Source organism: Sminthopsis crassicaudata, chromosome 5 (assembly GCF_048593235.1).
Source record: "Sminthopsis crassicaudata isolate SCR6 chromosome 5, ASM4859323v1, whole genome shotgun sequence".
Classification (NCBI taxonomy): domain Eukaryota; kingdom Metazoa; phylum Chordata; class Mammalia; order Dasyuromorphia; family Dasyuridae; genus Sminthopsis; species Sminthopsis crassicaudata.
Window position 1 is genome coordinate 271,994,356 of NC_133621.1, and position 72,089 is coordinate 272,066,444.

At 35.4% G+C, this 72,089-nt stretch overlaps 1 long non-coding RNA gene across 1 annotated transcript; it reads right to left on the reverse strand.

Annotated features, from left to right (window-relative positions):
- Positions 1 to 16,165: 16,165 nt before the first annotated feature.
- LOC141544664 (uncharacterized) lies at positions 16,166 to 20,554 on the reverse strand. Its single transcript, XR_012482749.1, has 3 exons — positions 20,439 to 20,554; positions 18,383 to 18,482; positions 16,166 to 17,590 (listed from the first exon to the last, which is right to left on the reverse strand). It is a non-coding gene; the product is annotated as an uncharacterized LOC141544664 (long non-coding RNA).
- Positions 20,555 to 72,089: the final 51,535 nt, after the last annotated feature.

The window sequence follows — 72,089 nt, forward strand, 5'->3', positions numbered from 1 at the left end:
AACAAGATTAGAAGGGAAGTAACAAATTGGGAAAAAATTTTTACAGTTAAAGGTTCTGATAAAGGCCTCATCTCCAAAATATACAGAGAATTGACTTTAATTTATAAGAAATCAAGCCATTCTCCAATTGATAAATGGTCAAAGGATATGAACAGACAATTTTCAGATGATGAAATTAAAACTATTTCCACTCATATGAAAGAGTGTTCCAAATCACTATTGATCAGAGAAATGCAAATTAAGACAACTCTGAGGTATCATTACACACCTGTCAGATTGGCTAAAATGGCAGGAACAAATAACGATGAATGTTGGAGGGGCTGTGGGAAAACTGGGACACTGATGCATTGTTGGTGGAGTTGTGAAAGAATCCAACCATTCTGGAGAGCAATCTGGAATTATGCCCAAAAAGTTATCAAAATGTGCATACCCTTTGACCCAGCCATACTACTACTGGGCTTATACCCCAAGGAACTACTAGAGAAGGGAAAGGGTCCTGTATGTGCCAAAATGTTTGTGGCAGCCCTTTTCATAGTGGCTAGAAGCTGGAAGATGAATGGATGTCCATCAATTGGAGAATGGTTGGGTAAACTATGGTATATGAATGTTATGGAATATTACTGTTCTATAAGAAATGACCAACAGGAGAAATACAGAGAGGCTTGGAGAGACTTACATCAACTGATGCTGAGTGAAACGAGCAGAACCAGAAGATCATTATACACTTCAACAATGATACTGTACGAGGATGTATGCTGATGGAAGTGGATTTCTTCAACATAGAGAAGAGCTAATCCAATTCCAATTGATTAATGATGGAGAGAACCAGCTACATCCAGAAAAGGACTGGGAAATGAATGTAAACTGTTATTTTTACCTTCTGAATCCAATTCTTCCTGTGCAACAAAAAATTCGGTTCTACACACATATATTGTATCTAAATTATACTGTAATATATTTAACATATATAAGACTGCTTGCCATCAGGGGGAGGGGGTTGGGGGAGGAAGGGAAAAAATCTGAATAGAAGTAAGTGCAAGGGATAATGTTGTAAAAAATTACCCATGCATATGTACTGTCAAAAAATGTTATAATTATAAAATAAAATAAAAAAAAAAAAAAAAAAGATCTATTGTTGCTTTAGGCCTAACATAATTTAAGAAGGATTTGTTGATATTCAGTGAATTTGCTTGGTATCTACTCACTGTAGTAAGAACTGGACAGAAAAGATGTATAAGAAAGAAAGAATAAAGTGGTAAATGTGGATTATTCAAGCTTTATAAAAGCTAGTAATGTAATTTTTGTGCTTTCTTCTTTCAATCTTACCTTTGTTTTAAATGTCTTAATGTGCTTCAATAATCATTTTAGGAAAAATTTTATAGCTGTAAGATAAGGATAATGATGTGTTTTCTTGAAACTTACAATTAAAAACAATTTAATCTTAATTTTAAGTTAGTATTTAACTTGAAAGATTTTTACTTCTATACTTTGCTAAACTGATACTTTATAGAAATATGCTGAAGGGCTTAAGCAAAAACTGGATGCAATATCTTCAAGAAATAGCCATGAATGAAGTTTTCAAGAAGAAGGTATGAAAAACTTGAAACAGAAATATGTCAGACCAGATTTTAAGCATCATTTAGAAATACCTAAATACAGTCAAGTAGAACAATATGACCACATATTAAAGATCAAGGGAAGGAAGGAAGAGACTGAAGAATTAAAAAGTCAATCCATTCTTAAAGGTTAATTTATCATTTTTATATTTTTAAAATATTTCCATGTAAATATAGCTTAATGATTTTTCCCTCTTGTGTAAATCCAGAATCTTTTTTTTTCTTAGAATTTTCCCCCACTACCTTCTAGTCTCCATAAGCTTGATATCATTATTAAAAAAAAGAAGAATAGTATATATTACCTACTGATGTGAATTCTGAAAATAGATTATTCTCTTCCCTTGTCAGGAAATGTTAAATTACACATCCTGGATACTTTGTTTCCCATCTAGTTTTATAACCATAGTTAAGGCAACAACAATGTGCTCAGATTACTCTAATTTAAGATAGAAATAGGAGCACAATCTCTCCTAGATTGTCTTTGCTACTATGTTCAAGGCATTCTCCATACATCAGTATCTCCTTGTTCCTGCCTTTATTTTCCCTTTTCCCCTGAGATGGTGTGAACCTGAATCCTTTCCTGAACTAAACCACAAGTGAGGTACTCTCTACCTCATAGCCATCTTTCCTTTATTGGTTCCTTCCTCCTGCTTAATTGTGATTGCTAATAAGAAACTAATCTTTCCCTTTGTTAATTAATGTAATAAATAGCATAACCTTGGAAACTATGATAAATATCTAGTCATGATTATTCCATGTAATGAAACAAATTTTTATTTTCATATAATAATTTTTTACAACTCTTTTCTCTCCCAAATCTAATTCTATTTATCACTCCAGGTGCCTATTTTACACCTTTGAAATCATAAGCAAAAATAACCATATATAGTATCAAGTTTTTTTTTAATAATTGGTATAATATTAAAAATAGAGGGAGTTGTTTTAAATTTTGTTTGTTTTTCAACCAAAATTTTAATTGGAAGAAAACATTTTGAAAGCTTTTGGAGGTATTTTTTTCAAAAGTATATTTTATGTTTTTATAATAATCTAAGGAGACCAAGTTCAAGGACAAGAACTAGTGAATCCAATAGAAATGGAGCTTTTTTTCCAGTTCAGATGTAATTCAACTGATCTTGTTCATGACTCCTTTCAAAGTGAGAATCTATTTTTAGGAATTTAGAATTGCTCTTTGAATCAATGACTGAAATTAAAATGAAGGCTAACCGAATATGGCAACAAAAGTTTTATAATTTTCAGGATAGAGTCAAGGATTTTTATTAACTTTGTTCTTGGTTTCCCATTTGGTTTAGATTCAAGAACTGAATTCTGTGAAAGAAAAATCTTATATATCAAGAGCTTAAGGCAGAACTAGAGAGATACAAATAATAATTTTCTCAAAAATACAGGTACACCTAAACACAGACTGGAAGAAAAAAGTATATAAATTTAGATTGCTTTTGAAGATTTCCATTTGGAATATAACAGAGCTTTAATAATCACATTTATGACCTTAATGGGAAATGTGGTTTAATTGTGAAGTAATATATACATATACATATACATATATATATACATATATATATGTGCATATATACATGTATATATATATATATGTATGTATAAAATGTCAACTAAGTACAGTCAGAGGACCTGGATTCAAATCTTTTCTCTGATGTTTGCAATTGTATGACCTTGGACAAATCACTGAATCTCCTGGTGCCTTTGTTTATATATGTTTAAAATCAGGATGTTTGATTATGGGGCTTTTAAGATGCCTTTTTAGTCCTCAATCCAATGAAAATGATCCAATGAAATTATTAATTTTTAATTGTGTTTCATTTATATGCCTTATTATTTCTTTTCACTATTTGAGGCAGCTCTTCCAGGAAGAAGTTAGAAAATTGTAAATTAGAAAAACATTATGATTTCACCAAATGACAAGAATAAAAATTTTATAGTATTTTGGGAAATGTATTAACAGGATCATAGCAATATATGAGACATTGTAACTACTCTTGTCCCAATAGTGAGAGAACATCTTGGTGATATTGGTGGTTTTATGGACTGTATCCATTTGAGAGCCTGAGGACTTGTTTTTTTTTTAAACCCTGAGTGATTTGGATGCTACCTGATACCCTCAAAACCTAGTAATTTCACACAAATTTATAGAAAAGTGTTTTTAGTGGTGTCTTTGAAATTAGATTACTATAGAAATCTAGGATTTGCAAGTATCTTTTGTGGGGGGTTTTTTGGTTTGTTTTGTTTAGGCTTGGTTTGGTTTTGGTTTGTTTTTTGAGTTTCCCCAGGACTTTCTGGAAAACAAAAACAAAACCAAAAACAAACAAATTTTTCTTCACTTAATTTCTTTATACTATTTGTTAGGAAAAGACCTTAATGGAAATAATTATGTAAAAAAAATGTATATCATATACTTTTATTGTTTTAAGAGTGAAGAAACTATTCAGGGACAAATCATAGTTATGATAGTATTAACAAAAAAAAAATCACCAACCAATAACAAAAATTGTTAGCCATTTATGTGCTTTGAAATGTTCACAGAACTAATGAGAGAGTACCTATTGCAGACTAATGAATGAAAAACTGAAACAGTAAAATTTCAATTAGATTTCCTACAAATCCCTTTCTGGAGCCAATGAATAACAAATTTCTTGATACTTCTATGGTGGTTCTTAGAAGAAATTCAATATATTTTATTGGAAAAACAGTCTTCAGAAAATTATAGGGAAGCCTGCTTTTCAAGGGTTTGTCATTTTGATTTTTTTCTTTCTCTTTATATTAAAGAAATAATGTGAAATACTCAATTTAGTGAAATTTCATGCTTATTTATTTTTGTGATTTATTTTTTAAAAAGATGATTTTTCTATTCATAATGCTTTAAATTTTTGTTTTTTGTTAAAGTTTAAAGGCTATGGTTTAAAGTTTTTTTTTAATCCACAAGTATTAGTCATTTTACTTCATGATAATTTAAAAGTGAAAAGGTATGTAGTAAACATTTCTTAATGTTCTTTTTGACTTTGTAACTTGTAACAAGTTAGTCAAAAATTTGATTGTATTTAAAGTATCCTCCATATTAATGCTTTCTTTTCTTTTCTTTTCTTTTTTTCTTTTTTTTTGGGTGGGGGCATAATCATTGTTTATTCCAATGATACAAAGCTGATGGGAACAAAACTCCTGTAGTTTACACAATTAAAAAATGAGGAAGAATGGACTTGGGAAAACCAATTTGATATTTTTTTCAATGGTTCCATAATTTAGTATCTTCAAATCATTTTCTTTTCTTTATACATATTTATTGACTTATGATAGCTTATTGAATGTAATTTTGTTTTCATTTAATACCAGTGCCATTTAATTAAACACACTTGTGTATGTACCTAACTTTATCATATTCCTTGTGTCTTTATTTCTTCATGGATTTTTAAAATGCTATCCCCTTCTTGTTGGTATTTGCCAAAAAAGGATTACTGCAAGGGCACAAACACACACACACACACACACACACACACACACACATACACACAGAGAGAAATGCATATACATATATGTGTATTGTAAGAAAAATATTAATTTTTCATTTTGGCTCTTATATGTTAAATTTCCTATTGAATTCAGGTTTGTTTGAGATAAAATCCTGAAAATATTAGTTTGGATGATACAAGGGAACTAGGGAAGGAAGCAGAGAAATAAAATGATTGTGAGACTCAGTGATGAAAAATGAGTAAGAAAAAACAAGGCAAAGAGTGAAGAGTGAGGATCACAGGAAATCCTAGAGTGCTGTCTCAAAGGCCTGTAAGGGCAGAAGAGTTAAATATATTTAAATAGTCTAAGGTATAGGAATTGTATTTAATAGTATTGTGTGTGTGTGTGTGTGTGTGTGTGTGTGTGTGTGTGTGTGTGCAAAAGAGTGAAAGTGAGCAGTAAAGATGAGAGAGGAATAATATTAGTGAAATAAAGACTATATTCTTTCAAAAAAGGAATAATTCAAATAAGTTGTTGAATGTAACAATTATTATATGGAATATAAATGATTGAAATCTAGTTTAAAGATAAAGAAGTTATCAAATGGATTAAAAATACTACTCATCAAGATTTTGCTCACAGGAAGTATACCTAAAACAAAAAGTTATTAAAAAATTAATATATAAACCTCTTTGGAACCACTTCCAAATAGTGAAATAACCAAAGGATTTGAGTTTTTTTAGAAACTAAAGGAAGATTTGAATCAGGTCTTCCCATGTCTGCATTCTCAATAACTTAATCATTCTCTCTCTCATAATCTGACTTAATACCTTACAATTGTTAAGTCCAATAAAATTACTTTTTTTGGATGTGTTGAATACAGAGGCCTGCATAAAAATGTCAGTGGCATAAATACGTAGCAAATATAATACATGCATACAAGTCAAGAAGAAAAAACACAGGGTTTATGCCATACTTTGTAACGTTTGGGATATGAACCAAGCCTACCTATTAACTTGTCCTTTAAAATTCAGAGATTTATTTTGAAAAAAATATCTGCTTCATAACAAATTGTTCAGGAACAACATAGCTTGCCAGCTTATAGCATAGTCCCAGACACTTTGTAAAGACAATTCATCAAAAATTTTTGTCACAGGAAACATAAGTGGACTTCCTGGGAAGCAGGAAGAAAGGAATGACAGGCAATTGACCAAAACTCCAGAGCTAAAAAAACAACTACAATCTGCTTACAAGACTACCTGAGGCAGATAAGAGCTTAGAAAGTATTGTCCCAAGTCAAGACTGTGTGGCACAATCCAATAACCTTGCCTAGGACTGCACAGCACCTCCCATAGATTGGGGATAGAACAATTAGGGCAAGTCATCTTCCTAGAATTTCAACTGTTACCATCATTAGGTATAAAAACAATTCATAAGGCCTAGAAATACTGATAATAATAATAGAGATTGGAGTATGGTAGGCTTCCAAACATGGTATTAGAAATTCAATAGTGTAAGATGATAGGTGAATTTTGGGGGCATTGCATCTCCATGTTTGGCTGCAAAACTGGAAGAGGATGCCCCTTTGAAAAAAAAATACTCACAAAGAGTGAAGACTGCACACAGTTCACCCATATGTGGGCACTATAAGCCGAGATGGGACACCCTCTTTCTCTCTTTTTACCCTGTGGCTCTGACAAATGGCTAGAGTGTTTCTCCTCTGTTTTATTTGGCCTTATCTGTTTTCATGGCAGAAGTGATCGAATCCCCAAAGGAGTTAGGATTTTAAAACATAAGAAATATGGGATATTAAAGCCAGGCAGCTAGCCCAACAGAAAAGTCAGAAAAGTCCAAAAAACCACATGCCTCGTGCTCAAATCAAATGTGGAGTTTATATTTGGACTTGGAATTGTGCCTTGTAAGAAATTATGTAAATGATGAACCTAATCTTCTTCCCTTTACAATGGTCTGAGGGGGTATAAAAGAAAGATGAGTCTACCCACATGTTCTGGAGTAAATGTGTATATTTTTTGTTATAATTTTGAAGTAAATATTTCTTTGTAAAAATTGATCCAAATAATTATAACCAAATCAAATGAAGTACAGGAAACTTGTCTATACAATGGAGGGAATACCATCTGTGGGGATCAAAGCAATTTTCAAAGAATCTGGAAACCCCCTACAAATCTTCTTTTATTCATTTTATAACTATAATTAATTTTTTACAGTACATAGGCATGGGTAATTAATATTTTTTACACGATTATCCCTTCTATACACTTTTCTAAATTTTCCCCTCCCTCCCTCTACTCCCTTCCCTAGATGACGGGCTATCCCATACTTATTAAATGTGTTACAATATATCCTTAATACAATATATGTGTGCAAAACCAAATTTCTTGTTGCTCAGTAAGAATTGGATTCTGAAGGTATAAGTAACCTGTGTAGAAATAAAATAGTGCAAACATTTTACATTCAATTCCCACTGTTCCTTCTCTGGGTGTAGCAGTTTCTGTCCATCATTGATCAACTGGAAGTGAGTTGGATCTACTTTATCTTGAAGATATATACTTCCAACAGAATACATCTTCATACAGTATTGTTGTTGAAGTGTATAGTGATCTTCTGATTCTGCTCATTTCACTCAGCATCATTCATGTAAGTCTGTCCAAACCTCTCTGTATTCATCCTGCTGGCCATTTGTTACAGAGGAATAATATTCTATAACATTTAACATTCAACATTCATATTGTACCCAGAGAGATACATACAGAGTAAAGGTAAAAGGTTGGAGCAGAATCTATTATGCTTCAGGTAAAGCCAAAAAAGCAGGCTTTGCCCTCCTTATCTCAGCAAGCAAAAGCAGAAGCTAATCTAATTAAAAGAGATAAGGAAGGAAACTATATCCTGCTAAAAGGTAGCATAAACAATGAAGACATACCAATACTAAACATATATGCACCAAGTAGTATAGCATCTAACTTTCTAAAGGAAAAGTTAAGAGAGTTGCAAGAAGAAATAGCCAGTAAAACTATAATAGTGGGAGATCTCAAACTGGCACTCTAAGATTTAGACAAATCAAACCACAAAACAAATAAGAAAGAAATTAAAAAAGTGAAGAGAACATGAGAAAAACTAGATATGATAGACCTTTGGAGAAAACTGAATGGTGATAGAAAGGAATATACTTTCTTCTCAGCAATTCATGGAACCTATACAAAAATTGACCATATGTTAGGACATAAAGATCTCAAAATTAAATACAGGAAGGCAGAAATAGTAAATGCCTTCTTCTCAGATCACAATGCAATAAAAACTACATTCAGTAAAAAGTTAGGAGTAAATAGAACAAAAAGTAATTGGAAAATGAACAATCTCATCTTAAAGAATGACCGGGTGAAACAGCAAATTATAGAAACAATTAATAATTTTACCCAAGATAATGACAACGATGAGACATCATACCAAAATTTGTGGGATGCAGCTAAAGTGGTAATTCAGGGAAATTTTATATATCTAGAGGCTTATTTGAACAAAATAGAGAAAGAGAAGATTAATGAATTGGGCCTGCAACTTAAAAAACTGGAGAAAGACCAAATTAAAACCCCCAAACAAAAATCAAACTTGAAATACAAAAATTAAAAGGAGAAATCAATAATATTGAAAGTAAAAAAAATTATTGAATTAATAAATAAAACCAAGAGTTGGTTTTATGAAAAAGCCAATAAAATAAATAAATCTTTGGTAAATCTAATCAGAAAAAGGAAAGAGGAAAATCAAATTGTTAGTCTTACAAATGAAAAGGGGGATCTTTCCACCAATGAAGAGGAAATTAGAGAAATAATAAGGAATTACTTTGCCTAACTTTATGCCAATAAATTTGATAACTTAAGTGAAATGGATGACTTCCTCTAAAAATATAGGCTTCCTAGATTAACGGAGGAGGAGATAAATTACTTAAATAGTCCCATTTCAGAAAAAGAAATAGAACAAGCTATTAATCAACTCCCCAGTTAAAAATCCCCAGGACCAGATGGATTTACATGTGATTTCTACCAAACATTTAAAGAGCAATTAGCCCCAATGTTATATAAACTATTTGAAAAAATAGGGGATGAAGGAGTCCTACCAAACTCCTTTTATGACACAGACATGGTACTGATACCTAAACCAGGTAAATTGAAAACTGAGAAAGAAAACTATAGACTAATTTCCTTAATGAATATTGATGCTAAAATCTTAAATAAGATATTAGCAAAAAGAATTCAGAAAATCATCCCCAGGATAATACACTATGATCAAGTAGGATTTATACCAGGAATGCAGGGCTGGCTTAATATTAGGAAAACTATTAGTATAATTGACCATATTAATAATCAAATTAATAAAAACCACATGATCATTTCAGTGGATGCAGAAAAAGCATTTGACAAAATCCAACATCCATTACTACTAAAAATGCTTGAGAGTATAGGAATAAATGGACTATTCCTTAGAATAATTGGGAGCATATATTTACGACCATCTGTAAGCATAATATGCAATGGAGTTAAACTGGAACCTTTCCCAGTAAGATCAGGATTGAAACAAGGTTGCCCACTATCACCATTACTATTCAATATAGTACTAGAAATGCTAGCCTCGGCAATAAGAGCCGAGAAAGAGATTCAAGGAATTAGAGTAGGAAATGAGGAAATCAAACTATCACTCTTTGCAGATGACATGATGGTATACTTAGAGAACCCCAAAGACTCTGCTAAAAAGCTATTAGAAATAATTCAGAATTTTACCAAAATGGCAGGATACAAAATAAATCCACATAAATCCTCAGCAATATTATATATCACCAACAAAATGCAACAGCAAGAGATACAAAGAGGAATTCCATTCCAAACAAATGTTAAGAGTATAAAATATTTGGGAATATATCTACCAAAAAAAAGTCAGGAATTATATGAGCAAAATTACGAAACACTTGCCACAAAAATAAAGTCAGATTTAAATAATTGGAAAGACATTCAATGCTCTTGGATAGGCCAATCAAATATAATAAAGATGACAATACTCCCCAAACTAATCTATTTATTTGATGCTATACCAATCAGACTCCCAAGAAACTATTTTAATGACCTAGAAAAAATAACAACAAAATTCATATGGAAGAATAAAAGGTCGAGAATTGCAAGGGAACTAATGAAAAAAGTCAGATGAAGGTGGTCTAGGTGTACCTGATCTAAAGGTATATTATATAACAGCAGTCACCAAAACCATTTGGTATTGGCTAAAAAATAGACCAGTCGATCAGTGGAAAAGATTAGATACAAAGGACAAAAAAGGGTACATCTATAGCAATCTAGTCCTTGACAAACCCAAAGATACCAACATTAGGGATAAAAATTCCTTATTTGAAAAAAAAAACTGTTGGGCAAACTGGAAATTAGTATGGCAGAAATTAGATATGGATCCACACTTAACACCATATACCAAGATAAGATCAAAATGGGTCCATGATTTAGGCATAAAGAGTGAGATAATAAATAGATTAGAGGAATAGAGGATAATCTACGTCTCAGACCTGTGGAGGAGGAAGGAATTTATGACCAGAGGAGAACTAGAGATCATTATTGATCACAAAATAGAAGATTTTGATTACATCACCTAAAAAGTTTCTGTACAAACAATACTAATGCAAACAAGGTTAGAAGGGAAGTAACAAATTGGGAAAATATTTTTACAGTTAAAGGTTCTGATAAAGGTCTCATTTCCAAAATATATAGAGAACTGACCCTAATTTATAAGAAATCAAGCCATTATCCAATTGATTAATGGTCAAAGGATATGAACAGACAATTCTCAGATGATGAAATTGAAATTATATCCACTCATATGGAAGAGTGTTCCAAATCACTACTGATCAGAGAAATGCAAATTAAGACAACTCTGAGATACCACTACACTCCTGTCAGATTGGCTAAGATGACAGGAACAAATAATGATGAATATTGGAGGGGATGTGGGAAAACTGGGACACTAATACATTGTTGGTGGAGTTTTGAAAGAATCTAACCATTCTGGAGAGCAATTTGGAATTATGCCCCAAAATTTATCAAAATGTGCATACCCTTTGACCCAGCAGTGCTGCTATTGGGCTTATATCCCAAAGAAATACTAAAGAGGGGAAAGGCACCTGTATGTGCCAAAATGTTTGTGGCAGCTCTTTTTCGTAGTGGCTAGAAACTGATAAATGAATGGATGTCCGTCAGTTGGAGAATGGTTGGGTAAATTATGGTATATGAATGTTATAGAATATTATTGCTCTGTAAGAAATGACCAGCAGGATGAATACAGAGAGGTTTGGACAGACTTACATGAATGATGCTGAGTGAAATGAATAGAACCCGAAAATTGCTGTACACTTCAATGCTGTATGAAGATGTATTCTGATGGAATTTGATATCTTCAACATAAAGAAGATCCAACTCACTTCCAGTTGATCAATGATGGACAGAAACAACTACACCCAGAGAAGGAACACTGGGAATTGAATGTAAACTGTTAGCACTACTGTCTATCTACCCAGGTTACTTATACCTTCGGAATCTAATACTTAACACGCAATAAGAAAATTGGATTTACACACATATATTGTATCTAGGTTATACTGTAACACATGTAAAATGTATGGGATTGCCTGTCATCTAGGGGAGGGAGTAGAAGGAGGGAGGCGATAATTTGGAAAAATGAGTACAAGGGATAATGTTATAAAAAAATATTACTCATGCATATATACTGTCAAAAATTTATAACTATAAAAAAAGAAAAAAGGGAGATTGGTCTATAGTTTTCTTTCTCTGTTTTCAACCTACCTTGTTTAGGTATCAGTATTATTTCTGTGTCATAAAGGGAGTTTGGTAGGACTCCTTCATCCCCTATTTTTTCAAATAGTTTATATACCATTGGGGCTAATTGTTCTTTAAATGTTTAGTAGAATTCACATGTAAATCCATCTGGTCCTGGGGATTTTTAACTGGGGAGTTGATTAATAGCTTGTTCTATTTCTTTTTCTGAAATGGGACTATTTAAGCAATTTATTTCCTCCTCTGTTAATCTAGCAAGCCTGTATTTTTGGAGTAGTCATCCATTTCACTTCAGTTATCAAATTTATTGGCATAAAGTTGGGCAAAGTAACTCATTATTTTTCAAATTCCCTCTTCATTTGTGGAAAGATCCTCCTTTTCATTTTTATGATGAACAATTTGATTTTCCTCTTTCCTTTTTCTGATCAGATTTACCAAAGTTTTATCTATTTTATTGGCTTTTTCCTAAAACCAACTCTTAGATGTCGAATTGAGTTTTGAAATGAATTATTTTGCTTTGTGGAATTTTTTTTCTCTTTAACTATTTTTTTTTAGTGAGTTATTTTCTTTTTCCAATTCACAAATCCTACAAATTTTTATCTTTTCCAATTCAGAAATCCTACTTTCCCGCGATTTTTTAACCTTTTCCAATTCACAAATTTTATTCCCATGCACTTCCTGTGATTTCTTTATCTTTTCCAACTCAAATTTCAGGATATTGTTGCTCTCTATCATAGCTTTTCTTTCCTTTCCCCAGTCTCCTAATTCTCTTAATGTTTTAATAGTCTCTTCTAGGAGAGAGTTAAGTGATGGGGGGCAGGTATTGTTCCCCTTTAGGGTATTATCTGGAGACTGTCTGCTGTTAGCTTTCTTGGGGTTGGATACCCGCTCTTACTCTGTATAGAAGGTGTCAATCATTCTCTTCAATTTCTTACTCATTGTTAAAACTCTGTGGGGTCCTCCCTTTGGGTAGGAAATTTACTAGCTTCCTTGTAGAACAGAAATAGCGTGGATTACAGCAATTTTGTGCCCAGGCTAAGAGAGAGCTCTGGGGGAGATTTTCCCCCTGCCCTCCCCCTCTGGAAATGACTCTGAGGTGGTTAACATGGATGTGCTTTGAGGAGTGCCCAGTGAAGAGCCCTGCTGTATGGCCTAGCGGCTGCCCTGAGGCTACAGACTGAACAGTGAAATAGTCACAACCCCAGGCCAAAGCCTGGGAAGGGTCTGTGGATATTAGCAGCTGACCAGCAACACAGACCGGAAGTTTCTGCTGGGGAAGCAGTGTCATTGCTGCAGGAGTTTCACTGCTGTGATAGTTCTGCCCCCTCAGGCTGAGCCCCGAACTGTGTAGATTAGAGGCTGCCCCGCTGTGCAAGTTCTCAACTGCCTCAAGGAGAAGCATATGGCGCACAGCTTTGCCAGATCAGTGTTGGTCACTTCTGGTATGGGGTTTGGGCCTTTTTTTGTTTGTTTGTTTGTTTTTTTAAGTTGCTTTCATTTCTCTTCTGATCTGCTATTTTACAAGCACAGTAGAGCTATTAGCCTAGGCTAGAGACTTCTGTCTCAGTATCTATTCTAACCCCATAAGTTTTCCCAGCCCGTTTGGCACAATGTGCTAGCCTTTAGTCTAACACTCTCTGTGCTGGTCCTTTTTTTTTTTTTTTCCTCTCCTCTGGACCAACCTTTTCTGACAAAACTCCAGATTCTCTTCGGCTGGTAAGTTGTGCTTTTAATCTTTGTGATTTTTTTATCCAGCATTATTTTGGAGGCTGAGTTAGCTAATTGGTATTGAGTGTAGTAGGGAGCTTAGAAATTCACGTGTATATTCTCTGCCATCTTGGCTCCGATCTTCTTACAAATCTTCTTAAGAGTAATAGAAAACTCTAGGGGAGGGCTAAAATGAAAGACATTTTGTTTGCAAGCAGTGGACATCAGGATAACTAGTGTTACAAGTCTATAAAATCAGCCTACTTAAGATCAGGAAGTAGATTTACTAAGTATCCTAAGAGAAAGAGGAGTAATAGTAACACCTGCGTGCTAGGGAACATAGCCACAAGAGTGCTAGAGAACAGAATAACAAGAGTCTGCATTAATTTTGTGACCTTTCATTGTGTACCTTGCACACAATTCCTCATTTGTGTAAGCAAAAATTCTGTGCAAAAACAAGTCTTGTTCAAATCTGGCCCTTGTGGTCTGTGGTCTGTGATCTGTGGCTTTTGGTCAGCACTCTCTTGGGAATGGATGTTGAGGCCTCAGGTGTATGTTCTGCTTGGCTGACTACACATCCGGGATATACCCTGTAGACACATCAGGACAGGCATTGATCACATACCAAATCGAGATAGCTCCCACCGTCTCAGGAGTTGGGCTCCTGGATACAATAAGCTATACACATACTTGTTGCTGGGGCACGTTGGCAAGGGCAGATGAAAGGGGTATAAGAACAGGACAGCAGAGGGAAAGAGAGGAGAGGAAGGAGAGGTAAGATAATGTAACCACTCAATAAAGCTTCTCTAAATGCATAAATGGTGTCTGTCTACTCTGTAATATCCGGAAACATCCAAAGTTTGTAGAGGCGACAATAACTGTGGGTAAGTGCTCAGACCACTGGTGTCAGCAGTTCTGCACTAGCTGAGGACCCCAACACATTTGGTTAGAAGTTGGTAAACAAAGTGTCTACTTTGAATGTAATTATGTATTTGATATATCCCAAGTGATTCTTAAGGTACTGAAAATCTTAGCTCCAGAAAATAATGGAGCAAATAATGGAGCACAAAGATGCTAAGACCCAGGATCACAGAGATTTTAGAAATTGTTACTAAATCTCTAATGAGATCACAGATTTTGAAAGACTGTCCTGAAGGATAAAGAATCCTTAGGGCCAATGGCAAAGCAATCAATCTAATCTTACCTTGTTTATTCATTCTCATATCCAGTCATAATGAACTTTGTTTTTTCTCCCCAAGTGTTCTATTGCATCCCCTGAACTTACCCTCTCTGCTGATGAACAGCAGAGTTTTTTTTTTTTCGCTGAAAAAAACAAACAAAGAAACAAAAAAAAAAAAACAGGTTATTCACTAAAAGTTTCCTTTTCTCCTATTTTTATCTCACATAACTCAGATATCTTCCACTATCTACTTTTCTATTTTGGGTCAAAAGGCAAGTCCATCTCCTTAACAAGAGCTATCACTTTACAATGATCTACTTGATCTACTTTTCTTCTTCAAAAGATTTCATCCTCTATCATGTATCATTTCCACTATTTCCAAATCTATATTCCCTTTTTGCAAACATCGCTATGTTACCCCATCTTTTAAAAGCCCTCATTGATCAGATTACTTCTAAAGCTGTCACCTTTTTAAAGCCCTTTCTCAAGTCATGGAAAAAGCCATCTATGCTCATCAGCTCTGCTTCTTCTCTTCTCAATCTCCGGTTAAGCCCCTCTAACCTGACTTCAAATTATTCAATTTATTTATTATTCAATGTAACTGCTCCTCCAAAGTTACTAGGAATCTCAAAATTACCAAATTAACTGACTTCTTAGACATTACCTATAACCCTCCCAATTATTTTGTCTACAATTACTTTAAATGAAATTTATCTCTTGATGCTGTAATTGTCAGTAATATATAGAAATGCTGATGGTTTGTGCAGGTTTATTTTATACACTGCAACTTTGTAAAACTGTTATTTCAAGGAAGTTTTTGGATAATTTTCTAGTATTCTAGTATATCATGTCATCTGCAAGGATTTGTAGTCTCCTTATTGCCTATTCTAATTCCTTTTATTTTTCTTTTCTTACAGCTAAAGCCAATATTTCTAGTGCAATACTGAATCATAATGGTGATAAGAGGCATTCTTGTTTCCCCACTGATCTTATTGGGAATGTGTCCAGGTTCTCTCCATTGCAAATGATGCTGTCTGTTGGTTTTAGATAGATAATGCTTATATTTTCAAAAAAATTCCCTTTATCCCGATTCTCTGTTTTTAGTAGGAATAGGTACTGTATTTTGTCAAAAGCTTTTAATGTATCTACTGAAATTATCATATGATTTCTGTTGCTTTTGTTATTGATATGATGGAATATAGCTATAGTTTTCCTGATATTGAATCAGGCCTGCATTCCTGGTATAAATCCCACTTACTCATAATGTATTATCCTGCTGTGAGGATTGAAAATCCTATCCAAAAATGACTTCTCAGAGACCTCTCAAAGTAAAAAGCAGAAAAGTTGTTTATTTAACAAATTCTCATGAGAATGAGCAATTCCACCGTGAGTAGGGAAAGAAAGCAAGCTCAAGGTAGAAGGGCTAAAGGACTAAGGGAACATATACAGTTTTTATAGGATTAATTGCAAAAGGATTACATCATGGGTTTGGGGAACATTAAGAGATAGGTGCCCCCCTCCTTCCCCACCAGTTAATTGAATGTCATCATATATCTCAAAAACTAAACAATTAGTAGCCTAAATAAACATCGATAGCCTGGACAGACATAAATGTCATAAAAAAAATCTAAGCAATTAGTAGCCTAAACATTGAATTTAACATTGCTGTAAGTTCTTCACAATATCCTTACTTCATACTTGCTCCCCACAGCTCCCCACTCCTAATATGTAAGTGATTTTTATCACATGCTCTATTAAGAACTTACACATTGCTCAAAGTCAGTTAACAAGCTCATACATTGTTTATCAAGTTCACTATCAGATTTATCCCCTTCCAACACTCTCCAGCCTCTTTTCTGGAGAATCATCATTTTAACAGCACCCTCTGGATGCAATAATTTTGAAAGAGATCGGTGGACTATTTTGGTTATTAGTGTAATCATACAGGGTAAACATAATGGTAACAAAATAATATCACTGATAGCAATTAGTCCATACCATAAAAGTTGTTTTCACCAGCTACCATCAAATCAAGACCACCAGCTATTAGAACTTTGGATACAGCGAATTACTGATCCATCATAACAAGTTATACTAGTTTGATTCCATCTATTCACATACCTACTGTAGTCTATGATAGCTCCCTTCTCTGACCTGCAAGTAAATGTCCATGTACACTTACTTTCTCCCATCCATGGCCCTGTACCAGTCTGATGTAGGCAATATCTCCCTAAACTGTACTAGTCAGGGTCCAGTGATGCTTTTACTACACAGCTCTCGAGGTACCAATACAAAGGGTGTACCCACATAAAAGCATATATGCATATACAAGGCACAGTCTCCAACCCTTTGGGTTTGGTTCATACCCAATTCTCCTTACTAGTATATAATACCCTTAATTCCTAACAATACAGTTCAATAAATTGTAATATCTAGTACAAACAAGAAAAGTTCCAAGACAGTTCCCCAAATGAGACAAGTCAAAAAGATTTTACATGCACAATTAATCAGTCTTTGCTCAGCTGCACTTTTAATGTTCCTGGATCAGTCTCTACTGCTCACTTCTTTAGCAAATCCATGGGACCTTTGACTCGAATGTGATGTGCCCAACCTATCTTTTTGGTGCGTGTTGCTGTATCTGAAGTCAACAGGATCTGGAACGGTCCTTTCCAGCTCAGGGTCAGCTTGTCCTCCTTCCATGTCTGAACCAGGACGCTGGTCTCCAAGCTGGAACTTATGCACTGTGAATCCTAAGGGAGGAGTCTGAACAATAAGCCCTTTTAGGTGTAAAGTTTTTAGATGTTGCAATAAAGACATGACATATTTTCCTAAAAACAAATCCTTGGTCTCAAACATTGCATCCAAGGAGGAATTTTGAATCCCTTTTAGATAAGGGTGACCATACAATAACTCATAAGGTGATAATCCCACATCCCTTCGGGGTTTTGTTCTAATTCTTAATAAGGCAAGGGGAAGGTACCTGGTCCAGGGCAATTGTGTCTCTAACTCCAATTTAGTCAGTTGCTGTTTAATTTCCTTATCCATCCTTTCCACTTTACCTGATGAGGGCAGATGCCATGGGGTATATAAGTCCCATGATTGGGCCACAGATTGGAGGATCTTAGTCATGAAATGTGTGCCTTGGTCTGAATCTACCTGATCCACCATCCTATACCCCGGAATGATATGCTCAAGGAGTACTTTTACAAACTGCTGAGGCAGTTGCCCATGTAAGGGGAAAGGCCTCCACCCATGAGGTCAGATGGTCCACTACGACCAGCAGATATCTGAGACACCCCACTGATGGCAGCTTGGTAAAGTCCACCTGTATGCTTTTGGAAAGGCCTGATACTAGGGGGCCTTCCTCCTTTTTGGACTTGTCATTGGGCCGCCCTATTCATACTCTGACAAACAGGACACCCACTGACCAATTGCCTGCTATTATGTACAAACCAGTGCCACAAACTTAGCACTATATCACACAGGCCTTGAAAACCCCAATGACTGCCCTGATGTAAATGTTCGGAGTACATGTCTCATACCTGCTGTGATCTCTGTGCTGGTACCTCTCTGCCGTCAGGGAGGAGCCAGTGCCCTCTTTATCCTCCTGAGCGCCAAGGCTTTGGGTTTCCTGCTTCCCTTCTGCGATAAAGGAAGGTGGAAGCATTGGAGGCAGAAATGCCAGAATTAGCACCATCATCTCCTCTGTACTTACAGATTCCTCTTCTCCAGGCCGTTTTGCCTCCTCATCTGCAAAGCAGTTTCTCCTTATCTCAAATGAATGTCCTCCTTGGTGCCCCTGCACATGAATCACTGCAATATTCTTAGGCAATATAAGATTAGTCAAAATTTCAGTGACCAATGCCCTGTGTGCCAATCCCTTTCCTTTACTGTTTCCATTCTTTCCCTCAAGTAATTTCAGGATCTAATTTCTTTTTTCCCTTCATTCATACAATGACCTAAATATTTTACCTCACATTTCACAAATTACAATGTTTCTTAAGAAATTCTCAGATCCTGTGCTCTTAAATAACTTAACAAACTGATAGTAACTTGGACAAGGCCACTCTTTTTCTTCCCTGCCACAAGAAGATCATCTACATATTGTAAGACTTTTAACAATAAGAAATTAATTCCAGAATGATCACACAATTCTTACATACTCAAGTGGATGTTCCATAAATTGAATATTATATCAATCATTTTGCTTTTTTTAAATACCAAATACACAGAAAAATCATAAACTACATATTGTCCATAACAAAAACATTTTCAAAAGGACAAAGGCAAAAACTACTATCCTTGGAGTCCCTCTAAATAATTGACATCAATATAGTGAATTAAAACTCTATTTTCACAGAAAAGAATCTGAAAAGTTTTTAAAAACATCAATTAAACTCTTTTTTAAAATAGCCCTTTCAGATTATATATCACATTTTTGATCGTATTCATTAAACACAAAGCCATTATGTATTTTACAAACAAATATTCACTCAATTAACATGTTGTATGAGTAACCAGATCAGTTTGCTTTCTTCAGCCAAAAATGGCTGCAGCTTTCCACTGCTGTTCTCCTCCTGCAAAAATACATCCCGTCTCACAGTCATCTCTCCATGACTCCCTTTCCAACAAGTTCCTTCTTTTCCCCACTGATTTCTTCTTGAAATCATTTGCTCCAACTAATCAATCTTCTTAAATCACCTTCCTTCTCCTGTCCCATCTCTGTCTCTCTCCTCCCAATGCTTACTTACTTAAACCTTCTTCGACATACTTTAAACACTTCCAAACTAATAACTCTTCTGACTAGATGCTTCATTTAAACTATTAATTACTTTTGTAAATCAATCTCTTTTGTCCCTTTTCTTTAATCACCTTTTTTTTTTAATTTAAACTTCAAGATTCATAACCCATAATGATAACAAATTACCCAATGTTTCAGAAGCAAACCAAATAGTTTTTCTTTTCTTTCTTTTTTTTTCTTCTGCCTTCTTCTGCTTCAAGGCCACTAGTAAGAAGCTTCCCAGGTAGTATTAAGCAGATAAGATTGTATTGCCATTACTCCTCTTTAGCGGACTTTGAAAATCTGCTTTTCAGAGAAAACTCTCCCACCAGTTTAAAATAGCCAAGTTCCATTTACTTACAAATTAGTACATCAGATTAAAAAGATTTAAAATCATGAACAAATTTTCAAATAATCAATTTCCAAACTTCTTAACATTATTCTTACAACTTAACAGGGCTTTTAAATCAGCCAAACAGACTAGGGGCTTTTCCCAGGACCCCTGCCCCTGGAGAGAATGTTTCACCTTGAACATTCTTCCCTCCCAGAATCCAAACGGAGTTTCTCTAAACTTCCAAGCCCATTTAGTGCATCTCTCTGCCTTCCCAGAGAATGCCTAGATATTGCATGATTTAAGACCAATGCATTCTGAGCCACTCTGAAAGAATTACTACTCTGACTGAATCCCAACTCCCAGCAATTCAGCCTGCTATTTTATTTCTCTAAGCCTGCAACACAGAGGCTGAACACTTTATCTTTTATGAACTTGCTAACTTTTAACACGGGATAAAAACAATATAAAGCACAAACATACATACACAGACACAAGTAGAGCTCTTATTTTCATCTTTTACATTTCTTTTAATACCTAGCTACCGTCCTGACAAATTCTTTTGACTGCTTCTATCCCATTTTCCCAACTTGGTCTCAAACCAAATTGTCAGCAAAGACCAATTGTCTTGCTGCAGTGGTCACTCCAGAGAGAATCATCTTAGGAAATCCTTCCCTTGGGGTCAGAGAAACAGTCCGAACAAAGCAATTTTGAGGAGGGCTAATCCCTCGGGTCTCCCTTGACCCAGCCAATAGACCCCCAGATTTCTAAGCTCACCTGGAGAAACACGTGTTTGCTTAGACCACCGCCGGCTCCTCAGGACTCTATTTCTCCTTTTTATCTTCAATTCTGCTTTTCACTGAGTATCTCCGCCTCCGGTCTTTTGTCAGAGAGGGAGGGAGGCTACACACTCAGAGCCAGAGAACACGGGAAAAAAACTATCCATGGGCACGCCTATCTCCGTTTGGGATGTGCAGCCATCTCCCCCAAAGACTCATCCCGGACTGAGCCCCCAAACTGTGACGGATAGAAAATCCTATCCAAAAATGACTTCTCAGAGACCTCTCAAAGTAAAAAGCAGAAAAGTTGTTTATTTAACAAATTCTCATGAGAATGAGCAATTCCACTGTGAGGAGGGAAAGAAAGCAAGCTCAAGGTAGAAGGGCTAAAGGACTAAGGGAACATATACAGTTTTTATAGGATTAATTGCAAAAGGATTACATCATGGGTTTGGGGAACATCAAGAGATAGGTGCCCCCCTCCTTCCCCACCAGTTAATTGAATGTCATCATATATCTCAAAAACTAAACAATTAGTAGCCTAAATAAACATCGATAGCCTGGACAGACAATAAATGTCATTAAAAAATCTAAGCAATTAGTAGCCTAAACATTGAACATACCTATGCAGGTCACAGAGACCTAGAGAAGATAGAATACAGAAAAGGAATTTAACATTGCTGTAAGTTCTTCAGCATTTCCTTACTTCATACTTGCTCCCCACACTGCTGAAGTTTTGCTATAATCTCTTTGCTAATATTTTATTTAAGATATTATATTCACTAGGGAGATCAATGTGTAATTTTCTGTTTTGACTCATCCTAGTTTAGCTTATTATTTCCATATTTGTGTCACTGAAGGAATTTGACAGAACTTCTTAGCCTTTTTTCCCAAAAAGTTTACACAGTATTGGAATTAATTGTTCTTTAAATATTTGGTAGAATTTACTTGGGAATCCATCTAACTGTGGAGGTTTTTTTAATTTTTTTTTTAGGGAGATCATTGATGCCTTGTTCAATTTCTTTATCTAAAATAGGACTATTTAAGTTACTTAATTTCTCTACTGTTAAATTGAGCAATGTATACTGTTGTTGTAATATTCATCTATTTCTGTTAAGATATCCAGAGTTGCTGGCATACATTTGGGTAAAATAGTTCCTAATTATTCCTTTAATATATTTTTCATTGGTGGTAAGTTTATTCTTTTCATTTTTGATGCTGATAATTTGATTTTCTTCTTTCCTTTTTTCTAATCAAATTCACCAAAGGTTCACCCATTTTGTTCATTTGTTTTCTTAAAACCAACTTAGTTTCATTAATTCAATAGTTTTCTTTAAATTTTATTATTCCTTCTTTTGAATTTCAGAATTTCTTATTTGGTATTTAAAGGGACGTTTTTAATTTGTTCTTTTGCTAGCTTTTTTTTTAGTTACATGCCCAATCCATTGATCCCTTTCTCTATTTTATTCATGTTAACTGTGTGTATACACACACACACACATATATGTGTATATATATATATATATATGTATATATATATATATACACACATATATATGTATATATACATACATATATACATACACACATATACATATACATACATATATATGCATATATGTGTGTGTTATAATGTAGGTATATATATAACATTTCCCCTAAGAACTGCTTTGGCTGCATCCCATAGGTTTTGGTACATTTTCTCATTGTCATTCTCTGGAATAAATTATGGATTCTGTCTGTGAATTGTTGTTTGACACACTATTTAGAATTAGATTATTTACTTCTCCAATTGGATTTTAGTCTATCTTTTCCTGACCTTTTATTGAATATAATTTTTATTGCCTCATGGTCTGAAAAGGAAGCATGTATCATTTCTGCCTTTCTGCATTTGATTGTGAGCTTTTTTTCCCCCCATGGTCAATTTTTGTGTAGGTGCTATATATTGCCAAGAAAAAGATCTATTCCTTTATGTCCCTATTCAGTTTTCTCCAGAGGTCTATCATATCTAGGTTTTCTAAGATTCTTCCCTCATTAACTTCCCTGATTTGTTTTATTTTGTGATTAGCTTTGTCTGATTCAGTGAGGGGAAGGTTAAGGTCCCCCAGTAGAATCGTTTTTTAGTTTATTTTTGTAACTGGCTTAATATCTTCTCTAAGAAATTGAATGTTCTAGAATTTTATGCATATAGATTTAAAATTATTCCTACTTCATTGTTTATGGTATCGTTTAACAAGATGTACTTTCCTTCTTCATCTCTTTTAAATAAATTCCTATTTATTTTTGCTTTATCTGAAATCAGGATGATTACTCCAGTTTTATTACTCCAGTTGAAGCATAATAAATTTTGCTCCATTTTACTCTGTAGCTCTGTGTCAAATGTGTTTCTTGTAAACAACACATTGTAGGATTCTGTTTTTTAATCTACTCAGCTATTCACTTACATTTTATGGCAGAGTTCATCCCATTCACAGTTAGAGTTATGATTATCAGCTCAGTATTTCCTCCATCCTATTTTTCCTTGTATATACTTTTGTTCTCTTTTTCCATATGTACTAGTGTTTTATGAATCCACCCCACCCCCTACCTGCCCTCCCTTCTATCAAGTCCCTCTTTTCCCTTTCGCCTTTCTCCTCCTATTTCTTTAGGGGTAATATCGATTTCTATATTCAACTCAATGACTAAGTTATTCCCTCTTTGAACCAAAACTGATTAAATACACTCTTAGAATATGCTAACCCCCCCCCCTGTTTCCTTTGAATGTTTATAGGTCTTTTGTGCATCTTCATGTAATCTAATTTGTCACATTTTACCTAGTCCTCTTCTCCCAGTAATCCTTTTCCTACCCCTTAATGTATTCTTTCTTTTAATATCATCACATCAGAGTCCATTCAAAAGTACACCTTCTGTTCCCTCACCTCTGCTTCAATAATATATGTAGCACTCAAGAGTTACAAATATCACTTTCCTATGTAGGGATAAAATTTAAATGTATTTTTCCCTGTTTACCTTTCTAGGTTTCTTTTGAGTCCTATGTTTGAATTTTAAATACTGTTAATTCTGCTTTTTTCAATAAAAATTATTTCACTAGGAAGTCTATTCTTTGAAGAACTTTCACCTACCCTCAAAGATAATACTCAGACTCACTGAGTAATTAATTCTTCCTTGTAGCCCCAGGTTCTTTGTCTTCTGGAATATGGTATTTCGGGCCTCAGATCTTTTACTGTATATACTGCTAAATCCTGGATGATCCTGATTGTAGCTCTTTCCTACTTGAATTACATTTGTCTGGCATCTTGCAGTATTTTTCCTTGGGATTATACTTCTGGCATCCTTGGGGTGTTCCTTGTGGGATCTCTTTCCATATTGATGGATTCTTTAATAACTATTCTCCCCATTTCTAGAATATCAGGACAGTTTTCTTTGATAATGCTGTCCATGAATGCTCTTTTCAATCATGGCCTTCTAGTCTCTTTGCAGATATTTTACATTTTCTTTCATTTTTTCATTCCTTTTAGTTTGATTGATTCCTGAAATCGTTACCTTCCATTTGCCCCATTCTAATTTTTACTTTGTGATTTTCTTCACCTTTTGCATCCCTTTTTTTCCCGTTTGGTTAGTTCTACTTTCCAGTATTTTTTTTCTTTTTTCTTTTTTCTTTTCTTTTTTTCCTTTGGACAATTATATTTTTAAAGGAATTCCCTTTTACAAACTGTTGAACTCCCTTTGTATCTCTCATTCTTTATCATTCTTTATTTTGCCTCTCTATCTTTTTGATGAGCAAGAAGAAGAAGTCTCTTTGGCCTTGAGCCCAATTCATACCATTCTTTTCATTTCCTCTATGGCTATTTTGTCCCTTGTTTCAGTTGTTGCTTTGCTCTTCCCTATCATCATAGTAGCTTTCTATGGTCAAGATTCTTTTATGTTTCTTGTTTATTTTCTTTCCTTTTTTTGCATTTCCACACTCTCTTTCTCTTTCTCTCTCTCTCTCTCTTCTCTCTCTCCTCTCTCCTCTCTCCTCTCTCCTCTCTCCTCTCTCCTCTCTCTCTCTCTCTCTCTCTCTCTCTCTCTCTCTCTCTCTCTCTCTCTCTCTCTCTCTCTCTCTCTCTCTCTCTCGTTTTTTTTAAACTTATATGGTTGAGCTCTTCTCCTAAAGGAGGCACTGTTTCAAGCTTCCTGGGTTTGAGCACAAGAACACTCTGTATTTGCAGGAGGTAGCTTTTCTTTCTCTCTTTAAGAAAAGCATGATTTCCCATAATTTCTCTTCTTAGCTGGGACTGAGGGTTACTCCACTGGTATCCTTAACCAGGACTGAGTGTCTCAGTTGCTGATCTGTTGAAATTAATACTCCCTCACTGTGTTTTCCAGACTCTGTCTAAGCTGGACTGAACATCCTTTTCACTCCAGTGAAACTGACCTTTCTTTAGTTTTTCTAATCTATCCTGACTGGAGAGTAGTTTCATTTGATTAGACTCTGTTCAGAGACTTGGTTTCATGTGGCTTCTGGACCAGATTTCCAGCTTCACTCTGCCATTGTGGCTCAGGATTATGTTTCATCTAAAATTTGTTTATTTGGTTTATAATAGGTACTTTTTTTTAAATTAATAAATTTTTATTATATATATATATATATATTTATAATATTATCCCTTGTATTCAATTTTTCCAAATTATCCCCCCCTCCCTCTATTCCCTCCCCCCGATGACATGCAATCCCATACATTTTACATGTGTTACAATATAGTCTAGATACAATACATGTGTGTGAATATCATTTTCTTGTTGCACAATAAACATTAGATTCCGAAGGTACATGCAACCTGGGCAGACAGATATTAGTGCTATCAATTTACATTCACTTCCCAGTGTTTCTTCTCTGGGTGTAGCTACCTCTGTCCATCATTGATCAACTGGAAGTGAGTTGGCTTTTCTTTATGTTGAAGATTTCCACTTCCATCAGAATACATCCTCATAAAGTATTGTTGTTGAAGTGTATAGTGATCTTCTGGTTCTGCTCATTTCACTCAGCATCAGTTGATGGAAGTCTCTCCAGGCCTCTCTGTATTCCTCCTGCTGGTCATTTCTTACAGAGCAATAATATTCCATAACCTTAATATACCATAATTTACCCAACCATTCTCCAAAAGATGGACATCCATTCATCTTCCAGTTTCTAGCTACAACAAAAAGAGCTGCCACAAACATTTTGGCACATATATGTCTCTTTCCGCTCTTTAGTATTTCTTTGGGATATAAGCCCAGTAGTAGCGCTGCTGGGTCAAAGGGTATGCACAGTTTGATAACTTTTTGGGCATAATTCCAGATTGCTCTCCAGAATGGCTGGATTCTTTCGCAATTCCACCAGCAATGTATTAGTGTCCCAGTTTCCCCACATCCCCTCCAACATTCATCGTTATTTGTTCCTGTCATCTTAGCCAATCTGACAGGTGTGTAGTGGTATCTCAGAGTTGTCTCAATTTGCATTTCTCTGATCAGTAGTGATTTGTAACACTCTTTCATGTGAGTGGATATAGTTTCAATTTCTTCCTCTGAGAATTGTCTGTTCATATCCTTTGACCATTTATCAATTGGAGAATGGTTCGGTTTCTTATAAATTAGGGTCAGTTCTCTATATATTTTGGAAATGAGACCTTTGTCAGAACCTTTGTTTTTAAAAATATTTTCCCAATTTGTTACTTCCCTTCTAATCTTGTTTGCATTAGTATTGTTTGTACAGAAACTTTTTAGTTTGATGTAATCAAAATCTTCTATTTTGTGATCAATAATGATCTCTAATTCTCCTCTGGTCATAAATTCCTTCCTCCTCCACAGGTCTGAGAGGTAGACTATTCCCTGTTCCTCTAATCTATTTATGATCTCATTCTTTATGCCTAAATCATGGACCCATTTTGATCTTATCTTGGTATATGGTGTTAAGTGTGGATCCATATCTAATTTCTGCCATATTAATTTCCAGTTTTCCCAACAGTTTTTTCCGAATAATGAATTTTTATCCCTAATGTTGGTATCTTTGGGTTTGTCAAAGATTGGATTGCTATAGATGTACCCTTTTTTGTCCTTTGTATCTAATCTGTTCCACTGATCTACCAGTCTATTTCTTAGCCAATACCAAATGGTTTTGGTGACTGCTGCTATATAATATAGCTTTAGATCAGGTACACTTAGACCACCTTCCTCTGAGTTTTTTTTTTTTTTTCATTAGTTCCCTTGCAATTCTCAACCTTTTATTCTTCCATATGAATTTTGTTGTTATTTTTTCTAGGCCATTGAAATAGTTTCTTGGGAGTCTGATTGGTATAGCACTAAATAAATAGATTAGTTTGGGGAGTATTGTCATCTTTATTATATTCACTCGGCCTATCCAAGAGCACTGAATGTCTTTCCAATTATTTAAATCTGATTTTATTTTTGTGGCAAGTGTTTTGTAATTTTGCTCATATAATTCCTGACTTTCCTTTGGTAGATATATTCCCAAATATTTTATACTATCGACCGTTATTTTGAATGGAATTTCTCTTTGTATCTCTTGCTGTTGCATTTTGTTAGTGATATATAAAAATGCCGAGGATTTATGTGGATTTATTTTGTATCCTGCCACATTGCTGAAATTTTGAATTATTTCTAGTAGCTTTTTAGAGAGTCTTTGGGGTTCTCTAAGTATACCATCATGTCATCTGCAAAAAGTGATAGTTTGATTTCCTCATTTCCTACTCTAATTCCTTGAATCTCTTTCTCGGCTCTTATTGCTGAGGATAGCGTTTCTAGTACTATATTGAATAGTAATGGTGATAGTGGGCAACTTTGTTTCACTCCTGATCTTACTGGGAAAGGTTGCAGTTTATTTCTATTGCATATTATGCTTACTGAAGGTCCTAAACATATGCTCCTGATTATTCTAAGGAATAGTCCATTTATTCCTATACTCTCAAGAGTTTTTAGTAGGAATGGATGTTGGATTTTGTCAAATGCTTTTTCTGCATCTATTGAGATGATCATATGGTTCTTATTAATTTGATTATTAATATGGTCAATTATATTAATAATTTTCCTAATATTAAACCAGCCCTGCATTCCTGGAATAAATCCTACTTGATCATAGTGTATTATCCTGGAGATGATTTTCTGTAGTCTTTTTGCTAATATCTTATTTAAGATTTTAGCATCAATATTCATTAAGGAGATTGGTCTATAATTTTATTTCTCAGTTTTCGATCTAAATGGTTTAGGTATCAGTACCATGTCTGTGTCATAAAAGGAGTTTGGTAGGACTCCTTCATCCCCTATTTTTTCAAATAGTTTATATAGCATTGGAGTTAGTTGTTCTTTAAATGTTTGGTAGAATTCACATGTGAATCCATCTGGCCCTGGGGATTTTTTCCTGGGGAGTTGATTAATAGCTTGTTCTATTTCTTTTTCTGAAATGGGACTATTTAAGCAATTTATCTCCTCCTCTATTAATCTAGGGAGCCTATATTTTTGGAGGAAGTCATCCATTTCACTTAAGTTATCAAATTTATTGCAATGAAGTTGGGCAAAGTAACTCATTATTTCTCTAATTTCCTCTTCATTGGTGGAAAGATCCCCCTTTTCATTTGTAAGACTATCAATTCGATTTTCCTCTTTCTTTTTTTTTTGATCAAATTTACCAAAGGTTTATATATTTTATTGGCTTTTTCATAAAACCAACTCTTGGTTTTATTCATTAATTCAATAGTTTTTTTTTACTTTCAATATTATTGATTTCTCCTTTTAATTTTTGTATTTCAAATTTAATTTTTGGTTGGGGGTTTATAATTTGGTCTTTTCTAGCCTTTTAAGTTGTAAGCCCAATTCGTTAATCTTCTCTTTCTCTATTTTCTTCAAATAAGCCTCTAAAGATATAAAATTTCCCCTTATTACTGCTTTAGCTGCATCCCAAAGATTTTGGTATGATGTCTCATCATTGTGATTATCTTGGGTGAAATTGTTAATTGTTTCTATAATTTGCTCTTTCACCCAGTCATTCTTTAAGATGAGATTATTCAGTTTCCAATTACTTTTTGGTCTATTTACCCCTAACTTTTTACTGAATGTAGCTTTTATTGCATTGTGGTCTGAGAAGAAGGCATTTACTATTTCTGCCTTCCTACATTTAATTTTGAGATCTTTGTGTCCTAATATATGGTCTATTTTTGTATAGGATCCATGAACTGCTGAGAAGAAAGTATATTCCTTTCTATTGCCATTCAGTTTTCTCCAAAGGTCTATCATACCTAGTTTTTCTAATGTTCTATTTACTTTTTCAATTTCTTTCTTGTTTGTTTTGTGGTTTGATTTGTCTAAATCTGAGAGTGCAAGGTTGAGATCTCCCACTATTATAGTTTTACTGTCTATTTCTTCTTGCAACTCTCTTAACTTTTCCTTTAGAAAGTTAGATGCTATACCACTTGGTGCATATATGTTTAGTATTGATATGGCTTCATTATTTATGCTACCTTTCAGCAGGATATAGTTTCCTTCCTTATCTTTTTTAACGAGATCTACTTCTGCTTTTGCTTGATCTGAGATAAGGATAGCTACCCCTGCTTTTTTCGCTTTACCTGAAGCATAATAGGCTCTGTTCCAACCTTTTACCTTTACTCTGTATGTATCTCCCTGCTTTAAGTGTGTTTCCTTTTAGACAACATAGTGTAGGGTTCTGATTTTTGATCCAATCTGCTATCCGTCTCCATTTGATGGGATCGTTCATCCCATTTACATTTACAGTTAAAATTACTAATTCTGTATTTCCTGCCATCATATTATCCCCAGATTATGCTTTTTCCCTTGACCCCCCTGATCCCCCTCCCCGATATTTAATTTACAGACCCCCCTTGTGACGTGCAACCCTCCCATTTTTTTTAGTATCCCTCCCCCCTCCCTCCAAGTCCCTTCACTTATTCTCCTTTGTCTTTTACCTTTTCCTATCCCCCCTTTTAATGAGGTGAGAGAAAATTCTCTGAAAAACAAATATGTTAATTATTTACTCTTTGAACCTCTCCTGATGAGAGTAAGATTCACACAATGATTCTCCCCCTCACTAAGTTCCCTCAGATAAGGTGTATTTTCTATGCCTCTTCCTGGGATGTAGTTTCCCTCTTTTTATCATCCCTTCCCCTTTTTCTGAAACAACCTCCTTCCCTTTACTACACCCCCCCTTTTTTTCTTTTATATCAGTAAAATCAAATTATCCTTGACTACTTTTTATATACCTACAACAGAGTTACAGTTCTCAAGGGTTCTGTGTACCTTTTTCTGTTTCTCTTCAGTCTTGTGGATGTAGATCAAATTTTTTGTTTGAGTCTGGTTTTTTTCTTAGAAACATATAGAATTCCTCTATTTCACTGAATGACCATCTTCTTCCATGGAAAAAGATGCTAAACTTAGCTGGGTAGTTCATTCTTGGTTGCAGTCCTTGATCTTTTGCCTTACGGAATATCAGGTTCCAGGCCCTTCTATCTTTTAATGTGGAGGCAGCCAGATCTTGAGTGACCCTTATTGTGGCACCTTGGTATTTAAATTGTTTTTGTCTTGCAGGATTTTCTCCTTTGTGTGGTAATTCTGCAGCTTAGCCACAATATTCCTTGGTGTTCTTTTTTTAGGGTCTATAATAGGTACTTTTTAATGCATTGAAACAAATAGTATATCATCCTTGAGAAATTCTATGACTGAAAATCATCAGCCTGAATCAAACATAAGCTTGGTGAAATTTGCCGGAGATTAGACTCAATTATCAAGGCCTCCAAGAACCCAAAATCACTTCTCTTCTACTATGGGTCAATGGAATAGAACTTAAGTGATAAATTCTTTGATATAAACACATCTTTGGGTTCTGTTTAATGCTGGCATTGTGTTAGAAAAAATTTTTTAAAAAAATATTCTTACATTAAATCAACATAATATAATATTCTTATAGTTTGAGGAAGCCACATCATAATCCTAAGTACCTGTGTCAGATGATTGAGTTCCTCCAGAGCATCTGCACTCATCTGTACTTTTTTCTATAAGATACAAAAATATTGTAGAATAATAAACTTAATGTAAAATGTAAAATTACTGTAAAATGACAAAGTTAAAAATAACAACAATGCTTAACATTTAGCACTTTAAACTTTTTACAACACTTTCTATATATTATCTCATGGCACCATATCCTTTTCCATGGTTTTAGTAAATCACATAAAATACAGAATATAAAAGTAATAAATCTTATCTATCATTGGTAATAAGCACTTATTTTTGCATCTTGAAAAGTTTTTTTTTAATTAAACTTTTATCTTTTTTTTAATTTTTCTTATCAGCATTTTGTACAGTTGCTGTGGTCATCTACTTTCAGGAGTTTCAGCTCCAGATTTATACATTCACATGGGGTGAAAAGGGAAGGTGGGAGCCATAATTAAAGTAGGATGAAGTATATAAATTGTGATTGTCTGTTACAGAGAACTTCCAGAGAGGAAATAATGCAAGATAGGCAAGTAGTACATGTCACAGAGTTGCTTGACAGACATTCAAGAATTTGTTGACTTCTTGGAGGTCACAAATCAATTATGTGACAATGGGGAAACTTGAACCATGTCCTACTGCTTCTCTTCAAATCTTTCTCCTTGGACTCATGTTATTTTCCTCTTTTTGATGGATAGTCTTTCTCCTTCAGCTCAATCATGTAACATCAGTTTTTTAAGGGTTCCTGAATTTCTTTCCTATTAACGTTCAAACTTTTGACCTTTTTTTCAAAATTCATCAGAATTTAGGTTTCCAATTTATCTTCACAAGTCATTTTCTTCTCCTTTAATTCAGATCCTTCTCCTGCTCTTCTTTTCTTATACTATCATAAAAGAGCTCATCCTGTCTCCATTATCAGGAATAATGTAAATGCTGAAACAAGTCCATCCAGTTCCTATTAACAAGCATAATCTTATACAAAAAGATGTCAATTTCCTGTAGGAGCCTTTCCTTCCCTATTCTCTCAGACTTTAAAAATCCATGTCCCTGAAAGCACCCTGTTTAATCATATTTAATTTAACCCATGTGCTCTTTCACTTTAATGACATCCTTTGGGGATGGGGTAAATGTCTCATGTGAATTTGTCACATTAGAAATCACTCTCATCTGGTATTTGGCTCCTTCATTTATTTGATTCTCCATCATGTTTTGGACAAAAATAGGAAGAAATGTTCCCAATATTAATCTTCTTTGTATCATGTGATTCTTCTCACCAGCCTTCTCACACACTAACTCCTTGTGTGTTAGGATTCTTACAAGGTGCTAAGTCACTGGAATGGATATAATTATCTCTTTTAGCATGGCATTTAACAATTCTCTAGTTCAGAGTTCACACCTTTCACACTTTAAAGAGAGCATACTTTTAAGGAGCTCTCACAAGCCCAGGGAGTACCTACAATCCCATTCTCTGGGAGGATATAATGAGCCAGGATTCAGGGAAAAGGAGTCAAGATTTCATTCCCACTTAGACATTCGTGCTGGCTGGTGACATTCTGACAAGAGCTCATCGGGAACCAAAGAGAGAGGAAGGCCTATAGAAAGCTAGCTAAGCCCCAAGTGAAGGAGACAAGGCTTGAAGGAGAAAATGAAGGATCTGGAGATAAGATTTGGAAAGAGACAGTAAAGGACTTTAACTCCTGCCTGCATTTTGGGATTATTGAACTGAACTGAAGCCAAGGCTGCCTCCAGAAGCTCCCCAAGAAATCTGCCCCAAGAAAACGATCTACAATTTAGAGAAAAGGGAACATTACACTTTGGTGCCCGAATGTGGGACAGACATGATCCTGATTCCAGTGGAAAAGCCTTCAAGTCAGATTTCGGTGGAAAAATCTCTCTGGCCCAGAAATAAGAGTGAGTAACAAGGAAACTGTGTAAAGGAGCTAAAGTAGAATTTCAGTGAAATGGGGCAAATTTTTATAAAACAGACTTCTGTTTCTGTTCAAGGAAAATGTTTAGAGAGCATTGTCAAGGTTATGAAAAGCCAATTTCAATTATTTATATATATTATAATAATTATAATTTTATAATTTTGGATTATAATGTTGGAGATCACTGAACTTTTAAAAACTGTGCAGGTCATATGTCCTTGTTTTTCTATGGGAAAAGAATGGGATCTTGACGAGTGGGAATTAGTACGAGAGGAACTAGGTGAACACTACAATTCCAAACTAAATTTAATTTCCAAAGATACACTTTTTGTATGTACAGTTTAATCCAAGTGGCTTTTAAAAGTGTTAAACTAAAGAAAAGGAAGAAAAAAAAAACAGGAGGGGGAGGGCCCAACTAAACTAGGTGAAAAGGATGAATCAGGTAACAATGGAGTTAAGTACAATTCTGAGCAACAGGAGCATTTCCCATCTCCTCCTACCTCAATTAACCCTTCATGGGTGGAGGAAGGAGGAGGAGGGGAAGAGGCAGTGATACAAACAGAATGGCCTGTGAAGCAGCCTATGGCAAGATTAGAAAAAGCATTGGTTAAGGCTAAGAGAAAAGTACAAAATGTAAGTGATTTTATAGATGCATACCCTGTGATTGAAGAGCTTGACTCTTCAGGTCAAAAAAGGAGAAGATATACTCCTTTGATTTGGATAAAATTAAGGATTTGAAAAAAGGTTGCACTCTTTATGGGGCTACATCATCTTATGTTAAGATGTTACTAGATAGTTTGGCTTATGAAATCCTAACCCCAAATGATTGGAAACCCATAGCAAGGACATGTTTAGAACCTGGACAAAACTTGTTGTGGCTTTTGGAGTATCATGAATTATGCAGGATTCAAGTCAGACATAATAGGGAAACAGGAGTTAATACACAATTCACTTTTGACCATCTAGCTGGTGAAGGCCAGTATGGAGAAATTCAAAACATATTAATTACCAGTTTATGAGCAGATCGCCATGGCTGAAACAAAAGCTTAGGGTTCCCTCCCCAGACAAAAAAGATAGAAGGGAAGCCTTGAAAAAAATAGAGCAAAGTCCCAATGAAACTTTTGCGGATTTTGTGGGACATCTGCAAACTGCTGTCACAAGAACTATTGGAGAGGATGCAACTATGAAAATAATGACTAGACATTTGCCTATGGAAAATGCCAATGAGGTTTACAAGAGAATTACATGTGGACTACACAAAGATCCTCCTTTAGAGGAGATCATAAGATGCTGTACTACAGTGAGCACCAATGCTTATTATACTCAGACAATGATGAACATGGAAAGACAGGGTCCCTCTTGACAAAGGACTTCTAGACAAACCCATCGATGTTTTCAATGGGGAAAAGTTGGACATCTAAGAGCTCAATGTAGCTATAGAGACAGAGTGAGAAAACTGGCTGAGAGAAGACCTAAAACTCCATGTCAAAAATGCCACAAGAACTCCCACTGGGCCTCAGAATGTGGATTGACCCAGGGAAATAAATGAGAGAAGGACCTCAATCAAAAGACAGGTGGGGCATGATGGCAGCTGAGGTGATACCTCAGTCTTTAGAAGATCAGGACTCTGATGTGATCAACCAACAGAAAAGTAATCACATGGAAGAAAGGGATTACCTGATCAGTCAGCCACAATGCAATCAGATAGCAGAAATGGATTGCAATTGAGGAGAATACAGGTTTTTTAAACCAACAGGGCAATGGCTGTGCTGCATCTGGTCTCTGAGACTCTGAGGCTCTAAGAATCTGCTGAAACAATCTGGGGGTGGGGAGTGGGGAGGGTGGCCAGGTCCCCAGAGACCCTAGCTTTTCTGGATTATACTCTTTACCTCCTGTGTTTATAGCTTCTCTGCTGATCCTGGCTTGCTGCCAAGACCAAATATCCACAGTGTGGTAAAGGTCTTGCCACAGAAAAGGCAGCGATCACATCCCTCCCCCCTCCAGTCTGTTCAGTGTGAGCTGCCTGCCACACTTTTGCTGCCTGCCCTCAGTCTGTGCCTATCTAGCCTTCCCCACCCCCAAGCAAAAACAGATCTTTTTTGGTGAATTTCAAGGATGTTTTCTCTTGGTAATTATTTGTGGCTTTTTTTTTCCAATCAAGCACTAATTCCAAGGGTTGTCATGAAATAAATTCTGAGAGCAAAGACAGAGATTAAATACATGTGTGTCCTCTCCAACACCTTGACCGGAAGTTCCAGAAGGAACCTTCTTTAAAATATTACATATCTGCCAGTGATTTGTTTATAATAACCATTTTATTAGCAGAGTGCTTCACAATGACAAAGCATGATCTCTCCAGCAGCTATCATAAACGGAAGGAACTGACATAGCATAATTAATCTTGGAATTTCATGTAGGTAGATTGAGAAAGAACACATTTGTTTCACCTATTTCAACATAGTCCTCACAGATGTAATGTTTGGAAATATAGTACATGCATTAAGAAGGACCATTTGGTAAATCAGAAGATCCAGAGACTGATTTGTTTAGTATGACATATTCCTATCTCATTTCCTTAGGCATGTGGTCACACAATAATGTATCTTGTATATATACATAAAATCACAAGAAGAAAAAAGTTGATGAGCTGCAAACTAGTATATTTTCTGTTTCCAAGACTTCATTGGGGGGTAGGGGAGGGCGGAGCCAAGATGGCAGAGAAGGCACATGCAACTTTCTAAGCTCTTCCTCTCATGCCTTCATGATCAATTATTAAATCCAGCCTCAAAAATAGTGCTTGACTGGTAAAATTCATGAAGATTAGAAGTACAACAATTTACCATCCAAAGGTAATCTGGAAGATCGCCAGAACAGATTTGTCCTGAGTGGCTAGAACAGATCATCACAAACAGGGAGATAGGAGAGGCTACTGTCCAAAGTGGACCAGGGACGGAGGTAGCTTCTGTGGCTAGAAAAGTTATAGAGACAACTCTGCTATAGGCTGCCTGCTCTACCTTGATTGCAAAGCAGTAAAGCAAAAGAGAAATTAAAGCCCAAGATAGAAGATACTCTAAAAACACCAGAACCTAACAAGACCTGCCTATACCCACCAAAATCTGGAAGTGACTTAGCACACACCACAGCACAGCTTTGCAGCTTCATTCTGCAGCATGGGGCAGTCACAAATCTGCACGGAAGAGGGGCGTAGTCCGGGGCACTCTCTAATCTGCACCGTGGGGGGGCTCAGCCTGAGGCAATAGAACTTCTGCATCATGACTGTGCTTCCTTGGGCAGAGCTACTTCCATTGCTGGTGCAGGACTATTTGCTAGGCAACTGCTAATACCCACAGCCCCAAAGCAGGCTTTGGTTTGGGGCAGTGACACTTTCACTGCTCAGCCTCTAGACCCAGGGCAGTCGCTAATCCGAACAGTGGGGTTCTTCATTGAACACTTCTGAAAAAGACCCTAAAATAAAAACTCCAAGGAATATTGTGGCCACATTTCAGAACTATCAAACTAAGGAAAAATATTATAAGCAGCCAGGAAAAAAAAACAATTCAAATACCGAGGTGCTACAATAAGTGTCACTCAAGATCTGGCTGCCTGATATTCCAAAAGGCAAAAGAACTTGGAATGTAGCCAAGAATAATAAACTACCCAGCTAAGCTGAGATTTTTCTCCCATGGAAAAGAACATGGAATTTAATGAAACAGATGAATTCCATTTGTTTCTAAGAAAAAAAAAAAAAAAAAAACAGACCTAAGCAAAAAAATTTGATCTCCAAACATCGGACACAAGAGAAGCATAAAAACATAAAAGGAACTCATGAAAACTGTTCTTCTGTGGTGGATATACAAAAAGACCACATGTATAATTAGATTTTACTGATATAACATAAAAAAGGGAAGTAGAAATGTAAAGTGGATAGTGTACTACATCCCACAAAGAGGCAAAGAAACCTATCATATCTGAGGGAATTTTAGAGGGAAGAGGAACATAAAAAACAAACATAAAAACATAAAAAAAATGTTCCTCCTCCTCTCTAAATTACCTTTTTATTTGCCAGATATATGCATGAGTAATTTTACAGCATTGACAATTGCCAAACTTTTTGTTCCAATGTTTCCCCTCCTTTTCCCCACTCCCTACCCAAGATGGCAGGTTGACCAATATGTTAAAGTATAAATTAAATACAATATATGTATACATATCCAAACAGTTATTTTGCTGTATAAAAAGAATCGGACTTTGAAATAGTGTATAATTAGCTTGTAAAGGCAAACAAAAATAAAGGATTGGGAATTCTATTTAGTTGTTCATAGTCATCTCCAGGAGCTCTTTCACCGGGTGTAGCTGGTTCAATTCCATTACTGTGTTATTGGAACTGATTTGGTTCATCTCATTGTTTAAGATGACTGCATCCATCAGAATTGATTATCATATAGTATTGTTCTTGAAGTATATAATGGTCTCTTGTTCCTGCTCATTTCACTAAGCCTCAGTTCATGTAAGTCTCTCCAGGCTGTTCTGAAATCATCCTGTTAGTTATTTCTTATAAAACAATACTATTCTATAATATTTATATACCACAATTTATTCAGCCATTCTCCAATAGATGGGCATTCACTCAGTTTCCAGTTTCTGGCCTTTAGATTTGAATAAAATTAAAGATTTGAAAAAAGGTTGTACCCGTTATGGGTCTACATCAGCTTATATTCAAATGTTATTAGATGGTTTGTCTTATGAAGTCCTAACCCAGAATGATTGGGAATCCATAGCAAGAACATGTCTAGAACCTGGACAAAACTTATTGTGGCTTGCAGAGTTTCATGAATTATGTAAGATCCAAGTCAGACACAATTTGGAAACAGGAGTTGACACACAATTCACTTTTGAGCACTGCTTGGGGGAGAGGGTTTGCCTGTATTTCTTCCGATGGAGAAGGAATCAGATGGGTGCCCATGAGTCTTATTCGTCTTGTCCATGAGAGAGAGATAGAAAAAGAGAAAGACCTCAAAACAAAGGAGAAAATCTAAGAAACATCTGACACTGAAAGAGCATGGCTGATAAGAAGACTGTTAAAGAACTTTAAAAAGTTGCAGGAATTTTTGGATTTCTGGCACATGAACTAATGGCCAATGGACTTATGGAAATGTATAAATTCTCAATTTATGATTATTTGATCACGCTATTTGTTACATCACTTCTAGCATGTGTTATGTTACTATGTGTTTATGTAATTTATGTAATTATGTGTAAAACCTCCCATATTGATGAATTTATGTTTCAAGTTCATGACCACCCTATGTTCCAAATCAAAAGAAAGGGGGAGATGTTAGGGTCTTACTAAGTGCTAAGTTGGTTCTTAACAATTCTCTAGCTCAGAATTCACACCTTTAGTTCAAACCTTTAAGGGAGTTTTCACTTTTGAAAGGAATGCTTTAAAGAAGCAAGTTCATTGGTTGAAGTAGTTGCCACAAGCCCCTGTAGTTCCCACAAGCCCATTCTCTGGGAGGATTAAAAAGAGGCAACATTGAGTCTGAACAACAGTCTGGATTGAGTCAAAGAAAAAATGTCCCGTGCATTCACAAGTCCAGCAATCCCACACTTTTGGAGGGGAAGGCTCCAGAAGCCTCGCAAGAAACCTGCTCACAGAGGGAAAGATTATAAAAAAAAGAAACCTCCTCCCAGAGAAGGATTATAATCTACAGACATCAGAACTCTACATTTTGTTGCCCACAACATGGGACAAAGACTTTTGCTTATCCTTACTAGGACTGATTCTGAGCCTTTCAGAGGAGGTAGCCTGGACTTGACAAACTGTTACAAACATTCTTGCACATACAAGTCTCTTTCCTTTCTTTAAAAGCTCTTTGGGATATAAGCCCAGTAGTAACATTACTGGATCAAAGATTACTGGATTCATAACTTTTTGAGCACAGTGGGGAGGAAGTAAATTGCTTAAATAGTCCTACTTCATAAAAAGAAATATAACAAGCTATTAATCAACTCCCTAAGAAAAAATCCCCAAGACCAGATGGAGTTATATAAGAATTCTACTAACTATTTAAAGAAAAATTAACTCCAATGTTATATAAACTATTTGAAAAAATAGGGATTGAAGGAGTCCTACTAAATTCCTTTTATGACACAGACATGGTTCTGATACTTAAACCAGGTAGGTTGAAAACAGAAAGAAAATTATAGACCAATCCCCCTAATGAATATTGATGGTAAAATCTTAAATAAAATATTAGCAAAAAGACTACAGAAAATCATCCCCAATATAATACATCATGATCAAGTAGGTATTATACCAGGAATATAGTTCAATATTAGAAAAACTATTAGTATAATTGGCTACATCAATGACCAAATTAACAAAAACCATATGATCATCTCAATAGATGCAGAAAAAGCATTTGATAAAATCCAACATCCATTCCCAATAAAAACACTTATGAGTATAGGAATAAATGTTTTTTTTCCCTTAAATTAATCAGTAGCATCTATTGAAAATGATCAATAAGCATCAAATGTAATGGGGATAAACTGGAACCATCCCAATAAGATCAGGAGTGAAACAAGGTTGTCCACTATCACCATTACTATTCAATATTGTATTAGAAATGCCAGCTTTGGCAATAACAGCTGGGAAAGAGATTAAAGGAATAAGAGTAGGTAATGAGGAAACCAAAATTATCAGTCTTTGCTGACGAATGATGGTACACTTAGAGAACCCCAGAGATTCTACTAAAAGGCTATTAGAAATAATCCACAACTTTCGCAAAGTTGCAGGATACAAAATAAACCCACATAAATCATTAGCATTCTTATATATCACTAACAAAATTCAACAGTTAGGGTTACAAAGAGAAATTCCATTTAAAGAAACTACTGATAGTATAAAATATTTAGGAATCTATCTGCTAAGGGAAAATCAGAAACTATATGAGCAAAACTACAAAACACTTCCCAGACAAATAAAGTCAGATCTAAGAATTGGAAAAAAATATTAAATGCCCTTGGATAGGGCGAGCAAATACAAGAAAGATGATAATACTACCTAATCTATTTATTTAGCACTATTACCAATCAGACTGAAAAAAAAAAAAAAAACTGTTTCATGAAATAGAAAATATAACAAGAAAGTTTATATGGAAAAACAAAAGGTCAAAAATTTCAAAGGAATTAATGAAAAAAAAAAATAAATGAAATTGGCCTATCTACTTGTACCAGATCTAAAATTATATTATAAAGCAATGGTTACCAAAAATATTTGGTATTGGCAAAGAATAGTTGATCAGTTGAATAGGTTAGGTTCAAAGGATAAAACAGCCAACAACTTTAATAATGTAGCGTTTGCCAAACACAAAGACCCCAGCTTTTGGGATAAGAAATCACTATTTGACAAAAATTGCTGGGAAAATTGGAAATTAGTATGGCAGAAAATAGCACACACTTACCACCGTACACCAAGATAAGGTTGAAATGGGTTCATGACCTAGGCATAAAGAATGAGACTATAAATAAATTAGAGGATCATGGGATGGTTTACTTCTCAGACCTGTGGAAAAGGAAGGAATTTATGATCAAAGAAGAACTAGAGATCATTATTGATCACAAAATAGAAAAGGTTGATTATATCAAATTGAAAAGTTTTTGGAGAAACAAAACTAATGCAGTCAAGATTAGAAGGGAAGGAATAAACTGGGAAAACATTTTTATCATCAAAGGTTCTGATAAAGACCTCATTTCCAAAATATAGAAAGAATTGACTCTAATTTATAAGAAATCAAAAGATATGAACAGACAATTCTCAGGTGAAGAAATTGAAACTATTTCTAGCTACATGAAAAGATGGTCCTAGTCATTGTTAATCCGAGAAATGCAAATTAAGACAACTCTAAGATACCACTACACACCTGTCAGATTGGCTAGAATGTTGGAGGGGATGTGGGAAAACTGGGACATTGATACATTATTGGTGGAATTGTGAATACATCCAGCCATTCTGGAGAGCAATTTGGAATTATGCTGAAAAAGTTATTAAACGGTGCATACTCTTTGATACAGTAATATTACTACTGGGCTTATATCCCAAAGAGATTTTAAAGAAGGGAAAAGGACATGCATGTGTAAGAATGTTTGTGGCAGCCCTCTTTGTATTGGCCAGAAACTGGAAACTAAGTAGATGTCTATCAATTTGAGAATGGCTGAATAAATTGTGGTATATGAATGTTATGGAATATTACTGTTCTGTAAGAAATGACCAACATAATGAATACAGAGAGCATGGGAGAGACTTACATGATCTGATGCTGAGTGAAATGAGCAGAACCAGGAGATCATTATACACTTCAACAACAATACTGTATGAGGATGTATTCTGATGGAAGTAGAGATTCTTGACAAAGAGATCTAATTCAGTTCCAATTGATCAATGAGGAACAGAATCAACTACACCCAGAGAAGAGACACTGGGAAATGAGTGTAAATTGTTTACATTTTTGTTTTTCTTCCCAGGTTATTTTTACCTTCTGAATCCAATTTTTCCTGTGCAACAAGAAATTCGGTTCTGCACATATGTATTGTGTCTAGGATATACTATAACATATCTAACATATATAAAACTGCCTGCCATCTAGGGGACGGGGTGGAGGGAAGGAAGGAAAAAATCGGAACAGAAGTGAGTGCAAGGGATAATATTGTGAAAAAAATGACATGCATATGTACTGTCAAAAAAAACTGATAATGATAAAATAAGATAAAAAAGATTAAAAGAAAAAGAAAAGATTAAACTTACCCCCACTTATCTCTGCTACTTCAGTTATGGGTACTCTAGTTAGTCTGAGGTGAAGTTTACTTTGCCTTCCCTCTCCCCTGCCTTTTTAAAGGTGGAGTGGGGGAAAGGGCAACCATGTGGGATCCCCCCTTTCTTCTCCATTAAATGTGTTCTATCAGCTTTCTGCAGAGGCTTGGCTTTGGCAAATGATTTCAAGAGATAGGCCCACTTTTATCTATAGTTTGGTAGGCCTATTTCTAAAAATGTAAAAGATATTTTAAAGAATCTTTCAGATTCTTTTATGTGGAATTGGGTATTCTGAATAAGTTTAATTAATTGTATCCTGATGTTATTCCCATCCTTTAAAGGGCTTTTGAAAATAATAGATTTTCCCTGTCCTGTTGAAAATGTTTCTGTTAAATATGAAAGATAACTTGTGAACTTACTGAAACAAATTTATTACTGTTATCAATATGAGGTTATGGTACTTGTAAAAGTTTAATAGTTTTAAGAATCTCTTGGATTCTTTTATGTGGTATTAGAACTGTATAGCATATTCTAAGTTTTAATTGATTGTATGGGGTCATCCTGAGGTCATTTAAAGAGCCTCTGAAAATATTTTTTTTGTCCTTTTGAAAAAGTTTCGGTTATGGACAATATGCAATTTGGGATATTTATCTATGTATTGGGTATTTTTAAAAGCAAACTGATCTGTATGTATAATGTTCACTTGTGGAAACACCTTAGAAATGAAAAAAGTGAACTTATTTAGACAAATTCTTACTGTTATAAATATAAGGTTATGGTAAATCCCTGTTTAGGATTTCTCTGAAACTTTAGTTAATGGGATTTGTTATTGGAAGTAAAATTCCTTGGGCTTATAGTTAATGTTATTTGGGAGTTTTAAAGCTCCACCCTGTAACAGTTAGTGGGACAATTAACTTTAATGAATTAAAGCTATTTTATCCTGTTTTGCTGAGAGTTAAGTTTTAACTGCTTTTGGTTATAGTTATATCCCTGCATTCTCTTCCTGTAACTAATTTCTAAAATCAGAGTAATGGTCAATAAGAAACTGTTAATTCAATTCAATTATGTCATACCTTGCTATTTCCAACCTGGCTATATGTCATACCTTGCTGTTTTCCACCTGGTTATATGAATTCATTATATCCTAAATACTTGGCAAATGAGTATTTACATTTAACCTGGTCATCTTATCCATTATTGAATATTTATATCTGTGGATATTCAGGTTTTTTTAAAGGTTTCTAAATAATGAGAGGACAGTGAGCACAGTGAGACCTAACTGCTATTTATTTATGAGGTGTATAGTTGACAGCCATTTGCCTGTCCTGTGAAGAAAACCTATTAAGCTGCTGACCAAATCATACTGGTCTCTTCACATTTTGTATCAGTCTGTTCTAGCCTTTATTTGTTAGATTTGTGTTTTTTGTTCCAGATTTCGGTCAAATTACAGGTATTGATTTGTTTCTGGAACCGAGATCAGCTTTGATTGCCAGCATTCCAAGCCATACTACATGTATCCTCTGCATGGACTGACAATCTCCTGCCAGGGCCCATCCTGAAGCAGGTTTTTTTTTCCCTTTACCAAAAATAGTTTATTGCACAAAATTAGGAATTCCTATATACACTTAAACCTTTTTTAATTAATATGCTGTATGAGATAATCATTCATTGTACATGGTGTCACATTTTCCTCAAATTATTCCACCAAAAAAGAGCCCCAACCTCATGAACAAATGTGTATGCATGAATAATTTTTTTGCTTGCATATGAATCTTATTTTGATTAGCTAATGAATATCTGATTAGATAACTGAAAACCATTCATAATACTACAGCCTCCCTGTATTACCATCTTTGGGTCCCTATTGTGGGACCATAGTTGAGGTGAGACCATGGTATATAACACAGTGCTTCTGATAACTCCACTCACAAACCTGCCTTGGATAAGGAATGCAAGAAACCCTTGGGTCTATACCCATTTTTCTGCCACATGAGTTCTGGTTAAAGTGAGGCTCCAGGGCATCTCTTTTTTAAAAACCAGATGGTTTCTTTCCATGATATCTATGCAAGACATTTTTTTTAGCACTCAAAATGTCCACACATACCCACGCCAGCTCTATAGGTCTACCATTTGAATCGCTAATTCTTATTCAAGGAAACTTCACCTGTACAGCAAATGGGTACTGTCAGTGAAACAACATGGCAAGCTTCACGAAGCACTGGCCAACCATACCGCTCAACATACACCTTAGGCCACCTCTCTTGGAGACCTTTTTAATTTGGACCTAATCTGTACCAACTATAGTAATAGCCACTTTTGCATCCTACAACATGATAAAAATCAGCTGTCACATTCTCCAGAGGGAAGAAAAGTTTCATGAATCTATAAGATCCACAGTATTTCTTGGAGATTTTGTATACCAAAGAAGGTATAATGACAACAAGGTTGCACAAAAGATCTGGGAATAAACTGGAGGACTCAGTACCGATTCCACTGAGTATGAACTTTCCCTTCTGCACCAGATCCAGATACCACATTCATTACAGACATTGACAAGAAAGCTGGGAGTGGAGTCTCTGCTTTATAAAAGAATCATCCCTGCTCTTTTTCCACTTGTGGACTCACAAGTCAATTTTGAAACTATGGTTCCGAACAAAGAGTGGATGACAGAGACCTTTCTTCCCTAGACCCTGGCTGGGGGAGGTAGGACAGTGAGACGGCAACAGGAAGCAGAGTCCCTCCCAGCAAAGAGACCCCCACATAACTCCAAAGCAGGCAACTTGGAGATTGTCTCCCAGGTTATGGAGGTACCAGTTTTCCTCTGTAAAGTGAATTCTTGGAGAAGCATAATGGCAGGGGACATTGAGAGACCTCAGATGTATTTCCCCAGCCTGGAACATCCCAGGTACTGGGGAAGAAAGGGAAAGGGGGTCAAGGGCTAACGTTCAGCAGCTGTAAAGGTAGGAAACAGAGGGAGCCAAGCACAATCCTGAGCTCCAGCCCCCTCCCCACTCCAGCAGCAGGCCCTGAGCCCAGAGAATCGTGTTCAGAGTGAAAACACTCCCCTCTGTGAATTCTCCTGGAGCCAAAAGGGAGGGAACCGGCTGGGACTTTGGGAGGAGCATAGAGTCAAGTAAATTACCATATTTCTTAGGGTGGGAGTGGGAATGAGAAAAGAATGAATGTGAGGAGTAACCAAGAGCAGAAAAAGGGAAAATGCATCTGTTGGGAAGGATGATTTTCCAGTCTGGCAGTAAGGATGACCCTTGCACAAATGACAATTCTTTAGAAATGCACTTGATGGGAGCATTTTTTTAAACATTACTAAGTGTATTTAACTTTAATGTTATTTTAACCTTATCAACTAACAATAAGGTATTTTTATTTCCTCTTGAAACACAGTTCAAGAGGCAGTTTTAAGAACACAAGACATGGCTGAAGAATCACATCCTGTTTTCTCCATGAGAGTAATTAAGCTTCTGTCATATATAGCATAAACATGAGCACAGCTGGATTGATCAGTAACACTGAATAACATCATTTTCCTGAAGCAGTTTTGAAAGAAGCTTCATCCTGTACCCCTGATGGACTGATATGGGGGAATTTAGGCACCCTAATTGGGTCATCTGTTACTGTGTGTTTAAAGTTGGGGATGGATTTGTTAAAACTGTATAACTATTGCTATATGTTTAAGGGATTTTTAGAAAACTTACTGTACTAGTTTGTTATGTATAGGAATTTTGATTCACTCTTGGGATTTATATATGGAATGGTTATTTGATAATTCCTTTCCTTGAGAAAAAAAGGGAGGTAGAAACTGGTTAGCAAATTGGGGAAACATGTATTTTTCTTAGGTACTTCTGCCCTGCCCCCTATCTCATTAGTTCAGATTGAGAAATTATTTAAACAGTCCTTTTAATTTTTACTCCTTGCTAAAAATTACTGGACTATGATTTGCTGGTTTTATTTTAACTTTGAAATCCCTTATTCTGCTGGAATTGTCCTGGTAGACCCAGTTTTGGGGATTATTTTTCAGAAACAACCAGAAATCAGACACCTGTTTTGGGACTGGCCATCTCTCTGATCTGTTTCTCCACTCCTGTTACCCCAGTTCCTTAATTAACATTTTGGCCTCAGGCCTAAGCTAATAGTTTGGGGTTGCCTTCCTTGGTCTAACTGCATAATTTACTCAGACATCTGGATCCTAGTAGCAGCTCCTGTTCTATCAAGAGGGGACTAGTAGAGCTACTCCAAGTCCCACTTTTCCCCCTTTTGGGGTCGCTCACAGACTTGGGGTGCCCCTCTTAGGATGGGCAGCAGGACTGTCTTGAGCACTGCTATTCCAAATATAAGCAGAGGCTGAGTTAAGTGCACAAATGATCATAGACTTAACTCACAGTGAACTGTCTATCTCAAAGTGTATTCTCTGGCTGGCATGCTCCTCAACTGCAGGTGATCTGCTATTTCTGCAACAGGGAGGCTGTTATGAGGAATGCTATTTTTATGCTAATAGATCTGGGGTTATCAGGGAGAGACTTGTTCAGGTAATTAAGTCCTTGCATTTTTCTAGTTTTATTTTGGTTTGTTTGCTTTACATAGGCTTGGTCAAAGTTATGGTGCTAAGACCTTCTAGAGGAAGGTAATTCAAAGATTTGACTAGTCAGAAGAGAGAGAGTGTGGAATGTTATGCCACAGTTCTCTTTTGTTGTCCTGACTCAGTTTTCCTAATTGTTTTGCCTCAGTTTATAGTTGTTCTGCTCAATCCCCTAAAACCACCCCTCCCTCTTAATCAGAATATTTGATAAGGATAAAAGATCTTATATTTTAGAATATCAGAATGCCTCTCCCCATCCCAAGCTATCTGAATATCAGATACAATCTTATCAAGATGCCTCTCCCCATCTCCAGGGTGCCTCCCCCCATTATGTCATCCCCATCTCCGGTGGCTCATCCCACTCTGTCAGAGTCTCATTCCAGCTCCCAGCTGCCTAACTCTGTCCTGCCTCAGTCTACCCCCTGAGTCTGAGCCACCTCATTATATGTCAGTGAGAACTCACATTACTTGCTGTATTCTTGGAGACAATAGTCGCACTCAGCCCTGGGACCAAATCATGGATTCCTTTGGCCCCAGTAAATCTCTCCCTTCTAAATAAATTATTAAATACTCTCTCATCTCTATCTCAGTTTCTCCAACATTACACCACTTCAGCTTATAAGCATCTGGTTTATACTTGTTTTTCAACATTACTTTTTACTCCCTGAAAACCCCTCACTTTACATTTCCTCAACTTCCTCATTTTATACAGCCTTGAATAGTGATTCAATGCCCTTTGTTGCCTTTGCCCACATACACATGCTGCTAAATAAAGGTAGAGAAAATCATGCAACTGTGCTTACTAGGACCACTACAAATTTGGACTCTCATTGATACAAGACTATTCTTTTATATCTCCCTCATTTACTTTGCCACTTACCACAGAAGCTCTTCAAAACCATTTCATCCCTCCTCAAACCTTCCATGATTCATTTTGAACTTTCTCAACTAAAAATCTTGGTCTCAGGGGCAATTGGAAGGCGAAGAAGATAAAGCACCTGCCCTGGAATTAGGAGGATTTAAGTTCAAATTTGGCTTCAGACCCTTAACACTTCCTTGTTGTGTTACCCTAGGCAAGTCACTTAACTCCAAATGCCAGCCAAAAAAGCCAAAACAAAACAAAGCCAAACAAAAACAGATACTTACAGTTGTGTGAGGCTGGGCAGGTCACTTAAGCCAGTTTACCTCAATTTCCTCTTTTGTGAAAATGAACTTAAGGAAACACAAAGCATTCCACTGACTTTGCCAATTAAATTCTCTTCAAACAGTCGTTTTAGACTGTTCTGTTTTTCAGCAAAACAGAATAGTGTTTGCTCCCATGTTGCCACTGATTTGAGCAGTCAGTTGGGCCCCAGCTAAAAGTAGAAAGGAGTTTCCCGTTCATTAAAAATGAATAGGCAAGAGGGAGAAGTGATGCCAGCTTTCAGGACTTGCTATCTAATGTCCAGGAGGCAAAGTCTGACCCTGATCCTGATGCTGAGGGGAATGATTTTCCAAGGGTTAGCTCAGGCCTGGGGGGTCAAGGATTTAAAGATGGGGGTGCCTTAGCTTCCTCCTGTGAGGACCTTCCCTTCTCCGCGCCCTCCCCCAAACTTTCCTCTTATGTCATCATTTTTTATAGATCATTCACGTTGTGCTTTCCGAGCAGCAGCAGCTGCTGCTCTTTCGCCATGTCCCCATCGAGTCAGCTTTGTGGAACTTCCCGAGATTCTTTTCCTGGATCAGGTATCCTGCCCTGGAGTCGGTCTCCGAGGCTTCTAAGTAACTCCGCAGGGCCGGAGAAGTAAACTGCCCTTTCTTGTCCAAGTTGAAAATCTTCATCCTGGAGGCCGGCTTCAAGACCAGACATGAGACGTCCCGGGGGCAGTCCTCTCCTGGGCCTTCAGCCTACTCGGAAGGGGAATTGAAGCGGAAAATGTCTATAACCCGCAGACGGAGGTTTAGAGATCTGTGAGGCCCCAGCAGTTATAACCGATTCCGCCCGATTGTAACCCTGGCAACAGCATGAGGGGAACTGAACTGCACGTGCTTTTGTCGGGTCCCTGGCTCCCGCGAATGCTGGAGGCAAGTCATACACTGATTAGTGCACAAGTGCTGGCTCCGTTTGACTTTCAGTGCCAGCGGTCCAAGGCTCCAGATCACGAGATTGGGTGAGCTCCAGGACTTTTGTTCACATCTCGGGACCCGCTCTGTTGCTTACCTTTGTGATGTGGGAAAAGTATTTCCTCTCCGAGACTCCATTTCTTCTTTTGTAAACTGAAGATATTCTAATGTAAAGTAGAAACTAGAAACATTTTGATTTATTTTGGATTTAATCCCCAATCCGTAAAGAAAATTCTGCCAACTGAAACAGTACAGGCTATTACCCATCTGCCTTTGTTCTTCACCAGCCTCCCACCAAGTTTTTGTTTTTTGTTTTGTTTTGGTTTGATTTGTTTGTTTGGTTTGGTTTGGTTTGGTTTATTTGATTTGGTTTAGTTTTGGTTTGGTTTGGTTTGTTTGTTTTGGTTTGGTTTTTTGGTTTGGTTTGGTTTGTTTGTTTGGTTTTGGTTTAGTTTGTTTTGTTTTGTTTTGTTTTGTTTGTTTTGTTTTGTTTTGGTTTAGTTTGGTTTGGTTTGGTTTGTTTGTTTTGTTGGTTTGGTTTGGTTTGGTTTGGTTTGGTTTGGTTTGGTGTAATTTGGTTTGGTTTGTTTTGGTTGGTTTGTTTGGTTTGGTTTGGTTTGGTTTGGTTTGGTTTGTTTTGGTTTGGTTTGGTTTGATTTGTTTGTTTGGTTTGGTTTGGTTTGGTTTATTTGATTTGGTTTAGTTTGTTTTGGTTTGGTTTGGTTTGTTTGGTTTGTTTTGGTTTGTTTGTTTTGGTTTGTTTGTTTGGTTTGGTTTCGTTTATTTGATTTGGTTTAGTTTGTTTTGGTTTGGTTTGGTTTGTTTGTTTTGTTTTGGTTTGTTTGTTTTGGTTTGTTTGTTTGGTTTGGTTTGGTTTGTTTGTTTGGTTTTGGTTTAGTTTGTTTTGTTTTGTTTTGTTTTGGTTTGGTTTGGTTTGTTTGTTTTGTTTTGGTTTAGTTTGGTTTGGTTTGGTTTGTTTGTTTTGTTTGTTTTGTTGGTTTGGTTTGGTTTGGTTTGGTTTGGTGTAATTTGGTTTGGTTTGTTTTGGTTGGTTGGTTTGGTTTGGTTTGTTTCTTTGTTTGGTTTGGTTTGGTTTGTTTGGTTTGGTTTGTTTTTTCTCCTCTCCTGCTTCTCATTCATTCATCACAAGCTCATATGATTTTCTTATTTCAGTTCCAGGACCATTGAACTTTAGAATACAGAAATGTATATGCATCCTGATGACCCCACTGCTACAACTGCTGCTAGTTTACCCTCCTCATCTTTACCTTCCTCCTTATCTTTTCTGTCCCCCTTTTTCCCTCTTTTCCTCCTCCCTTCTGTTTCTTCTCCATTCCTCCCGTTTACCCCCCCCTCTTCTTTTTTCTTTTCTTCTAACTTCTGCTCCCTCTTTTGATTGCTCCTGCATTTCCTTCTCCTATCCCTTCTTTCCTTTCCCCTCACCTTCTTTTTCCCTCTTTTCCTCCTTTTGTCCAAATAACCCAAATGTAAGCTGATTCTGTACGGTTTTTGGTCTCAGTCTGTATGTTGTTGGGTATTTTTGTGACATGACTTGTCAATACCTCCGCAAGGGATAGATGTTCTATATTATATCTGCCATGCCTGATGATATCCTGTAAAACTTCAATACTCTCTCTAAATGGCATGAGATGTTATGTAATACGTTTCATTATCTACCACCTAAGATTCAAATACAAGTTCTAAAGGCCTAATACTTGGGCTTCTTGATCTAATAGCTTGAATATATTTAGCTTTTGGCTTGCCTAGTTATGTGTCTTATGGAGCAAATAATATTATACACAGTATTATATATACATATATCCATTATTATATACATATTATATTTGTATAATTTGTGGAGAGTTGATGAATTGTATACTTTTAGAAATACTTGAATTTGAAATATACTTATTAGGAAGAGGATCAGTGTATATAAAGAATAAGTATATTAAATTTGATAATATTTCATCTATTGAAGCAAATCATTATTTAAAACCTCATGGCTTAGTTACAGATATTTGGATTTGCCAAAGGTGACCTTGTAAGTCTTAAAAGTTCATGAGGTCCTAGAAGGCCACTAAAGCTGTAGGTTGTAGGGTTTAGTGAAGTAGTCAATAATGCCAAAAGCAACTGGCTGGATAAAAAGGAAGAATTCACCTCTTTCCCTTCCTTCTTGCCTCCCTCTTCCCCCCTCCCCTCCTCCCTCCCTCCCTCCCTCTCTCTCTCTCTCTCTCTCTCTCTCTCTCTCTCTCTCTCTCTCTCTCTCTCTCTCTCTCTCTCTCTCTCTCTCTCTCTGTCACACTCATAAACAAAACAATGGTTGACTGCAGCTTGCTAATGAAAAATATGAAACTGCTTATTAGATGAATTGTCTAACTGAATTATTTGTCAAGACTTCCTCTTGATCTCCTTGCAGATTAACTTCTGACAAATCGTATTAGTTATTCCTAAAAGTCCTATTAGTTATTCCTAAAAGTTATTTTTTTTAAACATACACTATAATTCACTTATGCTAATTATTGCTTTCTACATGGGAAGAAGCAATTTGTCCTATAATCCAATGTATGGGGTAACATTTTTATTTTCTCTTTTTTGTGAAAATTGTAGTAAAGCAAAAGTGAGTGGGAATTGATAGGTGTTTTAATAGCTAACAAATTTTATTGCTTGATCCTGCTATTTGAAAGTTAGGCTTTACTCAGAACTGAACCATTGGAAAGGGTGGTAGGTAAAGGAAAAAAATTGTGGAGCTTGAATATCTTTGTAGTTTCAGCCAAGGGGAAAGAAGCTAGCCATTGCACTTAATGTGGGGACTTTGACATCATTTTTGAATCCTTTACATTAATAACTTTATTTTCAAAATGTTTGCAAAGATATTTGTCAACATTCACCCTTGCAAAACCTTGTGTTTCAGATTTTTCAACCTTCCTTCCCTAGACAGCAAGCAATCCAATATATGTTGAACATATACACTTATATATATATATATATATATATATATATATATATATATATATATATATGTCCATATTTATCATGCTCCACAAGAAAAATCAAATCAAAAAGGGAAAACCCTGAAAGAATAAAAGAAAATGAAAAAAAAAAAACATAATGAAAGTACTATGCTGTGATCCACATTCAGTCCACAGAGCCTTTCTGGATGTAAATGTCTCTCTTCATCACAAGTCTATTGGAAATGGCCTGAATCACTCATTGTGGAAAAGAGTCACATTCATCACAGTTGGTTATCATATAATCTTTTGTTGCTGTGTATAATGTTCCTTTTTTAAAAAAATATTTTAATTTTCAAAATATATGTACAGATCATTTGACAGTGTTGACCCTTGCATAGCCTTCTGTTTCAGATTTTCTCCTCTTTCCCCCCCCATCCCTTCCCCTAGATGACAAGCAATTCAGTATATTTTAAACATGTTAAATCCAATATGTATAAATACATTTATACAATTGTCTTGGTGTACAAGAGAAACCGGATAAAAAAATAAAGTAAATGTGCAGGAAAACAAAATGCAAGTGAACCACAACAAAAAGAGTGAAAATGGTATGTTGTAATCCACATTCAGTTCCTACAGTCCTCTCTCTGGGTGTAGATGGCTCTCTTCATTAGAAGATCATTGGAACTGGCATCAGTCATCTAGTTTTTGGAAAGAGTCATCAGAATTGATTATCGTATAACATTGATGTTGTCATGTACAATGATCTCCTAGTTCTGCTCATTTCATTTAGCATCAGTTCATGTAAATCTCTCCAGGCCTTTCTAAAATCATTCTCTCTCTTGATCATTTCTTTTAGAACAATAATATTCCATAGCATTCATATACCATAACATAGTCAACCATTCTCCAACTGATGGGCATCCACCCAATTCCCAGTTTATTGTCACTACAAAAAGGGCTGCCACAAAAATTTTTGCACATGTAGTTCCCTTTCCTATAAAATCTCTTTGGGATATAGGCCCAATAGAAACACTGCTGGGTCAAAAGGTATGCAAAGTTTGATAACTTATTGAACATAGTTCCAAATTGCTCTCCAGAATGGCTGGATCTGTTCACAACTCCACCAACATTATATTAATGTACCAGTGTTCCCACATTCCCTCCAACATTCATTCTTGTCTTTTCCTGTCATCTAGTAATATTACTTGCACAGGAAATGTTATTAATGACTGTGTATTAACAATGTCAGTCACTAATTAGCCACATTCTTCAATTGTACTACCTTTCTGTCTTATGGAATAACTTATTCTTCCTTGATAAATTTCACAGAAATCCCATGACCAATGAGATTATTATTATTTTTAATGTCATTTTCTTTTTATTAGCAGTGTTAAAAAAAACTAGTAGATAAAGGGAATATTATTGACAAAATTTGCCTAAGTTTTGACAAAGTCTTTGATAATTCCATCTTCATAAAAATAATTGTTTAGCTCAAATTTGTCAGTGTACTACAGAGGTTTGAGAATTGGTTGAAAGAACAGACCTACATTATAGTCATTAATAGTTAAATGATAACTTTTAATGTATATATATATATATATATATTGAAGCTATTTATTTTCAAAACATAAAAAATGATAATTTTTCATCATTGATTCTTGCAAAACCTTGTGTTCCAATTTCTCCCCCTTCCCCCATTTCCTCTCCTAAATGGCAAGTAATCTAATATATATTAAATCTGTTAAAATATGTATGTAAATCTAATATAGGGATACATATTTATACAATTATCTTGCTGCACAGAAAAATCAGATCAAAAAGGGAAAAAAAGTAAAAAGAAAATGAAATACTAGCAAACAACAGCAAAAAGAGTGAAAATACTATTGTGTGATCCATATTAAGTTCACAGTCTTCTCTCTAAGTATAGATGGCTCTCTTCATTACAAGAGCTGACCTGAATCATCTCATTATTGAGAGGAGCCACATCCGTCAGAACTGATCATTGTATAATTTTGTTGTTCCTGTGTACAATGATCTCTTGCCTCTGATTATTTAGCATCAGTTCATATAAATCTCTCCAGGCCTCTCTGAAATTATCCTTCTGATTGTTTCTTATAGAACAATATTTCATAACATTCATGTACCGTAACTTATTCAGCCATTCTCCAACTGATGGGAATCCATTCAGTTTCCAGTTTCTTGCCACTACAAAAGAGGCTGCCACAAACTTTTTTGCACATGTGGGTCTCTTTCCCTCCTTCAAGATCTCTTTGTAATATAAGCCCAGTAGAAATATTTCTGTATCAACATTATGCACAGCTTCATAACCCTTTCTTTTATATATATAACTTTTTTCTTAATTTCTATAACTATAACATTTTCTTTGACAGTACATATGCATAGTAAATTTTTTTTACAACATTATCCCAAACTGGAAGTGTCTGCCTGGAAACTAAGGTCCATATTTTAAAGGTTCTGCTTCTCTGGGACTTCCACAGCCTCTGGCCAAGTCCAGCACAATGTAGATTAGATATTGCCTCAGGCTGTGTCCCCACTGTTCAGGCTCTTAACTACCCCAAGGTGAAGCCTGGACAGCAGAAAGCGGCTGCAAAGCCGTGCCGAGATCTGTTAGGTCACTTCTAGATTGGGGTGGTTCTAGGATCTGGCTTGGTATTTTAAAGTGGCTTGATTTCTCTTATGCACTGCTGTTTTATAAGCAGAGAAGAGCTAACAGTCTGTGCCAGATTCTTCTATCTCAGTGGCTTCTCTGATCCCAGAGTTCTCCCCAGCCTGATCGGCACAGTGTGCTAGCACCTAACCGTCTGTGCTGGCCTTTTTTTTCCTCCCCTTGGAACTGACCTTTTCTGTTGAAACTCCAGATTCTCTTCAGCTGGTATGTTGTCCTTCCAATCCTTGTGGTTTCTATCAGTCCAGTGTTATTTTTGAAGCTGATTTAACTAATTGGTAATGAGGGAAGAAGGGAGCCTACAGATTTGCGTGTATCTTCTCTGCCATCTTGGCTCCACCCCGATTTTATTTTAATTTCAGTCAGTGACTCAAAGAACTAGGCTGAATTCCTAAAAATAGGTTTTAACTTTGAAAAAAATCATGATCAAGTTAAGGTGAATTAAACTTGAACTTAAAAAAAAAGACAACTGTATTTCTATTAGATGATAGTTCACTAGTTCTTATCCTAGTGCTATTATTTTAGATTATAAAAACCATAGATAGGGGCCCTTAGGTGGTGTAGTGGATGGAGCACTAGCCCTGAAGTCAGAATGACTTGAGTTCAAATCTGATCTCAGACACTTTAACACTTACCAGCTGTGTGGTCCTAATTTTCTCAGGGATAAACAAAAAACCAAGAGGTACAATTCTAAAAAAAAATGATTCCAGAAACTTCTGGAGCATATTTTTACAATTAAAATATTTGATAAATAAAATAACAATTCACCTTTCAATTTTTAAAATTGAGCATTTTAATGAAAAAATTTGATAGTATATATGGTTATTTTCATTTATGATCTTTTTTTTCCCCCTGAGGCTGGGGTTAAGTGACTTGCCCAGGGTCACACAGCTAGGAAGTGTTAAGTGTCTGAGACCAGATTTGAACTCGGATCCTCCTGAATTCAGGGCTGGTGATCTATGCACTGCACCACCTAGTTGCCCCCCATTTATGATTTCAAAGATGATAAGGTGGTAATTAGAAATACATTCAGCGATGCAAAATTTTCTAAAATTAATTTTACATGAAAATTTCAAAATAAGAATTCTGTTCTTGACATGGATGAACCATGATAAGATAAACATCACAGTTTACAAAGATATGCATTGTATTACATCAATTAACAAGGGATAAGATGAAATCCATATTGGAACTCACAAATAACGAGGAGCTATTGCAGGGAAGATGCTGTGAGATGGAGAGTAACTCATAGTCCTGAAAATCTTTTTCATAAGCACATCTTTTAGAGAAGCAACATCTCCCCTCCCCTAGTAAGGGGATTCATACCATGTTAGGGAGGAGGGCAAATAAGATGGCATAAGACAGCCTGGGAAAGAAAGTTCCACAATGAACACTTAAACATTTCCTGACAAGGGAAGAGCATAAGTTGGTTTCTAGAATTCACAACAAAAGCTTTTTTTTTTTTTTAAATAATGATACTAAGCTTATGGAGGCTTATAGTAAAGAAGACAGAGAAAAAAAATCTTTTAGAATTTAGATTTAGAATAGAGAAAAAAAACCCTTCATTTACATGGATATATTTTTAAAGCACAAAAGTGATAAATAAAATAACCTGTAAGAATTGCTTAAAGTCCAGTTCATCTTGTTCTCCTTGACCGTGTTCTACTTCAGGCAATTCTAAATTATCCTTAACATTAACTGCTCCTTCATATTGCCTTTTCTTCATTCCCAACTTGATACATTTCTCTTGCATCATTTTCTTAGAAAATAACTCTTCTTGAAGACTTATATACTTTAATTCCAATTCTATATATTTTGAAGATTCTGCTTCTAATTGTCCTTTAAGGTCTTTAATCTGTTTCATAAAATACGTGTTTAGCCAATTACGTGAGTAAAAGATAGGTCTTTCAACTTATATATTAATTTAAAATTACTAAGATTAAATTAATTCCATTGTAGTGGGATGTGTAATTATCCTTATCTTACATCTCCAAAATATTTTTCCTAAAATTATTTAGATAAGTTTACAAACCCAAAACAAAGGTAAAGATTGAAAGAAGAAACCATGAAATTACATTACTAGCTTTTATATAAAGTCTGCAGAATAAACATTATTTCCACCTTTCTCCAGGTTAATTGTGAGTTCTACTGTGAAAACTTGTCTTTTCCATCGTTTAATTGTTAAAAACCTCTTTCTTTGCTAACCTTGCATATCTTGCTCTCAGAAACCTATAAATGTTACGAAGTCATTTTTTGGATAAATATTGCTGAGAACTGTAGGACAGTAAATTAATGACAGTAAAATAAACTGCTTCTAATTGTCATTATTAAAAATTAATGATGGGGTAAGAGTAGCAATTCTTAATATGAAAGACAAAATCCAAGGTCCAAGTGAAAAATTTATAAGGACATTGTCTTTGCCAAAAGGTACCTTTATTTATGAGAATTATTTACAGACAAAATGAAGAAGTAAAATAGGCACCAGAAGGGATAGATAGAAATAGATTTGGGAGATCAATAGTTACTAAAGAAAGGTATTTGGAAGAAACCATTAAAGGAATATGCCACAAACTGTGAGTACACCATCGAATGGCAAGCTTTATCCATAGAGGAGTTTAGCAGTCTAACTAGAGCTAACTATAGTCAGAAGAAAGACATGATTAAAAGGAAGATGTTATAGAGAGGAAGATAACTAGCTGGCTTAGTTCTAAAAAGGACTTAGCAAAAATCTTCATCATAAGCACACCTTTTCTTTTTTCTTTTTTTTTTTTTAGGTAAATACAAACTTGGGGTTTTTCAGGGAAGGAGGGGAAATACCAAAGAAAAGTTAAAGAATATGTATTTGAGATACTGAGAATGTCTTAAAGATATTCTGGGGGAAATTTGGTTCTAATTAGGGCTTAAGCAAATTGTCTGGGAAGTTTCCATCATAGGAATATTTAAGATATACTACTCAAGGCAATGTGGGCCCATCAAGATTGGCTTAACTATGGTAATAAGACAGTCTGGAAGTCTGAGAGTTTGCAAGATGAGTGTTTTAGCATTTCCTGACAAGGGGAGAGTTTCAGAATTCACATGTATAGCACTACTACCAGTTAACACATACATAGCACAAATTTGCAAATGTTATCTCATTTGAGCACTTTTATTTTTCAAAAGTTCTTAAGGACTTTGCCCTAACTTCTGGTGGTGTAAGATATCAGAATTGAGGAAATGTCTCATCAAATACTAGAATCTTAAAAAGCAGTAGCTTTAGCTATATTCATTTATTTGTTATTCTTCCAGGAGGAAGAAAATCTTTTATTCCCTAAAATAGAAAAAATAATGTATGGAGAATATTGAACTGGAAGGGTCTTAACCTACTTACTGGTGGAATGGAATGACAATCTCAGTTATATCAGTCCTTACCTCTCTTAAATCAATTCATGTCCTGTTTTTATAGAATAAATTCTTAACTTAAACTTAAACTCTTAATATAGCTATGTTATATTATAAAGTTTCTTAATGGTAATAGTGATCACCTTGCAACCAAACTGTTTTTTGTTTGTTCTTTGTCATTTTAAAATCTATTAAAGCAATACTCAATCATACTGTTTCTGCCTATTAGTCATCCTTTTGGGGGATGTTTTTCATTTTTAGGATTATAGGAGCAGTGTTGGAAGGAGATCTGTCGTTCCAAGAGTCCTTGCAAATATTGCCCCAGATGTTTCACCACTTCCAAAAAAAGGTTTTTGGAAACCACCTATTTCCCTTTTGGATTCCTCTGTTAGAAACACTTTTCTTTACATCAAAACTAAATTTGTGTGTTTACAATTTCCATTCATGAGCAAAACAAGCCTAATATTTCTCCCACTTGAAAGTGATTTCAAATACTTGAGAAGCTCTTTTAACACAGTATAATCACACACATACATACACACAAAGCTTGCTTTTCTTATGAATTCTATGATGTAAAGAGAGGAACACTTTCTAATATGCAAATCTATATATCAAGTTTTTGGAGACCAGAATTTTCTGGGCGCTGTAAAGTCTCTATGTGATGAGTTCCTGGGTAGTAAGCTGGGGTAACAGAGAAGCCTCAAGATAAAATTATAACATTCCTTGGGGCAAGCAAGGAAGGTCATTGGTGGAGGTCTTTGCCAAGCTAACCTCGCTGTATGCAATCAGAAAGCAAAGTTATGAATATCAAACGCTCAAGGTTAAATTTCCCTATAAAACATGCCCTCATAGTATATATTTTCCACAAAATCTTTCTTTTAGTCTGTAATACTCCACCTGAAGAAGTCTTTCCTCCCCCATGCTTCATGGCATCTTTCTCCTCCTTATAGTTAACTGTTTTAGGCTGTTAAAACCCTTTTTCAGAAGACTGAATTGCTTCCATTTGAATTGTCTTAAGAAGGTTCTGGGGATTACCAGGAAGGATAAGAATACCATATTTCTAAATTCTCTTTGGTATGCCTGGGCTGAGACACCTGGAAACTATTGGTACTGCTGCTGATTCAGAGGTCAGGCTTGGGCTGGGCTGGGGCTAGATCCAGGGTTGCATGTGTGTCCTGTCCTGTTGTGTTCTGTCCCAGAACTCCCACTCTGGTGTCACAGACCTTTTTTGCTGAGTTTCCAAGCTGCTTCCAAGTTTCTGCTGAGCTAGAAAATATTCTTCTCTTTTGGGTGTTCTAAGTCTCTAAAATTTGTTTAGAGACATTATTTAAAGGAATTTCAAGCAGTCTCAGGGAGAGGGTGGGCAAGTTCCTGTTTTTAATCTGCCATTCTTGGATCCACCCCTTGCATGTACTTGTAAATAAAAAGCTGTTATTTAAAAAATGTTTTTTTGCAAAGCAAGCCAATGCAGACAAGGTTAGGAGGCAAGCAGAAATCTGGGAAAATTTTTTTTTTTTTCTATCCAGTTTTTCTGATAAAGGCTTCCTTTCTAAAATGTATAGAAACAAACTCAAATTTATAAGAATACGAACCATTCCTCAACTGATAAGTGATCAAAAGATATGGACAGCCAGTTTTCAGATGAATAAATTAAAGCCATTTCTAATCATATTAAAATTACTGATTGGAGAAATTCAAATTAAGACAATAGTGATGTATCTATACACCTCTCAGATTGGTTAAAATGACAGGAACAGATGATAAATGATGAAGAGACTGTGGGAAAACTGGGACACTAATGCATTGCTCATGGAATTGTGAAATGATCTGATGATTCTTGACAGCAATTTGGAACCATATCTCCCCAAAATTATCAAATTCTGCATTCCCTTTTATCCATCAGTGTCTCTATTGGGTCTGTTTCCCAAAGAGAGCACAAAAGAGAAAAAAACACCTACTTTTGCAAAATAGTTTGTAGCAGCCCTTTTTGAGGTGGAAAGAAACAAGAAATTGAGAAGAGGCCCATCAGTTGGGGAATGGGTGAACAAGTTATGGTATATGAATTTAATGGAATATCATTCTACAAATAATGAACAGGTAGATTTTAGAAAAGCCCGGAAAGATTTATATGAAGAGATGCTATGTGAAACAAGCAGAACCAAGAGGAAATTCTACATAGTTAGAAAATTATGTGATGATCAACTGTGATGGGCTTGGTTCTTTTCAACAATGAAGATTGTGATGGAAAGTAACATACACATCCAGAAGCAAAACTGTGGACTCTGATTATGGATCAATGCATAGTATTTTTTTTTCATATCTAATAGTTTTTATTTACCAGGTATTTGCATGGGTAATTTTACAACAATGACAATTGCCAAACCATTTGTTCCAATTTTTCCCCTCCTCTCCCCCCCCAAGATGGCAGGTTGACCAATACATGTTAAATATGTTAGAGTATAAATTAAATACAATATATGTTTACATGAACAAACAGTTGTTTTGCTGAACAAAACGAATCGGACTTTGAAATAGTATACATTTACATTTCGCCTGTGAAGGAAATCCAAAATGCAGGCGGACAAAATTAGAGGGATTGGAAATTCTATGTAGTGGTTCATGGTTATCTCCCAGAGTTCTTTTGCTGGATGTAGCTGGTTCAATTAATTATTGCTCTATCGGAACTTATTTGGTTCATCTCATTGTTGAAGATGGCCACGTCCATCAGAATTGATCATCATAGTATTGAAGGATATAATGATCTCCTTGTCCTGTTCATTTCACTCAGCATCAGTTCATGTAAGTCTCTCCAGGCCTTTCTGAAATCATCCTGTTGGTCATTTCTTACAGAACAATAATATTCCATAATATTCATATACCACAATTTATTCAGCCATTCTCCAATTGATGAGCATCCAGTTAGTTTCCAGTTTCTGGTCACTACAAAGAGGGCTGCCAAAAACATTCTTGAACATAGAGGTCCCTTTCCCTTCTTTAAGATCTCTTTGGGATAAAAGCCCAGTAGTGAGACTGCTGGATCAAAGGGTATACACAGTTTGATAACTATTTGGGCATAGTTCCAAATCGTCCTTCAGAATGGCTGGATGTATGTGGAATTCCACCAACAATGTATCAGTGTCCCAGTTTTCCCACATCCCCTCCAACATTGCGCATTATCTTTCCCTGTCATTCTAGCCAATCTGACAGGTATTTAGTGGTATCTCAGAGTTGTCTTTGCATTTCTCTGATTAATAATGACTTGGAACATCTTTTCATATGGCTAGAACTAGTTTCAACTTCTTTGTCGAAGAATTGCTTGTTCATATCCTTTGACCGTTTTTCAATAGGAGAATGGCTTGATTTCTTATAGAGTCAATTCTCTATATATTTTGGAAATGAGGCCTTTATCAGAATCTTTGACTTTGGTAAAAATGTTTTCCCAGTTTATTGCTTCCTTTCTAATCTTGTCTGCATTCGTTTTGTTTGTACAAAAACTTTTCCATTTGATATAATCAAAATTTTCTATTTTATGATCAATCATGATCTCTAGTTCTTCTTTGGTCATAAATTCATTCCTCTTCTACAGGTCTGAGAGGTAAACTATGCTATATTCCTCTAGTTTATTTATAATCTCATTCTTTATGCCTAGGTCATGAACCCATTTTGACCTGAGCTTGGTGTAGGGTGTGAAGTGTGGGTCAATGCCTATTTTCTGCCATGGTAATTTCCATTTTTCCCAGCAATTTTTGTCAAAGTTCTTATCCCAGAAGCTGGGGTCCTTGGGTTTGTCAAACACTAGATTGCTATTTTTATTCATTATCTTGCCCTATGAACCTACCCTATTCCACTGATCAACTAGTCTATTTCTTAGCCAATACCAAATGGTTTTGGTGACTGCAGCTTTATAATATGGTTGTAGATCAGGTACAGCTAGGCCACCTTCATTTGATTTTTTTCTTCATTACTTCCCTTGAAATTCTCGACCTTTTGTTCTTCCATATGAATTTTGTTGTTATTTTTTTCTAGGTCATTAAAATAGTTTCTTAGGAGTCTGATTGGTATAGCACTAAATAAATAGATTAGTTTAGGGAGTATTGTCATCTTGATTATATTCGCTCGGCCTATCCAAGAGCACTTAATGTCTTTCCAATTATTTAAATCTGACTTTATTTTTGTGGCAAGTGTTTTGTAATTTTGCTCATATAATTCCTGACTTTCCTTTGGTAGATATATTCCGAAATATTTCATACTATGGACCGTTATATTGAATGAATTTTCTCTTTCTCTTTGTATCTCTTGGTATTGCACTGTGTTGGTAATGTATACAAATGCTGAGGATTTCGGTCGATTTATTTTGTATCCTGCAACTTTGCTAAAGTTCTGAATAATTTTAATAGCTTTTTAGCAAAGTCTTTGGGGTTTTCTAAGTATACCATCATGTCATCTGCAAAGAATGATAGTTTGATTTCCTCATTACCTACTCTAATTCCTTGAATCTCTTTCTCGGCTCTTATGGCCAAGGCTAGTGTTTCTAGTACTATATTGAATAGTAATGGTGATAGTGGGCAACCTTGTTGCACTCCTGATCTTACTGGGAAAGGTTCCAGTCTATCGCCATTACATATTATGCTTACTGACGATCTTAAATATATGCTCCTGATTATTCTAAGGAATAGTCCATTTATTCCTATACTCTCAAGTGTTTTTAGTAGGAATGGATGTTGGATTTTATCAAATCCTTTTTCTTCATCTATTGACATGATCATAGATTTTTTGTCAATTTGGTTATTGATATAGTTGATTATGCTAATCGTTTCCTAATATTGAACCAATCTTGCATTCCTGGTATAAACCCCACTTATAAATCCCACTTGGTCATAGTGTATTATCCTGGGGATGATTTTTTGTAGTCTTTTGCTAATATTTTATTTAAGATTTTAGCATCCATATTCATTAGGGAGATTGGTCTATAATTTTCTATCTCAGTTTTCAGCCTACCTGGTTTAGGTATCAGTACCATGTCTGTGTCATAAAAGGAATTTGGTAAGACTCCTTCCATCCCTATTTTTTCCAATAGGTTATATAGCATTGGAGTTAGTTGTTCTTTAAATGTTTGGTAGAATTCGCATGTAAATCCATCTGGCCTGGGGATTTTTTCTTAGGGAGTTGTTTAATAGCTCGTTCTATTTCTTTTTTCTGAAATGGGACTATTTAGACTATTTACTTCTTCCTCTGTTAATCTGGGCAAGCTATATTTTTGAAGGTATTCTTCTATTTCATTTAAGTTATCGAATTTATTGGCATGAAGTTGGGCAAATTAGCTCCTAACTATTGTTCTAATTTCCTCTTCATTAGTGGTGAGTTTTCCCTTTTCTTTTTTAAGACTAACAATTTGCTTTTCCTCTTCTCTTTTTTTTAATCAGATATACTACGGGTTTGTCTATTTTATTGTTTGTTTGTTTGTTTTTCATAGAACCAACTCTTAGTTTTATTAATTAATTCAATAGTTTTTTTACTTTCAATTTTATTAATCTCACCTTTTATTTTTTGAATTTCAAGTCTCGTGTTTGTCTGGAGGTTTTTACTTTGTTCCTTTTCTAGCATTTTTAGATGTAAGCCCAATTCATTGACCTTCTCTTTCTCTATTTTATGCAAGTAGGCCTCTAGAGATATAAAACTTCCCCTCATTACTGCTTTGGCTGTATCCCACACATTTTAGTAGGATTTCTCATTATTGTCATCTTCTTGGGTGAGGTTATTAATTATGTCTATGTTTTGCTGTTTCACCCAATCATTCTTTAGTATAAAATCATTTAGTTTCCAATTATTTTTGGTCTATTTTCCCCTGGCCTTTTATTGAATGTAATTTTCATTGCATTGTGGTCTGAAAAGGATGCATTTAATATTTCTGCCTTACTCCATTTGATTTTGAGTTTTTTTATGTCCTAGTGTATGATCAATTTTTGTATAGGTACTCTTTTCTGTCTCCATTTAGCTTTTGCCAAAGATCTATCATATCAAACTTTTCTAGTATTCTATTTACCTCTTTGACTTCTTTCTTATTTTGTGGTTTGATTTATCTAATTCTGAGAGTGCAAGGTTGAGATCTCCCACTATGATAGTTTTGCTGTCTATTTCTTTTTGTAGCTCTCTTAATTTGTCTTTTAAAAATTTAGATGCTGCACCACTTGGTGTGAATATTGATACTGCTTCATTATGTATGCTACTCTTTAGCAAGATATAATGCCCTCATCTCTTTTAATTAGATCAAGTTTTCTTTTTGCTTGGATGAGGATGGCTTTTTTGGCTTCACCTGAAGCATAGTCGATTCTGCTCCACCCCTTTACTTTTATTCTGAATGTATCACCCTGCTTCAGGTGCCTTTCCTGTAATCATAGAGTAGGTTTCTGGTTTTTAATCCAGTCTGCTAACTGCTTCCTCTTTATGTGGAGTTTACCCCATTCACATTTATGGTTAGAATGACTAATTCTATATTGCTTGCCATCCTGTGAACCCCTGCTTATGCTTTTCTCCTTTCCTTCCCTCTTACCCCCCTCCCCAGTATTAAACTTGTGAACACAACTTTTTTTTTCACAACCCTCCCTTTTTAGTGTCCCTCCCCCACCTTAAAATTCCTCCCCCTATTTCACCCCTTTTCCTCACAATTTCTGTATTCCCTTCCCCTTAGCTTACTCTTTCCCTCTCACTTTTCTTTTTTTTTTTCTTATGTTGTTTTTTTAATTTTAATTTTATTTTATAATTATAACTTTTTTTTTTGACAGTACATATGCATGGGTAATTTTTTACAACATTATCCCTTGCACTTACTTCTGTTCAGATTTTTTCCCTTCCTCCCCCAACCCCCTCCCCCAGATGGCAGGCAGTCTTATACATGTTAAATATATTACAATATATTCTAGATACAATATATGTGTGTAGAACCAAATTTCTTGTTGCACAGGAAGAATTGGATTCAGAAGGTAAAAATAACAGTTTACACTCATTTCCCAGTGTTCCTTTTCTGGATGTAGCTGATTCTGTCCACCATTAATCAATTGGAATTGGATTAGCTCTTCTCTATGTTGAAGATATCCACTTCCATCAGAATACATCCTCGTACAGTATCATTGTTGAAGCGTATAATGATCTTCTTGTTCTGCTCGTTTCACTTAGCATCAGTTGATGTAAGTCTCTCCAAGCCTCTCTGTATTTCTCCTGTTAGTCATTTCTTACAGAACAATAATATTCCATAACATTCATATACCATAATTTACCCAGCCATTCTCCAATTGATGGGCATCCATTCATCTTCCAGGTTCTAGCCACTATGAAAAGGGCTGCCACAAACATTTTGGCACATACAGGTCCCTTTCCCTTCTTTAGTAGTTCCTTGGGGTATAAGCCCAGTAGTAGTATGGCTGGGTCAAAGGGTATGCACATTTTGATAACTTTTTGGGCATAATTCCAGATTGCTCTCCAGAATGGTTGGATTCTTTCACAACTCCACCAACAATGCATCAGTATCCCAGTTTTCCCACAGCCCCTCCAACATTCATCATTATTTGTTCCTGTCATCTTAGCCAATCTGACAGGGGTGTAATGATATCTCAGAGTTGTCTTAATTTGCATTTCTCTGGTCAATAGTGATTTGGAACACTCTTTCATATGAGGAGAAATAGTTTTAATTTCATCATCTGAAAATTGTCTGTTCATATCCTTTGACCATTTATCAATTGGAGAATGGCTTGATTTCTTATAAATTAAAGTCAATTCTCTGTATATTTTGGAGATGAGCCCTTTATCAGAACCTTTAACTGTAAAAATGTTTTCCCAATTTGTTACTTCCCTTCTAATCTTGTTTGCATTAGTTTTGTTTGTGCAGAAACTTTTTCATTTGGTGTAATCAAAATTTTCTGTTTTGTGATCCATAATGGTCTCTAGTTCTCCCTTGGACACAAACTCCTTCCTCCTCCACAAGTCTGAGAGGTAAACCATCCCATGTTCCTACAATTTATTTATGATTTCGTTCTTTATGCCTAAATGTTGGATCCATTTTGATCTAATCTTAGTATGTGGTGTTAAATGTGGGTCCATGCCTAGTTTCTGCCATACTATGCTTTTTCTCTTTCCTTTTTTTAATCAGGTTTACTAAGGGTTTGTCTATTTTGTTGGTTTTTTCATAGTACCAACTCTTAGTTTTATTAATTGATTCAATAGTTTTTTTACTTTCAATTTTATTAATCTCACCTTTTATTTTTTGAATTTCAAGTTTTGTCTTTGTCTGGGGGTTTTTAATTTGTTCCTTTTCTAGCAATTTTAGTTGTAAGCCCAATTCGTTGGCCCTCTCTTTCTCTATTTTATGCAAGTAGGCCTGTAGAGATATAAAACTTCCCCTTATTACTGCTTTGGCTGTATCCTACACATTTTGGTATGATGTCTCATTATTGTCATTTTCTTGGGTGAATTTATTAATTATGTCTATGATTTGCTGTTTTACCCAATCATTCTTTAGTATAAGATTATTTAGTTTCCAATTATTTTTTGGTTTATTTTCCCCCGGCTTTTTTTAAAATGTAATTTTGATTGCATTATGGTCTGAAAAGGATGCATTTACTATTTCTGCCTTACTGCCTTTGATTTTGAGGTTTTTATGCCCTAGTATATGATCAATTTTTGTATAGGTTCCATGAACTGCTGAGAAGAAAGTTTACTCCTTTCTGTCTCCATTTAGCTTTCGCCAAAGATCTCTCATACCAAACTTTTCTAGTATTCTATTTACCTCTTTGACTTCTTTCTTATTTATTTTGTGGTTTGCTTTATCTAATTCTGAGAGAGCAAGGTTGAGATCTCCCACTATTATAGTTTTGCTATCTATTTCCTCTTGCAGCTCTCTTAATTTCTCTTTTAAGAATTTAGATGCTGCACCACTTGGTGCATATATGTTTAATATTGATACTGCTTCATTATTGATGATGCCCTTTAGCAGGATACAATGCCCTTCCTTATCTCTTTTAATTAGATCAATTTTTGTTTTTGCTTGATCTGAGATGAGGATGGCTACTCCTGCTTTTTTTAGTTTTGCCTGAAGCATAATAGATTCTGCTCCGCCCTTTTACTTTTAGTTTGAATGTCTCACCCTGTTTCAGGTGTGTTTCCTGTAAACAACATATAGTAGGATTCTGACTTCTAATCCAGTCTGCTAACTGCTTCCTCTTTATGAGGCAGTTTGCCCCATTCACATTTATGGTTAGAAGGACTAATTCTATATTGCTTGCCATCCTATTAACCCTGCTTATGCTTTTCCCCTTTCCTTCCCTTTTACCCCCCTACCCAGTATTAAACTTGTGAACACCACTTGCTTTTCACAGCCCTCCCTTTTTAGGATCTCTCCCCCACCTTAAAGTTCCTCCCCTTATTTTACCCCTTTTCCTCGAAATTTCTGTATTCCCTTCCCCTTATCTTACTCCTTACCTCTCACTTTTCAATGAAGTGGAAGAAGTTTCACCATAAACTGAATATGTCTATTGATACACACTATGTTCATCCCTCTCCTTTCTTTCTCTCAGATATAATAGGTTACCTTTGCCTCTTCATGAGATGTAGTACCACCACTTTACCCTTTTTTAGGTTATAATTTCCTTTCCACCTCTAGTTTCTAGGACAAATTATACATGTGTTTTTTACCTATTTTGATGGCAGAAATATAGTCCTCAAGATTTCTTTTTACCTTTTTAGAAATCTCTTGAGTTCTGTATGTGAAGATCAAACATTTTGTGGAGATGTGTTTTTTTCATCAAGAATAGATGGAATTCATTTATTTCGTTAAATGTCCATCTTCTTCCCTGGAAAAGGATGCTCATTTTGGCTGGGTAAGTTATTCTTGGCTGTTTGCCAAGTTGCTTAGCCTTTCTGAATATCATATTCCAGGCCCTTCGTTCCATTAATGTTGATGCTGCTAGATCCTGGGTTATCCTTATTGTGGCTCCTCTATATCTGAATTGCTTTTTTCTAGTAGCTTCCAATATTTTTTCCTTTGTCTGCTGGTTCTTGAACTTGGCCACTATATTTCTTGGCGTTTGGATTTTAGCGTCCCTTTCAGTAGGTGATTGATGAATTTTTTCAATGTCTATTTTACCCTGTGTTTCCAAAACATCTGGGCAGTTCTCTTTGATAATTTCCTGGAAAATAGTGTCCAGGTTCTTTTTTTTTCGTCACATTTTTCAGGGAGTCTGATTATTCTCAAATTGTCTCTCCTGGATCTGTTTTCGAGGTCTATTGTCTTTCCAATAAGGTACTTGACATTCTTTTCAATTGTTTTGTTTTTCTGGTTTTGCTTGACTACTTCTTGGTTTCTCCTGGAGTCATTCATTTCTACGTGTTCGATTATAATTTTCAATGATGTATTTTCTTCACTGACTTTTTTTATATCTTTTTGTAATTGTCCAGTTGAGTTTTTATCTTCTATGGAATCTTTTCCATCTCATCAATTTTATCTTTTAGAGAGCTGTTTTCTATTTCTAACTCACTAATCCTGTTTTCCTTGGAGTTGTTTACCTTTTTCAATTCACTATATTTTTTTTTCAATGATTTGATTTCTTTTTTTTTTTTTTAATCATTTTATTTTATTTTATTTTTTTTATTATATATATATATATATTTTATAATATTATCCCTTGTATTCATTTCCAAATTACCCCCCCTCCCTCTATTCCCTCCCCCCGACGACAGGCAATACCATACATTTTACATGTGTTACAATATAGTCTAGGTACAATACATGTGTGCGAATATCATTTTCTTGTTGCACAATAAACATTAGAATCCGAAGGTACATGTAACCTGGGCAGACAGATATTAGTGCTAACAATTTTCATTCCCCTCCCAGTGTTTCTTCTCTGGGTGCAGCTACCCCTGTCCATCATTGATCAACTGGAAGTGAGTTGGATCTTCTTTATGTTGAAGATTTCCACTTCCATCAGAATACATCCCCATACAGTATTGTTGTTGAGGTGTACAGTGATCTTCTGGTTCTGCTCATTTCACTCAGCATCAGTTGATTTAAGTCTCTCCAGGCCTCTCTATATTCCTCCTGCTGGTCATTTCTTACCGAGCAATAATATTCCATAACCTTCATATACCACAATTTACCCAACCATTCTCCAACTGATGGACATCCATTCATCTTCCAGTTTCTAGCTACAACAAAAAGAGCTGCCACAAACATTTTGGCACATATATGTCTCTTTCCGCTCTTTAGTATTTCTTTGGGATATAATCCCAGTAGTAGCGCTGCTGGGTCAAAGGGTATGCACAGTTTGATAACTTTTTGGGCATAATTCCAGATTGCTCTCCAGAATGGCTGAATTCTTTCACAACTCCACCAGCAATGTATTAGTGTCCCAATTTCCCCACATCCCCTCCAACATTTGTCATTATTTGTTCCTGTCATCTTAGCCAATCTGACAGGTGTGTAGTGGTATCTCAGAGTGGTCTTAATTTGCATTTCTCTGATCAGTAGTGATTTGGAACACTCTTTCATGTGAGTGGATATAGTTTCAATTTCTTCCTCTGAGAATTGTCTGTTCATATCCTTTGACCATTTATCAATTGGAGAATGGTTCTGTTTCTTATAAATTATGGTCATTTCTCTATATATTTTGGAAATGAGACCTTTGTCAGAACCTTTGTTTTTAAAAATATTTTCCCAATTTGTTACTTCCCTTCTAATCTTGTTTGCATTAGTATTATTTGTACAGAAACTTTTTAGTTTGATGTAATCAAAATCTTCTATTTTGTGATCAATAATGATCTCTAGTTCTCCTCTGGTCATAAATTCCTTCCTCCTCCACAAGTCTGAGAGGTAGATTATCCTCTGTTCCTCTAATCTATTTATTATCTCCCTCTTTATGCCTAAATCATGGATCCATTTTGATCTTATCTTGGTATATGGTGTTAAGTGTGGATCCATATCTAATTTCTGCCATACTAATTTCCAGTTTTCCCAACAGTTTTTTCCGAATAATGAATTTTTATCCCTAATGTTGGAATCTTTGGGTTTGTCAAAGATTAGATTGCTATACATGTACCCTTTTTTGTCCTTTGTATCTAATCTGTTCCACTGATCTACCGGTCTATTTCGTAGCCAATACCAAATGGTTTTGGTGACTGCTGCTATATAATATAGCTTTAGATCAGGTACACTTAGACCACCTTCCTCTGAGTTTTTTTTCATTAGTTCCCTTGCAATTCTCGACCTTTTATTCTTCCATATGAATTTTGTTGTTATTTTTTCTAGGTCATTAAAATAGTTTCTTGGGAGTCTGATTGGTATAGCACTAAATAAATAGATTAGTTTGGGGAGTATTGTCATCTTTATTATATTCGCTCGGCCTATCCAAGAGCACTGAATGTCTTTCCAATTATTTAAATCTGATTTTATTTTTGTGGCAAGTGTTTTGTAATTTTTCTCATATAATTCCTGACTTTTCTTTGGTAGATGGATTCCCAAATATTTTATACTCTCAACATTTGTTTGGAATGGAATTTCTCTTTGTATCTCTTGCTGTTGCATTTTGTTAGTGATATATAAAAATGCCGAGGATTTATGTGGATTTATTTTGTATCCTGCCACTTTGCTGAAATTTTGAATTATTTCTAGTAGCTTTTTAGCAGAGTCTTTGGGGTTCTCTAAGTATACCATCATGTCATCTGCAAAAAGTGATAGTTTAATTTCCTCATTTCCTACTCTAATTCCTTGAATCTCTTTCTCGGCTCTTATTGCCGAGGCTAGCGTTTCTAGTACTATATTGAATAGTAATGGTGATAGTGGGCAACCTTGTTTCACTCCTGATCTTACTGGGAAAGGTTGCAGTTTATTTCTATTGCATATTATGCTTACTGACGGTCTTAAATATATACTCCTGATTATTCTAAGGAATAATCCATTTATTCCTATACTCTCAAGAGTTTTTAGTAGGAATGGATGTTGGATTTTGTCAAATGCTTTTTCTGCATCTATTGAGATGATCATATGGTTCTTATTAATTTGATTATTAATATGGTCAATTATATTAATAGTTTTCCTAATATTAAACCAGCCCTGCATTCCTGGAATAAATCCTACTTGATCATAGTGTATTATCTTGGAGATGATTTTCTGAAGTCTTTTTGCTAATGTCTTATTTAAGATTTTAGCATCAATATTCATTAAGGAGATTGGTCTATAATTTTCTTTCTCAGTTTTCGATCTACCAGGTTTAGGTATCAGTACCATGTCTGTGTCATAAAAGGAGTTTGGTAGGACTCCTTCATCCCCTATTTTTTCAAATAATTTATATAACATTGGGGCTAATTGTTCTTTAAATGTTTGGTAGAATTCACATGTGAATCCATCTGGCCCTGGGGATTTTTTCCTGGGGAGTTGATTAATAGCTTGTTCTATTTCTTTTTCTGAAATGGGACTATTTAAGCAATTTATCTCCTCCTCTGTTAATCTAGGGAGCCTATATTTTTGGAGAAAGTCATCCATTTCACTTAAGTTATCAAATTTATTGGCATAAAGTTGGGCAAAGTAACTCCTTATTATTTCTCTAATTTCCTCTTCATTGGTGGAAAGATCCCCCTTTTCATTTGTAAGACTATCAATTTGATTTTCCTCTTTCTTTTTTTTTGATCAAATTTACCAAAGGTTTATCTATTTTATTGGCTTTTTCATAAAACCAACTCTTGGTTTTATTTATTAATTCAATAGTTTTTTTACTTTCGATTTTATTGATTTCTCCTTTTAATTTTTGTATTTCGAGTTTAATTTTTGGTTGGGGGTTTACAATTTGGTCTTTTTCTAGCCTTTTAAGTTGTAAGCCCAATTCGTTAATCTTCTCTTTCTCAATTTTCTTCAAATAAGCCTCTAAAGATATAAAATTTCCCCTTATTACTGCTTTAGCTGCATCCCAAAGATTTTGATATGATGTCTCATCATTATCATTATCTTGGGTGAAATTGTTAATTGTTTCTATAATTTGCTCTTTCACCCAGTCATTCTTTAAGATGAGATTATTCAGTTTCCAATTACTTTTTGGTCTATTTACCCCTAACTTTTTACTGAATGTAGCTTTTATTGCATTGTGATCTGAGAAGAAGGCATTTATTATTTCTGCCTTCCTACATTTAATTTTGAGATCTTTATGTCCTAATATATGGTCAATTTTTGTATAGGATCCATGAACTGCTGAGAAGAAAGTATATTCCTTCCTATTGCCATTCAGTTTTCTCCAAAGGTCTATCATACCTAGTTTTTCTAATGTTCTATTTACTTTTTTAATTTCTTTCTTGTTTGTTTTGTGGTTTGATTTGTCTAAATCTGAGAGTGCAAGGTTGAGATCTCCCACTATTATAGTTTTACTGTCTATTTCTTCTTGCAGTTCTCTTAACTTTTCCTTTAGAAAGTTAGATGCTATACCACTTGGTGCATATATGTTTAGTATTGATATGGCTTCATTATTTATGCTACCTTTCAGCAGGATATAGTTTCCTTCCTTATCTTTTTTAACGAGATCTACTTCTGCTTTTGCTTGATCTGAGATAAGGATAGCTACCCCTGCTTTTTTGGCTTTACCTGAAGCATAATAGGCTCTGTTCCAACCTTTTACCTTTACTCTGTATGTATCTCCCTGCTTTAAGTGTGTTTCCTGTAGACAACATATTGTAGGGTTCTGCTTTTTGATCCAATCTGCTATCCGTCTCCGTTTGATGGGATCGTTCATCCCATTTACATTTACAGTTAAAATTACTAATTCTGTGTTTCCTGCCATCGTATTATCCCCAGATTATACTTTTTTCCCTTGACCCCCCTGATCCCCCTCCCCGATATTTAATTTACAGACCCCCCTTGTGACGCGCAACCCTCCCTCTTTTTTTTTTTTTTTTT